The sequence below is a fragment of the Camellia sinensis genome, chromosome 12 (genome assembly GCF_055761805.1).
Source record: "Camellia sinensis isolate YWXY chromosome 12, ASM5576180v1, whole genome shotgun sequence".
Taxonomy (NCBI): domain Eukaryota; kingdom Viridiplantae; phylum Streptophyta; class Magnoliopsida; order Ericales; family Theaceae; genus Camellia; species Camellia sinensis.
In genome coordinates this window covers 64,889,128-64,961,216 of record NC_138972.1, presented here as the reverse complement: position 1 = coordinate 64,961,216, position 72,089 = coordinate 64,889,128, and the positions used below count along the sequence as shown (strand labels likewise).

General features: G+C 37.8%; 2 long non-coding RNA genes across 3 annotated transcripts; one reads left to right on the top strand and one right to left on the bottom strand.

Annotated features, from left to right (window-relative positions):
* The first annotated feature begins 18,864 nt into the window (after positions 1-18,864).
* On the top strand, positions 18,865-44,994 carry LOC145804168 (uncharacterized). Of its 2 annotated transcripts, none has more exons than XR_014345792.1 (3): positions 18,865-19,030; positions 32,274-32,507; positions 44,716-44,994. It is a non-coding gene; the product is annotated as an uncharacterized LOC145804168 (long non-coding RNA). The 2 variants fall into 2 exon arrangements; XR_014345793.1 differs by lacking the exon at positions 44,716-44,994 and adding an exon at positions 41,440-41,839.
* Positions 44,995-60,548: 15,554 nt separating this feature from the next.
* Positions 60,549-62,608, bottom strand: LOC145804167 (uncharacterized). The gene is made up of 2 exons (XR_014345791.1): positions 62,433-62,608; positions 60,549-60,906 (listed from the first exon to the last, which is right to left on the bottom strand). It is a non-coding gene; the product is annotated as an uncharacterized LOC145804167 (long non-coding RNA).
* Between the last annotated feature and the right edge of the window lie 9,481 nt (positions 62,609-72,089).

Genomic DNA, 72,089 nt, shown 5'->3' with positions numbered 1-72,089 from the left:
CTTGTAGAGAAGAGAACCAGCAGCTTCTGGACCAATGTAGCAAACCTTCAACCTCTGAGAAATAGCTCCAAGGTGCTTAGAGTGATGGTGGAGGTGTTAGGATAGGAGGTGGTGTGTGATGGTGCAAGAACAATGGAGTTTTGAAGGCCAAATGGGAGAGATACAAAGGGAGAGTGTATGGTTTTTGCTCCAGCAATTTCAGAACCCTTGTAAAAGAAGGGACCTTCCTTTATAGAGAAGAGAGACCAAAGCTTCTCTTGGAAGCTTAAAACCAAGATTAAACATCCTCCTTACACGTGTATGGAGGATGCAGCAAATGCCTCCCAATTGGAACACACTCAGTGAGACAAGCTGCAGGTAGCTGGCCGACCAGTTCAGGTGGTCAGCCGACCCCTTGCCCTAGTCGGCTGACCAGGTTCAAGAGGGTCAAGCTTGAAAAGGTGGTCCGCAGTCCGTATTAGTGGTCTCCCAGGTGAATGCAACTCAGTGGTAGTATGGAAGACCAGAAAATGTGGCCCAAAAACCAAGAAAACCAGCTTCCCAACAAGAAAACCAGAAAACTGACAAGTGGGGAGAAAAGTGGTCTCCAAGGAGAAAAGGTGGTCTCCAAGGAGAAAAGGTGGTCTCCCACCCTTGTACCACCTCCGAAACAATGAAAATAGGGTCCATGCCAAAAATGAACCCACGCCGACGCAAAACGAAGGTTCGGAGGTGTGCGCCAGAAGTGGCGTGCGACCACAAAGGTGATCTCCTGGGCCACAATGTCTCTTTAAAGAGAGTAAATAAGGTGTGCGCCAAAAATCGGAGCAAACGGAGGTAATTAAGCGGTCCCGAACCAAGGCGCACGGCCAACGGCTCCGAAAACCGAAAACTGGTCTCCAAACGGGAAAAGTGACCTACGACCACGAAGCGTAACCTACGGCCACTGAGAGATGGTCTGCGAGACCTCTCCCTCCCTTCGGAAAGAGAAAACAGAGAAAACAAGACCTGGTTCGCAAACCGAGGCGAAGCACAAAAAGTCCCGAAGTCCGGCGGCAAGGCTCTCAGCCGAGACTTTGTGACCTCAGGATGAGCACAACATGCGCGATCACCGAGCGCTCAATCGATGACATCTGAGTCTTAAGGTCGGTCAAAAATGGGGTGTCTACAGCCCGACCGTGCCTCGCTAGCGATATACACTGTTCTGGGAGAGAACCCGCCAGCTGTCTATTTTTTTTAAGATATTTTTTAAGATACCTCTCTTTTAAGGGTTGGAAATAATTTTAAAGAACATATACACACATTGAGAGCTCCTTCTTCCTCTACAAGTAACCTTTGAACAAACTTATCTCTCTTGATCACTACCCATACACCATACACCACCTTAGATCATAACCTTAGAGCCTTGGTTGAGTCTTGTGCATCACAATTCAAGCTTGAGAGTGTGCTTGAACCAAGTTTGTGTTACAAACAAGGGCTTGCTTCTTTGAGAGGTATAAGCTTACCACCTTCTCTTTTACTTCTTTTTCTATCTTTTGCTAGTTACTTCTTGTGTTTTGTGTTGTATTGAGTCCATTTCAAGTGTTTAAACTTGGGTTTGGATAGCTACCAAATGGTAAGAAGGTTAACACCCTTTCTCACACCTTACTTCATTGCACTAACCCTTGTTTTTAGACTCTTTTCTTTGACTTTTTTAAACTGATTTTTAGAGTTTAACAAAGGCTAAAAAATATGCTTTGAGGTTTAAAAAAATGGAGAGGTTGGCCACCTCTCCTTGCTCTTGTTTACTAGCTTTGCCTTGCCTTATTCATTGCTATATTTTTTTATGTTCTTAGTATAATTTTGGCCCCTGTTTTAGCATCTTAGAGGCTGTTTTAGGGCTGTCCTAGTTTATTTAATTTGTTCATGCTTTGGTTAGTTTGCTTGTTGTATCATAAATTCTCATAACTAGCTGTTGTATGTTGTTCTTGGCCTTTCGTTGTTTAATTTCCATGTCAAGAGTCCCATTTTAATAATCAAGCTCACATTCATTTCTGCAACCTCCCTTTTTTCTTCTTTTCTTCTTTTGTTTGAGAGTTATTTCAACCAATTGAGGTTATTCAAAACTTGGAAAAGAGATCTATGCTTAATGGCTTAATCTCTATGGAGATTCATCGTCAACGGCGTAGTCTCTCTTTCATGTTTAGGAGCACCTCTCGTTTGACATTTATTTTCATTTAGAGGACTTAACCATCATCTTGGGCAAATAGACTAAAGAATGGAAAGGACTAAGAAAATTGGTTTAAAATAAACCAATCCGCATAAAGAAAATGAGTCATATTGCTTGGATTCGGCCGAACGTTATGCCGAGTATATTATGTCAAGGGTCGCCATACATTAATTCATGATGTTTTGATGAACCTTGAAGCATCTCTACCTCCCTCTTTGAGCTTACTCAATGATAAGAGGAAGGGGTGGTCATTGTTCATTGCATTCATTAATCTTTGTCCAAATTGTGTCTAAAATCATCAATCAATCAACTTGCTCATTGATGGTTTCGGAACTAACTTCATGCTTTTGTTGAGCCTCTCCATGATAAAAAAGGGCAGAAGGGACAAATAGAGCTTGACACAACTCTGTCCACACTTTTTTCACTTCAGAGCACAAAAATAGGATTTTGCATGAAATTATGGCGCGGCCAGCCCTCTTTGGACCCGGCCGGGCCTCATTTGGGGCTAGTCGGGCTCCAATGTTTGGTCAACAGTATGTTTTATAGAAAACAGAGGGCAGTGGCAAAAGGTGAAAGAGAACAGGTCTGGGCAGACAGAGCAGTCCTTAGACAGTGTGCATGTAACCCTTGTTGTAAATAATTATTGTTGTAATTATTTTGTTGTCCATTCCATTGGTTGTAATTGTTATAGTTAATTTACTTCTATTACAATACCCTTGTTGTAATAAGATTAGATAGCTAGTTAATTTAGAATTCATTTGAATATGTGATAAGTAGTTAGTTAAGTTAATTTAGCTAATTAGCATTCACTCGAGTTTGTAATAATTAGTTTATTTCGGACACTCGGACATTCATTCGGACCATCTTGCATGAGGGCAAAAATTGTAATAATGTGTATCTTCCATCCCCCATTTCTTTCTCCCTTTTATTTCTCCGCTTGTGATGGTAGTATAGAGCATCATGTTTACTTAGCATTCTCATGTTTTCATACACTTGTATCACATGCATTTAGGTTCGGCTCATCATACTAACCGGTATCAAAATTTAGTTTCATTGCTTGAATACGTGATTTATTGCATGTTTCAAACCAAATCATATACCATGCTCATAGCCAAGCTCGTAAAAATTGTATAAATGTGTGCGTTGCATTAGTCACACTTCATTACTTAGGAACAAGCATATTTTCTAATTATTTTGCTTTGTTTGGCTTGCCTTGGAGTACTAGATGAGCGTTTATTACTTTAGTATCTTGCATTGCATGTGATTGTTGCCATGTCGAGCATACTTTCCATGAGGCTAATTGCTTAAGTGATATATCTATTTGAATGCCAGTGGATGAAGGCTAATTACTTGAATTGGAATAAATTGATTAATGTACATACAAACTCGCTTTTTCAAGTGACTCATATCAAAAACAATTTTCAAACAAACATGAAATCAAAGCGTTCTAATTTTGGCAAATTAGTCTATACTTGCGTGAATCACATAGTAAAAATAGCCTAATAATTGGAACAAGAGCATATAATGTAAATAAAAATCATATCATGATTAGTAGAGGCCGGTCTTTGCTTGGGCGAGTGGAGTGCTCAATTCATGACCTTCCCCTCTCCTACCTAAGTTCCCGAGCCGAGACACTTTGGTGATGACGGATAAGTGGCTTTTGGCACGAGTCTCTGGTTTCCTAAATTTCCTAAAAATATTTAGGCGGCGACTCTAAAATTTGGCAAAGCAGTCCCTTTTTGGCATTTGATTCAAACATCGATTTTTCAAAAAGAAATTTCCAGATTTGGACTCTTTTTTTGTTTTTACTTTTCACATTGCACTTGTGAAATCATATTCAGAACCACGGGAGTCCAAACTGTAGGGCTAATCGTATCCGAAAAAAGCACGAAAAGACAAGCTACAACGCCCTTCATTATCCAAAAACTAGTGTTTATAATTGTAATCCTCCTCACCCCTCTTTGAAAAGCACTCTCAAATTTTTCCGCTGCCTTCAACATAAGATATGTGGAATTCCACCGTGTTAGCATATCTAGGCACAAGAGACTCTTACTATCAATTTTCAAACTTTCCACATACTTTTTAAAAGTTTCAAGGCGGTTTGGAGAAGACCTCACATACCTCGCTGCATGCCTCACATTTGCGATACAAGACTCAAGATCCTTCAATCCATCACTAACAATGAGATTTAGAATATGTGCACAACAACGCATATGTAAAAATTCATGGCCCAAGACAGTTTCCTTCCACAGTTTTGTGGTTTGTTTCAAGAATCTAATGGTTAGATTATTGGAACTCGCATTATCAACAGTTAAGGTAAAAAGGCCATCAATGTCCCACTCTGTTAAGAGTGCCTCAATTTTTTTACCAAGAGTTTCTCCTTTGTGGTCTTCGACTTGACAAAATTTATGATCCTCTTTTGTAACTTCCAATCATTATCGATGAAATGTGCTGTTAGACACATATGAACACAAATTTTGCATGGAAGTCCATGTGTCTGTGGTAAAGCAAATTCTATACCCCTTTACAATTTTCTTTAACCTCTCTATTTCATTAGTATATATGTCTACAATGTCCCTAGCAACAGTATGTCGAGATGGGATCTTGAACTTGGGTTGCATTACATTACAAAACCTCTTAAAACCAACCTCGTCCACAAATTTAAAGAGCAATTCATCAATTACTATCATCCCGGCAAGATACCTCCTAGCAACTTCTATAGAAAATGCCGTAGCCATAACGTCAACACCCTCCCCACCAACTTCTCTAGGTTGAAATCCTAATGTTTGTTGCCCATGAGTATCCCTATATGGATACTTTGTACAATTTTTCAAATAACTTAACAAATTACTTGTTCCATGACTTTTAAAACCTGCTACATGTTCTTTCTTACAATAGTTGCACATGCCCTATCTTTCCTATCAACACCCTTAATCTTTTCAAATTGATCCCAAGTCTTTGATGTTGTTCACCCACTACTACAATTTTTGGCCAAGGGTGGTCTACAAGGGGGAGCATTAGGTTGGGTAAAGAGGTCGATAGAAGATGATTCAGGCTCAACATTAGGAGATACAAAAAGTGTTTCTTCGCTTGAAGGATCCATGACCAAAAGATTATCAAATAAACTGCTTTTCTTTATAATTTCAAATAAGATGATGAATTTAACAGAATTTAGGGCTAACATAAACAGATTTCAAATCAAATGTCAACATCATAAAATTTAGGGTTAACAGAATTAAGGGTTCAAAAACACAGAATTTAGGGGTAACAAATTTAACATAATTTAGGGCTAACAGAATGTAAACATCCCATTTTCAATGGTTCCAACTCAAGATCACAGACACAGATATAAAATCACAGACTAAAAGAGAGCTAAATTTCTCGGACTGGTTCAAACTCAAAATCACAAAATTTAGGGCTAACAGAATTTAGGGTTCAAAATCACAAAATTTAGAGGTAACAGATTTAACATAATTTAGGGCTAACAAAATGTAAAAATCTCATTTTCAATTGTTCAAACTCAAAATCACAGTCACATATATAAAAAAAACTATAAATCACAGACTAAAAGAGAGTTAAAATTCTCAGACAGGTTCAAACTCAAAATCACAGAATTTAGGGATAACAGATTTAACATAATTTAGGGCTAACAGAATGAAAACATCCCATTTTCAATGGTTCAAACTCAAAATCACAGTCACAAATATAAAAAACTATAAATCACAGACATGGATATAAAGTCACAAACTAAAAGAGAGCTAAATTTCTCAAACTGGTTCAAACTCAAATTCACAAAATTTAGTGCTAACATAATTAAGGGTTCAAAATCACAGAATTTAGGGCAAAAGAAACCAATCCTCTCTGGTTTTCGAACTGTCTGTAAGCTTCTTCTCTCTGTAAACTTCATCTCTCTGTGTGTGTAGAACCCTTATACTCTGAATCTCACCACCTCTTTACTTTTAGAACTGTAATAATAAATAAAAAAATAAAAAATAAAAAAACAAATTAGAGATTGAGGAGAAGAAAAGGAAAGAAGAAGACAAAATAGAGGTTTTCGAATTGGAAAAAAAATTATAGAACAGATCTCACTACCACCATGATCGGCAATCCTCTTTCAGTCGAAGAAAGGGTTAGGGTTTTAATCTGAGATTCTCAAAAAATGGTGTAAAAAATAAAATAAAACAAAAAGATCGTCGATCGCCTTTCAATTAGATTGTCGCTCGCTGTTGGTCAAATAATGGGGAAGATCGTCGTCACCATCGGTAGATGGGTAGGGTTTTAAAGAGAGATGAGAGAGAGAGAGAGAGAGAGAGAGAGAGAGAGAGAGAGAATAAAGTGTGTCTATCGAAGAAGAGAATGAGCTAGGTTTACTAAGTGAGATCAGAAAAGGGGGCCGTACAAAAAATATTTAAAAAAAAAAATTGGAGACAAAATGGACAGGTCGGGTTTCATGGGTATCATGACGGATTAACCACCACCCGACCCGAACCCGCAAAAATACAAAATCTAGGCCCGCATCTGCCCGCCAGGTGTCACGCATCCATCCAAATGGGGTCAGATTGGGCAGATTTGGAAGGTTAGTGGATCCGCTAACCAGCCCTATGTAGACACCCCATTTTTGACCGTCCTTAAGACTTAGGCGCCACTGATTGGATCATTCAATGGTGCAGGCTATGTTATGCAAAGGTTCAATTTCTTCGGCAAGGAGAGCGTCAAATCCCAACCTTACACCCCATTTTTGGACTAAAACATTTTGACCAAAATGATTTTAGACCTTAAAACCCTTCCTTTCAAAATATTTTTGAAAAATGATTCTACAATATTCCGAGACTCGCATTTCGTTAAATGTTGCGCTTTTCGGTAAACCGAGCAAGGACAAAGTGGAAATTAATGAAAGAGAGGTGAACTCTTTGAAAAATCTTTCAAAACACCTTATTTAGGGGTTTGGGGTTGAAGAAAAGAGGAGAGGAGAGAAAAAAACTAGTTTGGGAGAAGTTCGGCATGAATCCGGTTGAGACAAAACTGAGTAGTCTTCACTAAAAGGGGCATATCTCGTAGTACACTCGGAAGTTTTATGTGAGGCTACCACCATTGGAAAGAAGACTTCCGAGGCTTCAATTTATGCACAAGAATCCCTGAAAAAGAGTCCAGATGAAGGAGATATGCCCATTTGAAGTTGGACCTGGAGAGTAGATTTTTGCTGTCAGCCACCAAGGGTGGCCGGTCGGCCACTTGTGTCCAAAACTCAAATGTTTTGCAGATATTTTCCCTCCAGCTATTTTCACAATGTGCCAGCTATCCTAATTCAGATATTTTGACCTGAAGCTCATATATTGCTATATATGGAGGCCATTCTCTATAGTTTTGAAGGTTGGAAGAAAGTTTGGGAGCCTCTCTCTCTAAAACCTCTCTCTACAATTCTCTCTCTCTAGAATCCTCTCTCTCTTGATATTTTATGCCTTAAAGCCTAAATTCTCTACACTCTTGCATGTGAGCCCTTGATCAAACTTGATCACTATTGTGTTGAGATTGCTTGAGGTCCTATTTGAGCTCTAGAAGAGGATATTGGCTTGGTTTGACTTGCCTTTGTTGCCTAAATAGCATCTTGTCTTCAAGAGGTAAAACACTTGTATTTTAAGCCTAATTTAAACAATTGTTTTTCCATCTTTGCATTCTATTTTGAGGCTAGTTTTAACCTCTGAAATCTCTATTTTTATGGTCTAAAATGGTGGTTTGAGGTTTGATTGGAGTTAGGGGTGGTTCACCCTTCTTGTAGCTTGCTTGTTAAGTTGTTGTGCCATTTTTCAAAGCTTTCTAAAACAACTTTTTGGGCCCTTTTAACCACTGAATTCCAGGGAAATTTCAGTGGTAAAAACTTGGTTTTGAGGTCCAAAATAGGAGGGGGTGGCCTCCCCTTCTTCTGTCTTGTTTGCAAGTGTAGATAGCCTAAAATTTGAGCATGTTTTTCTACCTTTTTGTGACTTAATCTCAGCAAGTTTAGCTCTTGTTTTGGCATATTTTAACTTTGTTCTGAGCTGGTTCTATCGGTTGAGCTTTGTATTGCATGCCTCTAGTGTAATGCTCTTCACTAGTTTAGTGGTTTTGGCTTTTGAACATGTTGTGCATGAGTTGCTTGCATGTTGTAGTAACATTTTTCATGCCATTTCAGCACTGAAATATCTGCAACCTCCCTCATTTCTTCACTTTTGATTTGCTTTGAGGGTTGGTTAGCTTTTGGGTTGTGTTTAAGCTTGAGATAGAGCTTGTGCTTAATGGTTTTAATCCTCTTTTGAGGGTTTCTACTAACCAACGGCATGATCTCTCTCATGTCTTAAATCATCCTTTGGTTGACCCCTCTCTCATTAGAGGACTTTCACTTTGGACTTCACCAGTTAAAGGACTAATCGGTAATGTAAAATGTGTAAACAAAATGAACCAACTAAAACATAAACAAGATAAGCATATTGTGTTGCATTGCATGTGTTTGGATCGGACGTTTATCCAAACACAAGAAAAATGGAACGTTTCATACTCAAAGTGATGAAACGTGTCATTTTTCTTGGTCACCGACACCCTTGGTCATGCATGATAAGGTGTTGGTTGTTTTGGTCTTGTTTGTGCATTCATTGAGCTTGTACAAGCTTGGTTCTTTGGCCATCATGCATGAAAATGCTTGTTGATGGTTTGAGAACCAAAAGCTACACTCCTTTGAGCTTGAAAAATGATAAGGAGTATAACAGTACACACATTTCTTGAAAAATGCATTGCTTTGCCTCTGTTGCTCTCTGTTGCAGCAAAAACAGAAATCTAGAAAAAGCAGTGGCCGATCGGCCACTTGAAGTAGCCGACCGGCCCCTTAAACTAACGACTGGCTAGTTAAGGTGGCCGACAGCCATCTTCTGTGGCCGACCAGCCACTAATCAATTTTTGTGCAAAAGTCTTTCTGTTTTGGAGCAGAGACAGTCTGGAAGTTGGCTCGATGTTCAGAGATCATAATGAGTGCAAACAGAGGATGGATTTCCGGGAGGACACAATCGAGCATGCATGTCTCCCTCGCCCGCGAGGCCACTTCATTGCTTTATTAGCTAGTTGTAGCTAATTAATATATGTGTTGCAATTAATTAGTTTAATTTGATTTGTAATATTTTAATTAGCTTAGCATAGTGAGTTATTCAATTGTGTTGTAATAATTAGTTAACTAAAATAGTTAATTAGTTTCATTTTGTAATAATTAGCTTAGCTTAGTGTAACTTAGCTTATTCATTCGGACCCTCCTTCGCAAGGGCATAATGTTGTAATAAGTGTGCATGCGTGTGTGCATGTCTTCCAACCCCACATCTTTCTCCCTTTTATTTACCCGCTTTTGATGGTTAGATTAGGGACATTTTCAATTAGCATACCTTATGCTCAAATGTTTGCATCCATTCATTTGTCTTGCATGCACCGAGGCTCTGCACATCATTCAAGCTGCATTGTCAATTTGAATACTTTCTCGAATACGTGTTTCAAAGCATGTTATCAAATTGTCTCATATGCCATATTAGTAGCCGAGCCTATTAATTGCATTATTACATGTGTTGCATTAGGCATCTTGTATAGTTAGGATCATGCATTTTTCTAACTAGTTTTTGTTTCGGCTTGGAGTACTCAATGAGTTTTATGCTTTAGCATACTTACATGAGTGTGATTTCCATATTGTCATGATTCGCATGCTTGCCATGAGGCTATATGCTTATTTGCTAAACTGTATGAATGCCTGTGGATGAAGGCTTGGTTGCTTGAATTGGAACAATTCGATAAATGTGAGTTTTAAGCCCATTTTGCGAAGTGGCAAATCATGTTTTAAAGCCCGTCATGTTTGATGGTAAATCTGCGTTTTAGCCTACTTGAGGGTGGCAACTTCAAACCATTTTCAAAAACAAACATGAGTTATTTTGTTCCAATTCTTGCAATTTAGTCTATACTTGCTTGCACGCATGTCACATAGTAAAGTTAGCTAAATAACCGGAATAAGAACACATGTGTTTATAAAACAACATATCATGCTTAGTAGAGACCGATCCTTTGATCGGGCGAGCGAGGGTGCTCATTTCAGGACCTTCCCCTCTCGTACCCAAGTTCCCGAGCCGAGGTAACTTTGGTGATGACAGACACGTGGCCTTTGGCACGAGTCAGGGTTTCCTAACTTTTCCAAAAATAAAACATTTAGGTGACGACTCTGTAATCTGAAAAAGTAGTCCAATTCTAGCATTATTTGATTCAAAATTGATTTTCCAAAATGATTTGCTGGATTGGACTCTTTGGTGTTTATCAGGGGTGGTTTGGGATGATCTAAATAAGTGCACTTTTTGACTTTTTGTGAAATATGGGTTGGGTATGGGTTGGGTTTGAAGTGATGTGATAGAGAGGTGATGTGACTTAAATAAGATGATGTGACTTAAATAGGATAGTGACTTTTTGACTTTTTAACTTTTTTAGAGTACCCCAAACAAGGCCTCAGTCTCACATTGCACTTTGTGAGATTAGATTCAGAACCGTGACAGGAGTCCAAACTGTAGGACCAATTCGAGCTCTCCGAAAACGGGGCGCGAAGAAAGTTGAGCCATACCCTAGCTAGTAGACCCTGCAAAACTATAGATCTAGTTCAAGGTCGGCCAGTGTTAGTGTCATTTTCGTTAATTCTCAACTGAAGAAGAATTAGATGACCCCAGCTAGATCAGAGTCCGCATAAGTCACCTCTCAAATCCCTTCTACATAATATCCTAGTTGTCCGTTCACCAATTTTTGCAATGGCTCAAAAATCCACCTAATTTAGTAGAGATGATTGCCAATCTTCGGCGAACCATGGACAATCTTAATCACACTATGACTGTTCAAGGCGATGCCATTAGTGGCATGCAACAAACCAATAGGGACAGCTACCACACATCCACTACCAATCAATTATTCGGTTTTAGACCCACTTCTGCCGGTCAAGAATTTTCCAGGACTTGCTAGTAAGAGAAGCTAGCTCAAGCCCCAGCCTTCAAAGCTCCAGTACAGCCTGTTGAAGTGTCACGACCCAAACCCGCCCCTATAGGTTTAGCGTCGTAACCGGCCAGTAATCCTTGGATTACCCCGAGGCCTTTGTACAAAATACCACATAATCAAAGGGCTAGTAAAAGCAAACACAAAAAGATAATGACCATAGAGTTGTGTAGACATATGTGGGACAGAAAAGTTTAAAACTTTATATACACACATGTGACGTCATATCTACATTAGTCTTACGTCACTCACTTACACAGATAAAGCCAAAATGGGTCTTAGCCCAATACAGATAAACAAAAACTTGTCCAGATTCAATAAAAGAAAACAACGCCTTAAACTTAGTTCACAAAACTCGACCACTTGACTCTTTTCGGAACCTCCTCGAGAGGCATAAAGGTTGGCTGACAAAAAGCAGCTCCAGGCAATCAACTCTAAGCCTGGTCACGTGCCTGGTCACCTGCATACATAAATAATACAATGAGCTGGAGCCTAGTAAATAATAACAGAGTAAAGGATTTAATGAATGTTGCCCATAACAGATATAGAATCAAAGTTCATATCAAAAACAGATTCATATTCATATTCTTGCTCAGAAATCAGTATTTATAACAGAAATGGAATCAGAATCATATTCATAATCAGAAGTTACAGTTAATCGTACGTAGTATATCCATTAGCACTAATAGAAATAGTTGACCCATAAAGGGACGGCCATGAAGGCATACAGTTGACTCACATGTACAGAGATGATACAATTGGCTCATGAGACGTACAGTTGGCCCATAAATGGGACGTATACAGAAAGATCCATAACAGTTGGTTCATGAGACATACAGTTGGCCCGTAATTGGGACATAACAAAACAGATAACAGGTGTCATCTGAAACTAAGGATGCCACAAATACATTTTAGAAATATTAGACAACTATTCATTCATACAGAAAATGATAATTCAAAAAACAGATCATTTTATATAATTGAGAAAATACTTATAATTGAACATAGTTTTACACAATTATTACTCACAGATGGCTCCGCTAGCAGATCAGATAAAGCAGACAGATCAGATAGCTTACAGCGCGTGACCTGCATATAAACACATAACAAATATACACGTTGAAACCCATGTTAGGAAGGTACGTAACTCATTTCATTTCTATCTTGGTGTGTTTATAATCTTTATCTTCATTACTATGTCATAATTAGGGCTTAGGAATGCCTGAGATGCAATGAGGATGCCAAAATGTGCTATGGAACGCTTAGTCAAATTTTCAAAAACAAGGCAGTTCGCTCCAGCGCAACATCAGTCGCTCGACCAGTCTGCAAAGTCTGCAAAAGTACTGATTGCTTGATTTTCCACTTGACGAACGCTCGACGGTCGCTCAAGTGCAAGACTGGGTAAACAGGGTCTCTGCTCTGGCGTAACTTCCTAAGCTCAAGCGGTCTACAAAAGTCTGTAAAACTTTTTAGAGCTTGCATTCTTCGCTCGATCGCTGATTTCATCGCTCGAGCAGAAGGTGCAAATTCTGGAATTTCCAGATTGCGATTCTAAGTCCAAAACTCAAATTCAAAGCCACAAAACATGTTCTTTTGGGCCAAAAATTTAAGGAAACATGTGCAAACTCGTAATTCATCTTGAATTATAACTCATTTCGCAAAATCATGGCCTAAAAGCAAATGAATTATGTTAAATTCAAAATCAAAACTCATGATACAAACATGCATGTAATTCTTTGAACTTAAACCCTTCAAATCATGCTCAAACAAGGTAAATTGATGGAAAACATGATGAAGTCTCAAAATTAAGTTGAAAACATGACATGCATGGAAGAATTACTTGAAATTAACTTCAAAATACTATGAAATGCACATGCATGCATGAATTGATTCTCAATTCCATTCTTTAGCTCAATTCTCATGTTAATTCACCTATCTCACTTGATTCCATCCATTAACCAACTAAATTACCAAACTAGAGGCTAGAATTCTTACTTAAGGTTCTCAATTCTTTAAGGTTCAGAGATAATCTTGAGCAATTCTCCAAGTCTCCTAGCAATTTCCTTCCAAACCTCAAGCTTGATCTCAATTCTCTTAGTCCCTCGGCCTCTCTCACGTTTTTGTTGCCTCAAAGATGAAGAAATGAGAATGTAAAGTGTATTCTAGAGATCACTTGTGCCTTACATAGGCTTGATTAATGAGACTTAATTAAGCTTGGCTTAAGCTAATCAAATTGGCATTAATTATCCTAATTAATTTGTTCCGAATTGAATTTCATTAAATTCTAAAATTTTCAAATAACAAATAAATCAAGTCAATTTCGTGATCGGATGCCGATAAGGCCTTCAATTCATGTATCGAATCAGAAACACAGACAGGTATTCCTACGTCAAACAAATATGAGCACATATAACACAATACACATGCAATTAATTTAGAATTTCTCTTAATTACTTATTAGGCATTCCTAATCAAAGATTATGATAAATCACAGGTTGGGGTTGTTACATGAAGGGCTTTTTCCCCTTGACCTCGCTGAATTTGATTCGGCTATGTTAAAGATAGCCAAATTGGAGAATATGTTCAAAAAATCCTAAGGGATCAATTCCATTCCAAACATCGAAGATGGGTATACAAAGGCGGCTATGAGATTACCAGAAAGATTCAAAATGTCACATGTGGATTGGTTTGATGGGTCTGGGGACCCTATGGTGCATATTCGCTTATTTTCAAATGTTTTGAAACCTATGGGTCTGACCCATCCTCAGAAATTGTCTCTATTTGGGAGGACTTTGTCGGGAATGGCTGCCACCTGGTATGCCAAGTTGGCGGATAAAGTAAAGTAAAATTTGGAGGAGTTAGCTGAGGCTTTCATTACTCAATATTCCTATAACACTCAGATCGAGGTAACCACTCGAGAGTTGGAAGCTACCCGTCAATAACCCAAGAAAAGCTTTGTGGAGTTTGTAATTAGATGGAGAGCTAAGGCGGCCATTTGAATTGTGGTTAGAAATATGCATGGCAAAATGTTATAGAAGATGATAGTCCTTCCACTCCTTACTTTCAAGGAATTACATGAGATGGGGGTCCAGATTGAGGACACCATATAGCAGGGAATTATAGTAGACGAGAAAGAGCTCATGAGAAAAACATTTCTTTGTGGTTCCAATGTTACTAGCAGTAGTGGTATAGTCGTGAAGCCTTCAGAAGTCGGTACTATTACCACATTGGCCAAAATAATTAACCTATTTGCCGATATCCACCCATAACCCTACAATTCAAACCAACCACTGAATCGCAACTTTCATCCCCTTTACATGACCCTATTTTGAGCTATGAAAGTGTTGGTGGAGAAAGGCCACCTAAAATCTCTTGAACCTCACCCTCTTCCTAACACTCTTCCTCCTAGGCACGATGCATCCAAATACTATTCCTTTCACTGACAACATGTCCATGAAACCGACCGGCGTGTCCGCCTCCTTCATGAGACTCAGGATCTCATTGACCATAAAATCATAGCTCATCACAGAGGCCAAATGTCACCACCAACCCACTATCTTCTCGCTTTAACCTTACCCATACACTACCACCCACCTTTAAACCTAGCATATATATCACCCCTTCCCACTTGCCTAGACCTGAGGTCCATATTCGTGGGAGTACTGATCTATGCATGATGGATACACTTCAACCCCAGCCAAGTCCTAAAGATCTTGTGGTGGTAGTGGTATCACAATTTGAAGAGAAAGAGACAATGATAGAGAAAAAGGAGTCCATCCCAAACTCGACCCGTGACCATCCCTACTTGAGTGGCATACAATATATAGTAAATATTAAGTGTCGACTTTTATATTTAAAATAAAAAATTAAACAGAAAAAAAGGAGTAAGACTCAAACCTTTGGTCTTAGGTCAAGTAAATAATACTCTTACCACTTAACTAGTACATAATATATGTAGCAAATATTTTATTTTATTTTTATTTATTTGAATTGCACACGTATCACGCGTGCTAATCGCTAGACTGTATATAAAAGTGAACACTTATATTGGTGTACTGAAGCCTTTACATCTCTATGTGCCAAGTGGATTTTTCAATTTAAAATATATATATATATATATATTAAAAAATAGGATAAAACTTGAACCTAACACCTTAGGTTTGATAAAGAATACACTTACTATTTGAGTGACATACAAAGTGTAATATTTTTTTGTTTTGTTTGTTCTTGTTTTAATTGTGCACGTATTACGTGTACCACCCACTAGTAAATATACATCCACAACTAAAAACTTATACTTTTAAAAAAATAAAGATACATTACACTTTATTCCTTAATGTTTGGCTATTTTTTCACTTTACTTCATAATAACATATTTTTTTTCTTCTTTGGCCCTTTTGTTTCAAATTTTTCTCAATTAATCTAAAAACTGACTTATGTCCAAATTAGGAGGAAAAAAAAAAAAGCACATTGATAGACATGTGTCATAAAAATGTTTTATTATATATAAAGCACACATCTAACACAGTCAAACCATAATATAATAATATATGTTTATGTCATGTGATAGTTAACGTGATATTTTTTGTATACTTTTGAAAAAAATTAGGATAAATTAGAAGAAAAAAAAAATTGAAACACGAAGGAGCAAAGTAAAAAATATATATATTAAAAAAAAAGAACTAAAGTGAGAAAATGACCAAATATATAAGAAAAAAGTATAATTTACCAAGAAAAATAAAAAAAAAAATTACAAAAACAATATCACAGTGACTCTTGTAACAAAATAAATCTTAAAATTTTCATTTTATTAATTTAAACCCCAGATGTTTTTTTTTCAATATAAACCATTTACCTATTTTCATTAATTAAGTAAAATCAATAAAAAAAAATGTTATTTTAGAGCAACCTCATCAAACTCAGTAGAGTCCTTCTCCAACTAAACTAGCGAGATAAACTCTAAAAAACCAAGCCCATCAATCTCACTACAAGCATGCCAAAATTTAAGGGTGCTACGGTATCTCGCTACAACAAACGAGGTACTGTTCATCGTTATTTATTTATTTTATTCTTTTTCTATCGCACCAAACTCTACCCTCTTCCTCTCCTGCGCCAAAACTACAGAGCGGCAACCACTCCACAGCATCTGCTTTCACCATATCTGAAGTTCAGGTTCTCTCTCCCCCTCCCTCTCTCTCTCTCTCTCTCTCTCTCTCTATGTTGTACTCTAGATTTGGATTAGATTGGATAAATTGGGGTCTATAATTTTATTTGAGAACCGTCAGGTGGCTCTTTGATTGAATTAGGTTGTTTCATGTTGAACATTTTTGAAATTTGTACGCACAAAATTCTTGTATCACAACTGTTCGATAAATTGTCTCAATGAAAGTGAAATGTATTGTTGATTGTTCATTGTCTACCACTGTTTAGTTGAAAGTGATCAAGTGTGAAATGCATTCTTGACTGTTCATGTCATTGAATATAACTCTCAGAGAGAGGATGTAATGCAAAGCAGAATGTTCGAAGAATATGGTCCAGTTTTGGACTTGGGGTCTTTATGTTTTACTCGAAACGCACCAGTTGGCCACCGTGTTGGTGACTCTCTAACTATCCGATCCACTGATATTTTAGAGTTGATTAAGTAAATCAACCACAAAAAATTTCAACTCAATCGGAGATCATCATGATGGCTGCCCGAGCTAAACCACAAGCACCCGTTTCCTCCAGTTTTACCTTTACAAAGGAACATAAGAATTGTTTGGCTGACATTCTAGTGCTACTTGATCAAGCCATGTAACGCCCCAATTTTCATGTCTAAATGGTAATACAATAGTCATGGCTCTTTAAAGTAAAATGATAATAAATCCTCATACTTGCATTACATGATGTAAATAGCATTCATGCGATAATACAATTAATCCAACAACAACTAATTAAACAACAAATACCCCCAAGGGTTTACAAGTTTCCAAGGCTTGAGCCTGGTTACACAAAACAGTTATTCAAATCCACACATACAAAGCCCTTGGCTTACAATCAGAGTCACAGCTAATGAGCACATTATGCTCTCTGCACACACTTCTACGCCTTCAGTTAGGTGGAATCACCACATCTTTTCTTGCACAAAAATCCCGTAGGGTGAGCATAAAGCCGAGTAAAGAATTCTTAACAAAGTATATACATTTTACACAAGTCTCAAGAGATGGAATGTTTATGCCATGTCATGCCTTTCTGAAAGTAAACACACCTTCATCTTTTGAAAACCAACATGCTCAATGATGTCATGCCATTTCAACTGCTCAACATTTATCAAACTTTATTCGAGGGGCGGTAGATACAACTCTGGTAATCCCTAGGTCAGTGTCTGCAAGTAGACTATATAAATATTACCAATTTGTCATTTTTATCAGTATCAACTGGAGGGCTCGACACCCATAATATGTCATTTTTACCAGTATTAACTGGAAGGCTCGACACCTATTCTCTACACTACCTTTCAAGACTTACCATTGTATTTACCCCAAAACCATTTCATGAAAAATTGTTTCTCAACATTCCTTTCTCAATGCAAGCTTTCAAATCAACTTTCAAAATTTAATGTAATCATATAAATTGATATGCCAATGCAACAATAATCAATACAATGCAACAATTCTTCCATTTTCAATTCTTCTACGCAATGCTACCATTGTGATCAAAATTTTCATTTCTCCTTTCCATGCAATTTCACAAGATAAATAAATATACATTTATTTCAATTCATCCGAGGAATAACACATCCTCCCTATTTCGAGCATTTTCAACAAATTAGCTATTTCAAGACTATATCAACATTTTGAATAACAATTTTCAAAATGAACAACAACTCTCATATTTCTCAAATTTATCATTTATACAATATAAACAAGAAATTTTCCAAACATCATTTATTTTGGGCATTCAAAATAATATAACAATATCAACCATGGATTTTCAACTTCTTTTTAAAATCCCTAAATTTCTAGGTTTTCTCATCAAAACCATCCATCTTCAAACATTTGAGAAAAATCTTACTAAAGACATTTTTCTTTAACATACATAGTTCAAAACCCCCAATTTCTATCTCAAATGATCAAATAGTAAACTCACTTTCAAAATTACTCTTTTTCTTGAAGCAACAATAATTTTTCAAAACTTAACAAGGGATGATTTCAAAAATCATCAATATCTTGCAAATATATATATATATATAACTCAAAGAAAATCTCTACCTCAAGTTTGAAGAAGAAAAGATTTGAATCCCCCAAAATCAACGACGATGAAACTCGATATCCACCGTACACAACGAAACTCTCAAGAAGTTACACAACTTGCACGAAGGAACTATGGCCAAAACAGCAAATCTTTCACTTTGCAATACTGTCTTTAGGACATTAATCTTGGGTCTCTTTTACTTCCCTCTGTGGTGGACCGTTGGTTCTCTTTTTTATTGTACTTTTTTGTTGTATATTAATAATATTTTGTTTGTTGCTATGGATATTACTTCGCTTGTATTCTTATTTTTTCTATCCAGTTCTATAATCCATCCATAATCTCCCTCCCCACTAACGCCCCCCCTCTTAAACCAGCTTTGGCATATAAATAATGTACAATTTCTGACCGTAGGTTCTGGCATGCCTTTATTCGCTTATCAGAAAATGTGTAAATGAGAACTTCACCGGTGATGATATTCTGAAGCTGTTTCCACCTGATCTGCCTCTTGATTTGCAAAGCACTCTTATTCTGTTATTCCAGAAATATCAGGACCAGTGGAAAGAAGAAATGTCTAGAGAGCAGGTGATGCTTCTCTAACTTGTTTATTATAATAGGTACAATATTTATAGTAGAATTTGTTGGATGTGTGTGTGTCTTTGTGTCTTGCATATGTAGCATATTTGACAATGGGAACATTTATTGGTTGATTTTTAAATTTGAACTCGTAGCTTTGTTAGATTGTTCACGTTACAGACCCACTAACTAGAAGTAGCAGGCTGCACTTTAAAAACAGAACTAGGTGACTCACACGTTCTAAAATTTTATGTGCATATATTTGAAGATTGTAGCCTGTTATGGTATATACTTCCATTGAAGGCTCCTTGATGTGTTATTGTCATCATGATAGCATTCAATGATTCCTGCCAGCGTAAAATGAAACTAGGGAAGAAGGGATTTTCTGAGAAGAAAAATCTTGTTAATTATTTGATTTTCTCAACATAAATGTTTTACATTGGGAAATGTTTGGTGCAAAATTTTCTTCTATTGTAGTTCTTAATTGAATCTTTGAAAATAATTACTTTGGTTTACACACTTAAAAGTACTTATTCTTGCACTACATTTTTTTTTTGATCGGCAAAAGAAAACTTTATTGGTGAACCACATATAGATTACATATGATAGACAACATCAATAAAGAGGATGATAGAGTTAGATTAAGCTCCAACCTCCTAGTTGGTCAGAGACCAACAAAAAAAAGCAAAAAAAAAGCAAAAAAAGCAAAAAAAAAGCAAAAAAAAGCAAAGAAACGGCAGCACAGCAACCACCTAATAGACATGCAGCAGCAGTTTATTTGTGAGCTCCACAACACTAAATCACACCCTTCCATCACAAAGCATCCATGAGGAATTGGAGACAGCATCGCAACAACACTGGTGCAAAACAGAGATGCTCTGTCTGAAGACCAAAGAACATAGCGAAACAAAGAAGCAATAACACCCAAGCATCACAGCAGCACAAAACTAAATTAGACATGCAGCACCGGTTTACCAGTAGATCAGATCAGATCACACCCTTCCATCACAGAGCATCCATTTGACAGCACCCAAGCATCCATTCAACACCAGAGAAACCCAGCACAATCCATTAGCCTTGAACCTGCAATGCCTTCAACCAGAGAAGAAACCAGCACAGATCAGTCTTGAACCTGCATTGCCCTTGAACTACACTCCTTGAATTCCCATGAACAATACTGCAACCCTTTAATCATTCTAAAAACTCAGTAAAATCAGTGACCAAAACCAATACCCAATAATGATGCATTTTTGAACCTTGACAGACCAACCTAGCACTCCACTAATTAACATCCATAAACTCTGATTGCACTAGGTGCTCAGATCAACTTTCTCAGCAGCCCTGTTATACCTAGCAGAACAAATCAGATTAGCAGCTGCAGGCTAGCAGCCCAGACCCAGAGTTCTAAGAAATTGGACTTGACTGCCACTCATCCAGAAACTAAACTGCTCCAGAAGACTACAGACTGACTACATGTTAACAAACTCCACAGGACATCCATACAAGACCCAGATTTCAACACAAAGCAGCTCAGAACAGTTAAGAACATCCTCTGATTTGACGCCAATTGAAAATTAAATCATCAACGGAATAAGGAAGATCTTTAATAGATGCTTTCAGCCAAAGTATTGCTCTAATTTTGATATTTTCACTCAAGCCAGAGAGACTAGGTTGAGCCTCTGCAAAGACACATTCATTCCTAAGTTTCCAAAGCGACCAAAGAACAATAAGGGGGATGGCTCTCCAAATTAACCTATCAAAATTTTTGAGCTTGACAGTCATCCACCATTGGAGGAGATCATCCACTGATCCTTGAATGCACCAAGAGAACCCCCACTCATTAATTATAGATGACCAAATCAACCAAGAAAATGGGCAATGAAGCAAGATATGGACAGCAGATTCAGGTTCAGAACGACAAAATGGGCAGATGAGAGAAGCAGAAGCCTCTAAGATGCCAATTCTGTGCATAAACACTGCTGTCTTGATTTTGTTTTTCCAGGCCAGCCAAGTAAAGAATGAAACCTTAGGGGGGACAGCCCCATTCCAAATATGCTTGCAAATGTTAAAATGAGGCCCTAGGATAGAGTTAGAGGCAGAGTAGAGAAAGGACACGAAAAATACACCAGGACTTGCAGATGCAGAAGCCCAGATAAGATGATCAGCCCTGCCGATTGACAGAGATGGAGCTGAAGATAGTAGACCAAGTAAGTTAGCTTCTTCTTCCAATTCCCAACTGAAAAGCACTCTCCTAGTAGGAAAATTCCAATTGTTTGGGCTAGATTTTCTTGCCATGAATTGTTGTAGAGAACCTTCTTTATCTGTTGAAAGATTAAAGAGAAGGGGAAAAGTAGACTTGAGACTAGAGCTGCCACACCATCTGTCATGCCAAAATTTAATCCTACTCTCATCCCCCACTTGGATTTGGCAGTTATCTATATAGAAATTGTAAATATTTGTGCTATGAATCCCAATAGATAATATGTCCTTCCAAACTCTAGAATGTTTGTAGGAGGACTTTAAAGGTGGATGCCAACTAGCCTCATCAATATTGTATTTGCTACATATAGCTCTCCTCCAAAGAAAGTTTACTTGAGTTCCAAATTTCCACCACCATTTGAGCAATAGACAAGCATTCATATCTCTTATTCTTCTGATACCCAGGCCCCCTTGGTCCAAGCTTTTGGTTACCTCCCCCCATTTCACTAAATGCACTTTCCTTTTAAGATCATTACTGCCCCATAAAAAAGCTGCCTCAATCTTTTCGAATTCTCTTGCCACACCTTCTGGCATCTTAAACAAAGAAAGAAAGTAAACTGGTAAACTAGATAGAGTAGACTTGATTAGGGTTAATCTACCTACAAAAGATAGCAGTTTCCTCTTCCACCCTGAGAGTTTAGATCTGATCTTGTCAATCACGGGCTTCCAGGTAGATTTTTTACCAGGATTGGCACCTAGAGGCAGTCCCAGAAATTTCAAAGGAAGGCTATGGACTTTACAGTTAAGAAGATGTGCAAAGGAGAGCAATAAAGTATCAGACACACCGACACCACACACCACGCTTTTGTGATAATTAATTCTAAGCCCAGATAGAATTTCAAGGATGTTTCTTCCACCTATGAAAGCAGTTTGAGTTTCACCAATAATTGAGGATAGAGCTGGCTTCAGTCTATGTGTTAACACTTTTGCCAAAATTTTGTACATGGAGCATACAAGACTAATGGGTCTGTAATCAGATAGGCCGGAGGGATTTTCCAACTTAGGAATTAAACTAATGAAAATACTATTAATCCCATAAGTCAGTTTGCTATTTGTGTGGAACTCTGCAAAGAATTGCATGATCTCAGGCTTCATAGTCTTCAAAAATTTCTGATAACACAACAGATTGAAACCATCGGGGCCTGGGGCTTTGTTATTATTACAATCCTTAATTGCAGCCAACACCTCAGCTTCACTGAATTCTGCAACCAGATGATGAGAAACATAGTCTGCCTCAATGGTGTTGAATGGCCCTCCCAAGACAGGTCTTTTGACCCAATCCTCAGCAAACAATAACTTCTTGAAGTGTTGGTAGACCTCTAATTGAACCCTGCTAGGATCCTCATAAGACACGTCGTTAACTACTATAGAGCTGATCATGTTTCTACTGTGTCTGGTATTAGCAAAAACATGGAAGAATCTAGTATTCTTATCCCCATTTAGGGTCTAGTTCAATCTGGATTTTTGGTGCCAAATCCACTCCACCATTCTGAGCAAATGCCACATTTCACCTCTGACCACTCTTCTTCTTGACCTCCCAGAATCATCCAAGAGTCCATCCTCTGCTAAGATGTCTAATGTATGCAATTCCGCCTCTAAAGCCTTGAGTTTGGATGTGACATGTCCAAACACTTCAACATTCCATTTTTTTAACTCTGTCTTTAGCTGCTTTAATTTTTGAACAATTCTGAATCCGGCCCACCCTGTAACAGTAGTGCTGCTCCAAATGTTAACAAAGAACTTAGAGAAACTTGGATGGAGAGTCCAGGCATTGAGAAACTTGAAAGGCTTGGGACCCCAGTCTCTTTCATCTTCCATCAACAGCAGAGGACAGTGATCAGAAACTAGTCGAGGCAGGCCCCATAACTTCATTCTGAAGCTTATCAACCATTCTGGGTTGAGGAGTACTCTGTCTATGCGGCTCCATTTCTCAGCTTCCTGGGCATTGCACCAAGTGTATTTCCTACCATGAAGAGGTAAGTCATGGAGCTCACATTGCTCAATAAACTCATTAAAATGTTTCATCCCCATGTCTCTCCTGGAGCAGCCAACCCTCTCACCTATATGTCTAATTTCATTGAAGTCTCCGCCCATGCACCAAGGTGCAGGAAAGTGATCCTTAAGCTTGACTATACCCGCCCAAAAAGATGATCTAGCAGAGGGGTTATTTGGTGCATATATGTTTATCAAAACACAATCAAAGGAATTATACAAAGAGCCAGAAAGTAATATATATCTCCTAGTGCAGCAGCAACCAGATACTTGGAACACTGAAGGGTCCCATATGCATAGAAGTCCACCAGCAGAGCCTACAGGATCCACAGACATGAATTCCATATTTCTGCACCCCCAAAGCTTTCTAGCAACATTTTCAGAGTCCACGGCTTGCTTGGTTTCTTGGAAAAAAACAATATCAACATGTTTGTCCTTTAGCAGTCTTTTAATTCTTCCCTTCTTCTCAGATTTACCCAAACCCCTAATGTTCCAAGATAATAGCTTCATAGATAAACAAAATGGCTAGCTCAAGGCTCCCCTGAGCAGAAGCTTATTTCTGATCCTGCCCCTTATCAGAGATTCTGTCCTTGTCTTTAAGCTCTAAATCAATTATCTTGCTCAACACAGTGTCTTCTTTCCTATTGTAGTTGATGCCTAAGCATTTCCCCAAGTGTATAGTGGCTTTGGCCTCCTCAAATAGATCATTGTTCGAAGATGAGCTACCATCAGATAGATCAGATTGAGCAAAAGCAGAAGCTGCTGGACTGAAAATAACTGACTTAGAGGAGTGCTTGTGAGCTGCTGCAGTTCTATAGCCATGGAATCTAGCAAAGCTGGTAAAGCCCTCTATATGAGCCTTCTTTTTCCCTTTTTTCTTTTCAGACTGCAGAGACTTTGTATTAAGGATAGGGGTTTTAGCTTTGGCCGAATGAATGAGGTTCATGGGTAATAACCCAGTAGGTCTTGACTTGGAAAGGGGACTAACAGAATGCACATGGGCTAATATGCCGTTGCTTAGAGGGTTGACATTATCAGAGTCAATGGGCTGGGGTAGAATTTCAGGGCCACTAGGAGAGTGGGCCAAGAAAACTTCCAAATTAATGCCAGGCCCAATGCTAGGCCCAAGACTAGTAAGAGGTTCATTAGCCAAATTTTCGTCCAAATTGATATTAGGTCCAATACCATTATTAAAATCATACCTGCTAATATGATCAGAAGAGAAAGCTTGCTGAGCACACCTGAACTTGCCATCATTAATTTTTGAATTTAGCTCTGACCCATCCATCGAAAACCCCTCAACGCATGCTACTTTTTCTCTGCTGGAACCATCTTTACAGGGGGTCTCCTCGACAACAGTACCCACTTCTTCAGCTATGTGACTGTCAGGAAGCACCTTCCTCTGCACAACCTCATTTGTGCAAGCCAGGTCAGCACCAATCAAGGCTCTCCTTTCTGCCACCTCATCACCATCAATCTTCACCCAAGCCGCTGCTGCTGGAAGGATCCTACCTTCATCACTGAAGCAGGTTTCAGTGGGGCTGGAGTCGTTCATGCCGAAGGGCTTCAATCTACTAGAATCGGCTAGATGGTCTTCACAAACAAGGATGGGATGAGGATAGCCCTTACACTCTAGAGTAATAGTTTTATTGATTAGCTCCATGCATACGGTAGCCACTCTAATCGTAGCATAAGAGAAGGATTTTGGGTGACAAACGTCACCGTCTATGCTGAGAATAGTGCCCCAGATATTGCCAATGCTGTTAAGAGTAGCCCTAGTCCAAAGATGAAGGGGAATACCATAGCATCTCAACCACACACACCGCTCTTGTTGCAGATGATAATCTGGCCTCCATTCTATCACAGATTGGCTCACGTCCTTGAACCACTCTTTGATCTTGCCAATGTTTGATTGCAGATCACTAGTAGAGTTAAAGGAGATAATTACATCTCTACCTCCTCCTTTTCTGACTTCTATCTGCTCCATCCCTTTCTCCTCCAGGACGTTTAGGATGTTGTGAGTGGAATGTTCGTTGTTGAATCTAACAATAGCACTTTCGTACAGCCAACCATTGCCCTCTTCTTTGGCTTTTATGGTTATGTTTGTGTTTGTGTTATCTTCCGCTGCAGAGGTGTCACCCTTTAGGACTTCAGCAAAAGATCTGTGCCCTACAAGTGCATCCTTACCCTTGAAATTGATCGTATTCGAGAATCTTCTGGGAGGCTGAAGCTTTTTCTTACTCTGTTCACTTCTGCTATTTCTGTCATAAGCAGCTAGTTTGACCTCTAGCATAGAGTCATCCACCAAGAGCCCATTTCCTTTTTGGATTGCGACAGATGCTGCTATGCTACAGTTATACCGCACAAACCCGAATCTTGAATTGGTCACTTTCCTTCTTTTGAAAGGAATGTAAGTATCCTTCACAATCCCGAATTTGATGAAGAGTTTGTACAGAGCTTTGGCGTCCATAGTTGACGGGATGTTGTCCACAAAGACAGTGATAAGACCATGTTGTGCTTCCTTATTTTGTGCTCCACCTCCTTTCCATTGCCTCACTACCGGAATCCAGCCACCGTCTCTTCCTCTGTTCACCATTCTCAGATTTTTTGGATGGTTAAAATGTTCCTTAGCTGGTGCATTCTTCCATTCGAAGAACATGGCTAAAGGAGCTAAGAAAACGGTTTTTTAGATTTTACTTTAGTATTAATCTTTGAGATACGTGTGTGATCGTTGAGATACGTATTCCTATAATATATTAATACTTGAGGGTAGTTTAATTATTGTCATTTGCTTCACTTTTCTTAGGGTATCATTGTTTATTAGGTTCTTTTGTATTATGTAATTTTCTTAGGCAATAACTGGGCAGCCATTAAGTCCTTTTTCTCTTTTCCAATCACTGCTAACATGGTTACTAGAGCTTGGACTTTTCTGAAACCATAGTTACCAGAATCATTGTCATCATCATTGGAATTGTTGTCAACCAGATCCATTGGCAAATCATTTCTCTCTGTTGGCGTTTGACTTCATCGCCAATCAAATTTGAAACACTAGTTGGATGACCTTCCTTCGAACCCTAGCTAACAGCCTCCTTGCTTCACCTCACAATTCGAACCTAGACCATTGGAGCCTCAACGAACAAGGTGAACTAGTTGGAACCTCTTTTTCTCTCTTTCGATCATCACAAACTCTTGCTGCCATCAGTCATGGAATCTCCTTCTTCGTAATAGAAATTCCAGCCCCAGTCTTCGTCTCGAAAGGAATTGATAACAGATTGTAATGACTTAGTGGGTTGAAGAACACCTATCCTACTAATAGGACCTGAAGATCCATTGACCGAGACAATATGTGGTGTAACAGCAGTCGAAGTAGAAAAAAGATATGAATTACCAAACATAAGAGAGCAAGCTCTGGAATCTATGGGCCAAGGTTGGGGTGAATTGGCTACACATGCAATATTACCTGAATAAGTCAAGGTGGCAGTAAAAGACGAGGGAAGAAATGTTTGGACAAGCTCAACATGATTACTAATTTGAGTAGTGAGTGCATTATGAGAATCAAAAGCAGGAGTCACATGTCCACCAGTGGAAATTTGTTGTGGCAGTGTAGCACCATGGTTCAGTATGGTTAGTGGAACCACAATATGGTCACACTTTTTACCACGTCCATGTGAACCACCACCGTAGGAACCACCTTGCAAATCACGCTTACCAAGGCCATCACGAAATCACTACAAGAACTATCCCGTCTTCAATTGCTAGAAACTAAAGTTGAAGATGCTAATGAAGAGGTAGTGGGTAAAGTCTCACCAGCAAGAAAATGATCTTTAAAGCCCTGCAAATTTGAATCTAATCTAGACAGCCATGATGCAATCATAAACTTTTCCCAAGGTTGCTTTTGTTGTTTCAACTCAGTGGTAAAAAGCCTATGTTGTGATAATTGATCTCACAAATTTTTTTAGAGTGCTGTAATAGCCAGACAACTGTTGTCGATACTAATTATTGGTAAAAAAATCTTCTCATATATTTGAGAAACATTACTTTGATGTGAAAAAGAGTCTGCAAGAGTGTCACACCCCAAATCCGGGCATGACCGGCCGTGGCCCACAGGGACTTAGCCCAAGGCACACGTAAGCCTAAACATGAACCCAAAACCATAAAGAATAAATGTGATGATAGCCCAGAAATAAATAAATCAAAACTCAATCCAGTGATATGCCACAAGTGCAAAACAAGTCATAACCAACTTCCTAAAAATATATATATACTAAATGGGACACAAACTGCCCACAAAATAAAATAATTCTAAATAAAACCCAACCACAATGTATGCACAAAATCCGACAAAGAAACCTAAAACAAATTAAATAAATGCCCTAGAGGTCCATGCAATTGAGTCCCTGCTACGCCATGAGTCCACTCTAAGTCCTCCTAATACCTGGAAATGGTAAACAACTAAGTCAGCTGATAGCTCAGTGAGTAGCAACATGGATAGTAAATACAGTTTTAAAAACAGGGTTCAATTCCAAAATAAGATATATATCACAGAAACTAGATTGGCATACAGTTTGGTAAATACAATCTGTTTCAAAAAGAAGGTTCCACAATTCAACACTTAAAATACTCATGTCTCGCAAGAACATGATAAACGACATTTTTCACTTAAAACAGATTATAACATGAACACCAATAATTTTCTGGGTACCAAGAAAAACAAATAATCTGCCACACAGTTCTCAAGGCTATAAGCCCCGTTGGATCCAATACCGAACTAAGAGTCATCCTCAGGGTGGCACCTGGGCCTTTTCTCAAAGACGATCCGATTGAAGGTCACCTAGTTGTTTTTAAAGGTCTTTTCCTTACAATCGTTGAGCACTAGAGTCATCACGGCCCAACCCGGATCTGTTCCCTAGTGGCCAGAGTCACCACACACAGTGGAATAATTTCCCTGGACTAAATACACACATGGTCCCAATAATCAATACACATCAGTTTCGCAAAACATGGTGGTTCATCATTATAAACATGAGACCAAAACAAATAGTTTACAGTATGCCAAGTTCACACATGTTTCAGAAATAATTTGATTCAATTGATAATATAATAATTTATCAAAGCAGTTTAATCATGAAACAACAATTTAATTTTCCAATAGTTTAGGGTAGGGGAACATTTATAAAAATATGTAGCATGAAACTACGCACCTGAAAACGATATAATATAATCCTCGAATAAAGTATGAAAGTCCAACTAGTGCCCTGAACCAATATGAAAACTACACATCACTACTAATTTAAAAATACAAAAAAATAGGAACTAAGTAACCTCAACTAAAGCGCACTAACACGGCTCAACCCAACTCACCGTTACTGTTACATATTACCTAAGTTCATGTTCTTCAAGGTCTAAAATCACCCAAGACATAGATTCCGATCAAAACTTAACTAATTGTGACTTTAAAATAAAACAGAATTTCAAACAAGTCTTCCCAACCTATTCGCTAACTTTGAAAATTACAAAACTCACTCCACACTATTCAAAAAATTCCAAAAACCTCCAGATATCAACTAATATATCGTAAGTTTCAAACCCAATTGGTTTCAATTGATTTTCTTATCAAAATAATTATCTACAATTTATTATATCCAAACAGGTTGTTTTCTGCAGCACTTTAAAGAAATTGACGGTTCTCTTAATATACAAGAGAAATCAATGCAAGGCCAAAAACGTACGAAACTAGACTCGTAACTGGTTCTAATGACACTAATTTGATAATTTTTGGATTTATACCCAAAGAGAACAACACTCCCGAATTTACTGTTTCGGACTGGTTTCCTGGACAGATTTGAATACCTCAATTTATATGGATTTTGACTCTCAAAAATTATGAAAAAATTCAGATATGCAATTGAATATGTAGTTGATCTACTGTAAAAATTTCAGATTAAAATTCATCCGTTGGATATGATTTCTTGATTTTTAAAGTTCGTGATTATGCGCAAATTTTTTTTAACTAAGAATAATACCCATTCTTTATACATGAATTTAACTCTTCAAATTTCTTAACAGTATATATATAATACACCTCCATGAATGAATAAAATAATTATAGAATAAGGATAGAACAAAGAAAGAAGAGAAGAAAACCTAGGAGGGCTAACCTTTGATGATCACACACAACACAACACACCCATAAGTTCTTTGATTGCAACATCTTCTTCTTTATTTCCTTCTCTCAAACCCTCTCCTGTGGCTGCTATGTTGTTGCCCTATGTGGTGAACAAATAATAGAGTAGGGTTTATGTTTATTTTATTTTATACTAGTGATGGGCACACATAGGTCAAATAAATAGATAAATATACAAAACATATGTATAAGTTACATGTAACTCAAATGGTAGAAGTCTTATATATTAACCTTGTGGTCTAGAGTTCAAGTCACACCCTCCTCTCTCTCTATTTTTTTATAATAAATCTTACCTCTAAATTAAATACTTTCACCATAAATTTATTTTAGGTTTTAAAATTAATTGAAAGACCCTCCAAATATTTAATTTGCACCTTAGAATTCACCACCAAAATATTTGAGATTGTAATATTATTATTTAATTATTTACTTAATTTTTATATTCGGGTTCTCACAAAGAGAATCTCAAATTTGTTTAAGAGACTCACAAAGATCAACTTTGCTTTGGGCTTTTGTGTCTAAGCCTTTTAGAGGAGTTCTATTTTTCTTGATTTCTAGGGATTGGGCTGCTATTTGCCGTTCCTAGTTTTGGGTTTTTTTGTTTTTGTTTTTGTTTTTGTTGTTGTTCTAGAACTTCTTGTTTGAGGACTCCTTGTCGTCTTTCTCTTTTCTTGATTGTGCTTAATAATATTCTTCATCACTTTTTCAAAAAAAATAAAAAAAGTGGTTCCAAACTGTAGCAGAGCTTCTCACATAATAATTGAATTCCCACTCAACCAATCATCATGTGTGGAATCCCCTGGTGGGGGAGGTAGGGCTGTAATAAATTTCACTCTTTTTCCTATGCAGAAATACTTTACTGGCATGTGCCCATGCCAAATAAATCAATCCTTTCAATTTCTTCATGGTAATCGATTTTGGTAAATCATCATCTTGAAGTAAAGGGAGTTTTGCTCAGCCATAGTCAGCCAACAAGTTTACAAAAGCAAAAATCTTGTACCAAGCCCACTGTGAACCAACATATGCACTACCAAAGCAAAGGAGGTCCAGCCAAGGATAATCAACCAATCAGAGAACAAGGCCATAGGAAGAGCCAAACAATGTAAATAGGGCGAGAGCTTGACTGCCAAACACAACTTCTCTCATTGCCGACTCCAAAAAAAATCCCAAGACCACCACATCATCAAAAAAACACCAAAAGAGACTTGTACAATGTATTTTGGCTCCATAGAAGGAATCCCAATCATCAAACTGTATGGACTAGTCTACATCTTGTGGATCAAAAAATAGGGGTAAAAAACTGAAAATGCTTTGAAATAGAAAAGTTGCAACAAACAACCTCAAAAAAAGAAAAAAAAAAGAAAAAAAGGAAAAAGGAAAATCACAATAATTATCAGGAGGGAAGGGAGAGAGAATTCAGAAAGGGTACTTGCCGTACATTGGCTGTTGATATCATCATAAGTTGCTGACATCAACACTCTATTATTATGTGTCAACAGTCTTTGGAGATCTGTTATGGCTTCTAGGATTGGTATAGAGTGCTCTGATACCAAGTTGAAGTGTTAAATACAAAGAGAAGGGTAGAGAAATAAGGGAAGACAAGAAGAGAATTAGACAAATAGCTTTTCTGTATTCTATCAAATCCTCCACCTTAGCACATTTTTATTAAAACAGTAGAAGATTAAAATAGTGCCCTTACCACAATATAAGCACTCGAATACTCTAACAGTATGCAGGTAGCTCTAGCTTGGCTCATGATGTTGAAAACTTTATCTTACCCAAACTCTGACAGAAAGCTTTGGCATGTTCTTGTGGGGCTACAAGTACAAGTCTACAATTAAGAAATGTCAAAGAACCTGATAAGTTTGGCTCACTTATCAAAACTATACAAGCAAAAATCCAATGCATTCTATTTTGTTCATGTGTTGTGCCCTTTCAAGGAAACATTTGTCGTCATTCATGAGTCTACTTAGGTGAGCTCACTAAAGATCGAGCTCAGCTCGTCTATGAAACAAGTCTTGAAATTGAGCTGGAGCTGGGCTCATTTCTGTGTTGAATGAGTTTGAAGGCACACTGACAAGTGTTTTGTGAACAACTCACTTTATTTGCAGCCCCAGTTAGACCTAAATCTGAACTCGAATTAGAGAATGCTGGTTCAAGTCTAAGGGCAGACAATTAAAATTTTGCCAATGGTTAGGTTTATATCCAGTCTACCTCTACCCAACACCCTGGCTTGTAGGGGACCTGCATTGGGGAATAGTCTAAATGAGACAGCACAAAAATGCTTTGAAAAAGGTGGGACTTGAGAGAGAGCGACAGAGATGGGAATAGAATGGAAAACTCTAGGCCCTGGTTGTAAGAGGAGTTATAATATAAACATCAATTCCAATTGTTCCCTATGGTTATGGACATATAATATTTATATATGCTTTGCTCAAAGCTTGTTGAGCCCAGCTTAAGATTGCTTGGACTCAGCTCATTATAAAGTGATCCTTAAATGCTGCTCACCGTTGCTTTTATTTTTTATTTTTTCGGTTGAACAAATCATTTACAAGCTGAGAGCTGCTAGGCTCATTTTCTGGCTCTCTTATTAACATTTTGAAGCTTATGTAAATAATAAATATTCGTACATACAATAGATAAGTCTTTCAAGATTCTGGAGTCAGATTAGGGAATAATTTTGAAGTGGCTTTTGAATTCCGCTGGTCCACCCATTTTGAATGTCGAGTTTTTATGTGCATGGTTAACTATTTACTTACCCTTGTCTTTTTTTTGCTGTTATTTGATTATTGTATTGTTCATTTGCAACTTTGCCAGCATCTATTGCCAAGGACTAGTGTCTCCCACCAGGTCAATGTGGGTTTTCTACCTTCTTTCACATCTTTCCCCCTAGCAGAAAATTTTGCATCATTGTGACCTTGGCAAGATGAGCCCATTAATCGGTTTAGTCGAAATGATTTTGGGGCTTCTACACCAATCACTGTTGAAATTAATGTGTCACACATGGCTTCGATCCCTCTCCAGCCAAATGTTGGTCCTACTGACAATTTGGTATGTTGAAATAAAAAGTTAATTTTTACTCCTCATTGCTTTTATATTATTCAATTTAGTGTCTTCATGTTAGTTTGTAATAAGAATGCATTTCATTGAATGTCCTCCTCTTTTGTTTATTAATTTTTTTTTTAATTTGAATTTTAATGCTACCTCTGTAATATCCTAGCTTGTCCTTATAATGTTGTGTGTTTGACCTTCCTTCAAACCCTAGCTAATAGCCTCCTTCGTTCACCTCACAATTTGAACCTAGACAATTGGAGCTTCAACGAACAAGTCAAACTAGTTGGAACCTCTTTTTCTCTCTTTTGATCATCACAAACTCTTGCCGCCATCAGTCATGGAATCTCCTTCTTCATAATCGAAATTCCAGCCCCAATCTTCGGCTTGAAAGGAATTGATAACAGATTGTAATAACTTAGTGGGTTGAAGAGCACCTTTCCTGCTAATAGGACCTAAAGATCCATTAATCGAGACAATATGTGGTGTAACAGGAGTCGAAGAGGAAAAAAAAAAGAATTACTAGACATATGAGAACAAGCTCTGGAATCTATGAGCCAAGGTTGGTGTGAATTGGCAATACATGCAATATTACCTGAATAAGCCAAGGTGGCAGTAAAAGACGAGGGAAGAAATGTTTGGACAAGCTCAACAAGATTACTAATTTGAGTAGTGAGTGCATTATGAAAATCAAAAGCAGGAGTCACATGTCTATGAGTGGAAATTTGTTGTGTAGGTGTAGCACTATGGTTCAGTATGGTTGGTGGAACTACAATGGTCACACTTATTACCATGTCCATGTGAACCACCACCACAGGAACACCTTGAGAATTACGCTTACCAAGGCCATCACAAAAATCATTGCAAGAACTATCCTGTATTCAATTGCTAGAAACTAAAGTAGAAGATGCTAATGAAGTGGTAGTGGGTAAAGTCTCACTAGCAAGAAAATGATCTTTAAAGCCCTGCAAATTTGAATCTAATCTAGACAGTCATGATGCAATCATAAACTTTTCCCAAGGTTGTTTTTGTTGTTCAAATCAGTGGTAAAAAGCCTATGTTGTGATATATGATCTCACAAATTTTTTTAGAGTGCTGTAACAGCCAGACAACTGTTGTCAATATTGCTTATTGGTAAAAAAATCTTCTCATATATTTGAGAAACATTACTTTGATGTGAAAAAGAGTCTGCAAGAGAATCCCAAATTTGTTTAAGAGACTCACAAAGATCAACTTCGCTTTGGGCTTTTGTGTCTAAGCCTTTTAGAGGAGTTCTATTTTTCTGAATTTCTAGGGTTTGGGTTGCTATTTTCTATTCCTAGTTTTGGGCTTTTTTGTTTTTGTTTTTGTCGTTGTTGTTCTAGAGCTTCTTGTTTGAGGACTCTTTTGTGAGAATATTAGGTTAGGTTTATATATATGGCAGTGTTTCCTTTTTTGAGAGATTGTACATGAGAGGGAGATTTATGATCTGGATTGGGCCGTGGTAATGGCTGGACAGATTTGGGCCGGACAAGATTGGGCCGAGGTAGCGCGGTCCTGTGCTGAAAGGATTTGCTCGGTTAAGGCAACGCGTGGTTGGACCGAGTTACATAGCTGCATGGTGAAGAGGCCAGTCAAGTGAGATGTCCGGCGCCAGGAAAGGTGTGGTTGGACCGGGGTTCATGAGTTAGCCTGGCAGGAAGGCCGACGGCAAACCAGCATGAGCTGTCCCAAGCTAGGCTCTGCCGGGATGCAGCCAAGCTCGGTCCTCATTAAGCGCGGCGAGCGGAGTGCTCTGGCCAGTTGCATAGCACGGCCGTTGATAGCCGAGAAGATGCAGCCCGGCTGCCGAGCTCCCAGTAGAGTGGGCCGACAGCTTGGTTAGGTGGTGTTCAGCAAGATTTGTGCTGACAGATGGGATAGCAGTACCACGTGTCGAGAGACGGATGAGAGTAGATTTGGGGCGCAGAAGGTATATAAGCGAGTCTGCGCCCCCCATGCTGAGCAGATGAACATTTGGTGAGATTTACACTAAACACAACTCAGTCCTCTCTTTCTCTCTCTATCCCTGTGTGTGTGTCTAACTTGATCGTCGGAGGGGTTTTCCGGCCACACAGCGCCGGGTAGCTCACCGCTGTTGTGCTCGCAGGTCGATCAGACAGACTGGAGCTTGGAAGAAAGGAGTGCGGGCTTGCCTGAATATTTGCTCCCCACACAATTGGCGCCGTCTGTGGGAACTTTGAAAGACAAAACCTTGTCTTCCAGGCTCGTCTGATCGCCATCCATGGCGAACAACGACGAGATTCCGTTGTCTGCCATCGACGAAGTTACCTCGGAGTTAGGCAGACGGAGAGAAGGACATCCCGCCATTCCTCTTATGGCGGACCTGGAAACTTCTCCAGGAGGACATTCAAGAGACGCGCGGGATAAGCGCGGAAGAAGTTTTGGACATTCACGGAGTCCAGACGGTCACCGGCGGCGGAGAGAATCGCACGCCAGGCGACTGGAACACAAGCTAAGGGACCAAGACGCCGTCATCCGGAGAATGGCGGCGAAGATGGAGGATCTTAAGCGACATGTCAAAAGGAAGGGTGTAGCTGGAGTAGGAGACCATAGTGAGTGCACCCAACCCCGCCGTTCATGCAGTCAGAGCCAGCGGCGTACTCCTCCTCCATTTCCTCCTCCATTTCCTATTACTGTTAATGTTGCTAATGGGTTTAGTATGTTTGTTATATCTGTGGGGTTTGTCCTACCGTCTGCTATGTCTGCTATCTTTATTCCATTTGTCTTATATGTTTCTTAGTTATTTGTCAGTTTATTATCTATCAGTCAGCTTGATGCTTCTAGTTTTGATGTTATCTTTTATTCTTTTATCTGTTCTGTGCAAGATCGGATGTCCAAGTGACAGATTGGGGTTGGTCGTAGAATTAGAGACCTCTATGTGGTGGAGAGTTTGCATCTGTTTTCCATGAGCGAACAAAGCACATTGAGATTGATTGTCACTTTGTCCGTCAACATTTGCAGTTTGGCTCTATCTCGCTTCTTTTTGTCTCTTTAGCTCTGCAACTTGCTGACTTTTTTTACTAAGACTCTCATCACTGCTCGGTTTCAATTATTTCTCGGCAAACTCTTAGTGTTTTTTGCTACAACACCTTGAGTTTCAGCGAATGTGTGAGAATATTAGGTTAGGTTTTTATATATATGGTAGTGTTTCCTTTTCTGAGAGATTGTAAAGGTGTATATATATGGTAGTGTTTTGGGTGTATATATATGGCAGCGTTTCCTTTTTTAGTCTTAGGGTTAGGTTTACTATATAATCAGATGTATTCTTTGTATTAGTACACAATTTGAACATACAGATTATTATTCAGAAAACTCACATCCTTGTCGTCTTTCTCTTTTCTTGATCGTTCTTAATAATATTCTTCGTCTTTTTCTCAAAAAAAGAAAAAAAAAGTGTTCTAAACTGTAGCAGAGCTCACTTAATAATCGAATTCCCACTTAACTAATCATCATGTGTGGAATCCCCTTGCAGGGGGAGGTAGGACTGTAATAAATTTCACTCTTTCTCTTATGCAGAAATACTTTACTGGCATGTGCCCATTCCAAATAAGTCATTCCTTTCAATTTCTTCATGGTAATCAATTCCTCTGCAGATGATGAAGGCCCTTACACCCCGAGACTCACTATCTCCACTCTGGCTCTGATTCCGGGCACCTTTGTCCCTGCCTCTACCTCCGCCCTCCCTCCTGCCGCGTGCGGGTGCTCGTCTGTCTCTCCTCCTCGCAGCAGAAGGGGGTGCCACAGGTGCCGTTGGTGCAGGCGGAGGCTAAAAAGAACCATTGTGAGAAACAGAGTATCAGAACAGTGTGGTACAGATGCAGTATGAATATGGTGAAGAGAAATCAGTGCATGTTAGATGAGACAAAAGAGATACCTGATGACCGTGGTAAGTGAGCAGTGCTTTCCTTTTCCGCACCATGTGGACCAAGGAGTTGACCAACTCGAGGAGGCTGTCCACATAAACCACCGGTATCTACAAGTGAGTTTGAATATCAATATACAGAGAAAAGAGAATGTGAAATACAAATGGCAGAACAAAGTGCATACATGCTGGATGTTAGGGTCCCTAGCATACTCATGCTTCTCCAGGGCGCTCAAGTGGAATTTGGTACCTTGCTCCGGTTCTGAGAGATGAGGTGGAGGTAGTTGTGCCTCACTCAAGGCAGTATGACAACAAGTGTTGCCCCCGACGATGCAATGTCAACACCTTCATCTACTGTCGCCTCTTATTGCGATATAGTGACGGCACGCAAGGTGATCTGAAACTCATACCCATTCTATTCCATCTCTATTGCTTCCATTCCATACTCTGACAACTGACTTCGATCATGAATCTTTTGTTTGCAGGTTACCTGGCCACCAGGGGTGGTCATGCCCACTGGGACGAGGGACGAGTATGCAGGTTCCTGGGATACCTCCTGGTTGTGAATTCTGTTGGAGGGTCCCTTTTACAGGACCTAGTACTTGGGGGAGCGCTTTAGGCTCCAGACTCTGGGCCTATCTGACCCCATTGGTCTTGTTCCCCCTTCTCTCTTTATGAGGATCCCCGATTGTCTTCCTGTCGAGGCTATCGTGACATTTATGGCGGGGCAGGATGCCGATCTATTCCCCGGAGTCGGGGACTACACTACCTTCATCCGGACCAATCTCATGCCACCTTTGATCAGGGTTCGCGCTGGTGGTGTTGCACATGTACTCGCCGTTAGAGGTGCAGCTACTGCGGTTGACCCTAATGCTGGAGGGGCTGCACTTGTCATTTGTGTAGCCGGTCTCCCCTTGATTCCGACCACGATCACATACTGGCGGTCGTCAATAGGTTGCAAACAGAAATAAAGGAAGAAAATGCATAGCAGAAAGCATAATTTACAACAGAAATTGAAATGGAAGTGCAAGGCATACCTTTCAAGCTCTCCAATAGCCCCCAACCATGTTTCCCTTACCAGAGCTCATATAGCCATATAGGGTGGCAAGGCCAGCACCACCCCAATCATAATAGCGGACACGCAACAGCACCACCAAAGCGATGAGAAGATACAGACCTACGGTGTTCTATCTGTTCACGAACAAGGTGGTGCCGAGAAGATAGATCAAGAATCCACGGGTGTACTGCTCTATCCACTCCTCAGTCTCCGGCTGACTCTCGTGGAAATGGTCATAAAATCAACTGTACCTCACCATGGACAACCTATCCAAAGGATGGCATGCTCCCAGGAGATGGACCTAAGCAGCTCGCCACTGACCCATGTCTAGATCAAAGGAGATCAGATCACCCCCTACTCGTAGTGATCATGGAGAAATCATAGGGCTTCATCGTCATCTCCATGGTAGTGGAGAAGTGGAAGGAGTTGATGGTGTCCCACCACCTCTCCAGTAGGGCGTCGAGCAAAGGCCGGCTCGCCTGTAGTTGAGAGAGCCCAGAGCACAATAAGCCGGAGCCTACCTCATCGACCATCTCCCGGACTCGAGCAGGGAGCTCCTGACACGAGTCCCTCACTGTCACGGCGCCATATCCTCTCCATGCATACGCGTCACCCTGTGGCAAAAAAAGAATTTGTTTAGTGCATGTCCAGATGAAAGACTGTAATGAGTGTTAATGTGAGAACCTGAATATAAAAATAAAGTAAATAATTAAGTAATAATTATTTTACAATCTCAAATATTTTGCTTGTGAATCTTTAAGTGCAAATTAAATATTATTGGATTGTCTTTTAATTAATTTTAAAACATAAAATAAATTTATGGTGAAAGTTTTTAATTTGGAGGCAAGATTTAGGACTGGTTTGGCAAGTGTAAAAAAAGTCAAAAAGTTACCAAAAAAGTAAAAAAGTTAAAAAGTTATCACTATTCACCAAAAAAAATATAAAAAAATTAATATACAAATATTAAAATATAAATCAACTTCTTACCCATCAATGTACTGATGTTAAGCCACCTGCGGGGAAAGGAAGATTTATTTATTTATTTTTTTTTTTTCATGTATACATTCACTAAGTTGGAGAGTAAAGTTGGGCCCGTAGGGGCCCACCATGGGTCTCGTTTTGATAATCCGAACCGTCAAGATGTAGAACTCGTCTAGTACTATATGTCTGTAAAAGATCAACGTGTATTGGATATCGCTAACTACATGATCAAATCAGTTTTGCATAAAAATTAGATGGTGTTATAGTTAACAGTTGACCAAAAAACTAATACGATCAGATAGCTATTGATATCCAATCAACGTGATTTTTTACAAGCATATAGTACTTGACGAGTTTTACATATTAAATGGTTCCGATTAGAAAAAAGGGACCCGTGGTGGGCACCCACGGGCCGAACAACACCATCCAATCAAAGCCCGAAAATGAGGCAATCTTTTTCCATGTATTCACCCAGTCAGCTGCACTGCCAATGTGAGACCCCTAACTTTTGTAAACCTTATTAGGTCCCTAAATTTTGAGTTATTATAACAAAGCCCTTAATTCGTTGATTGTTCGCAAATTAAACCCTAAAGCCGAAAATGCATCACGGACGAACCCATACAAACCCTAATTGACCCTGGAAGCTTAGAAATTATTTCTAACACTCTAATATTAATTATTTAACTCTCAAATTTTAGATTAATCGCCCTAAACCTTAACTTCTAGTTTTCACCGTCTTCGTTCGGTTATTTACCTTTAAATTCAAAGCAAGATCATACAAACCGAATTATTTTTCCTAAACACTAATTTATTAACTCTTCACTTGAAATAGATATTTTAATTGAGCCCAAGCCCTCACATTTTTATTAAATCACAAATTGACCCCAAACAAGTACCATTATATATTTATATATACACTTGTACCCTAAAATCGTTTTTTAACATTATATTTTACAATTTCCAAGATTTGTACACAAAAAAAAAAAAAAATGCAAAACAAGTCCATCAATTCACCATGACATGGCTAGCCATCATACCTCCTAGGCTATAATCATTGTACTTTAGTACAAACAAATCCCTTGAAATCTTGGAGCAATAATAACTTTGGTACCTATAAAGATTTGCTATATATGTGTGTGTACTTCTAACTAGAAGGTATTTAAATTAGCCCTAAACCTAACTTGATCATAATTAAATACATAATTAAGGTTCTAATCCTCCCTCATTCCATTACATTTAAACTAAATTAAGGCACTATTCAATTGAATTGGAACCAATGTGCATTTGGGACTTTTCATACCAAATTCTCTATAAATACACCACCATCCTCCATCTATTTGACCATCAAACACCGCACCCACACACTCACATGCCATAGAGAGAGGGAGAGGAGTGGAGAGTAAGCTTATAGGAGGGAGAAAGAAGAGAAAGAGAGCAAGTCTTGCAAAACTAGTTCCATAAGCATTTGAGTAAGCTACAACACAACTCTCTCTTTTATTTTTCTTTTTCAAATACATGCTCGTAGAAGTTTTAAACATTCATTTCAGATGTGTTTTGATGGTATTCTCATGTTAAAAATGAAAGGAATTGAGCCTTGATTCTACCTTTCTTGTATTTCTCTTAATCGGTATAAGACTACTTTTTTCTATATCAAACTCTCAAAATTTCCAAAGGCACACATTCACCTTAAATTTATGAGTTTAATACATATTATTTAGCAATTTTTCATCACAAGATAAGTGAAAAATTTCCCCTAGTTGACCTCTTTTCTCACCAAATTTCTTTTTCAAGAACTGTGCCAGAAAAATCTGTTTTTCATCAAACTTTTGAAATTTCTAGAAAAATGTAGAAAAATCTTCTGGACGTCTATTTTATGTAAAAATCTTCCTTAAGGAGTTATCTTTCAACTAAGATTTTTTTAATTGAAAACGAGTGAACGATTTGTGAGAAACTCCAATTTTTGTAACGGTCGACGAATTTGGGCAGCGCTTGAACCTTTCTTAAATAACTAAAAATTTAGAAAAGCTATCACATTTCAGAAACATGTTCTGAAAGTTAGATTAAATTCTCTACAAACCATAGGAAGGCCGAGTTCGGTAAAATTCTAAAATAACCCTTTTGATTTTAATCTTTAAATGGTACTGAATTTGTAAATTTAGTTTTGCATGAGTGTTTTATGTTTTTGTATTCATGAATATGCTTATGAGTTGATGATCATGTCTTGGTATGGTATTTCATGTGTTATGGTTATATTCCGTATCTTCTTCATTTTAATGATGCTCATGCTTATGTGGATATTACTATCTTGTTGAGTTTGTTCTAACTCGACTTAAAGCATTAATCCAAATGGAAAACTTAATTGGGATGATATTGGGTTTTTGATCACTTGAATAATGAAGAAATGATAATGTGTTATGAATGGGTTGGTGGGACGTGCTCTCTAATTGAAGGTTAAGTCTTGCGCAAGCAGTTTTCGCGTAAACCCTAGAATGGAACAGACATATTTGGACTCTTTGCGATGGTTTGATTGGTGAGATAAGGTTGGGTTCGGATGGGACATTCTGGAGGATAAAACTTTTTGGAAGGATAAGGTTGGATTCGGGAGATAAAACTTTTTTCTTTTCACTGTCCCTTTTGAGGCCCTGCGGTTGGCACTACGTGGTATATAACCGTTGGTAGGCATCCGAGGTTAATTCTGCAACAAAGCAGCAAAAGTGGGAGTTCCAAATAGTCCGGTGTCCAATTCTTATGGTTGGGAGGATGAAATCTCTTTGGGAGATTTCTAGAATACTAACCACTAACATTATAACCTTTGTTATCTATTTGAATGACACGTTCCTTTCCTCAGTTACTAAAATTGCTATTATTGACTTGAACATCATATTTCATTACTTGCTCGCTATAAAAATGATGGTGTATTGGAACGGGAAAAAGGGACGGGGTGTGTGTGCGTTTACTAGGCATTCAAAGCTCATGGCGTTTCATGCTAGGTATTGAAGACTATTAGACTGGTCGAAGGCAAAACTGAAGCATTTGAGGACGTACGGCTACCCTAAGAGGATTAGAAACTAGTTTGTAAATGTGTTTTGAGATTGTAAGTGATAGATCCCATGTTGTATTTAGGACATGATTTTGTAATTTGTATATATATGACATTTGTAACCTATCTTTATACCTCGTCAATTCATGTAGGCCTTGTGTTAATACCTTGTCAAGATCTGTCAAAAATGTAGCTTTGCTATCTAAGGTGGTTGGATTTTGAAGGGAGGCTATTTTGACTCCTTTGACCTTCCTAGGATCTTGCTTGGTTATTATCCAAATGACTCATTAGTGACGTTTCCTACTCTTGTAACCTTAGATAAACCCTGTATTTAATGGTTAATATATTATTTGATGTTCCCGATTGTTAGGGCGTGACAGCCAATCTGTACGGTGTACTACCCTATCTTCTCCTACACACTTATTTATACAATTTTTTAATACATATTTTTTCATGAAAAGTCAAAGTTAACCCAAACATCCATATTTTTTTTCTCAACTTTTTAGTCAAAAAAGACAATAAGTACACTTATTTAGGTCACCCCAAACAATCCCTTATTATTTAGAAAAAAATAGGGGGCAAATTAGTAAGCATATTTTGATCTAATAATATTTGTATTTTATTTAAATTAATGGAGAGAGAAAATAAAATAATATAAAGAGATAATAATTTAAAACCTTTTGTTTAGATATATAAAAAACAACCCTAGTTTTCCTAACAAAAGCCCTAACCCTTATTATAATTGTTTTCCACAACATTTTCAACATATAGCAGCCACAGGAGAGAGAGAGAGAGAAGAAAAAAAAGAAATTGCAATCAAAGAAGAACTTTTGGGTGTGTGGTAGGTTTCCAACTTTCTTCTTTCTTTTATTTTTGTTCTTTATCCTTATTCTATTTTATGATTCAATTCATTAATGGAGAGGTTGTAGGTGTATGTATTTTGTGTATATAGATATATACTATTAAGAAATTTGGCGAGTTAAATTCATGCATAAAGAATGGGTGTAATTCTTAGTTCCAAAATTCTGCACAAAATCACAAACTTTAAAAATCGAGGAATCATATCAAACGGATGAATTTTGAACTAAATTTTTTTTAATAGATTAATTACATATTGAATTGCATATCAGAATTTTCTCATAATTTTTGGGAGTCAAAATTTATATTAAATGGTGCGTTCAAATCTGTCCAGAAAATTGGTGTAAAATAGTAACTTCGAAAGTATCGTTCTCTTTGGGTATAAATCTGAAAATTATCAAATCAGTGTCATTAGAACTGGTTACGAGTCTAGTATTTTAAATTTTTGGCCTTGCGTTGATTGCTCGTGTATACTAAGAGAACCATTAATTTCTTTAAAGTGCTGCAGAAAACAATCTGTTTGGACATAATTAATTGTATTAATTATTTTGATAAGAAAATCAAGTAAAATCAATTGGGTTTGAAACTTAGGTTATATTAGTTGATATCTGGAGGGTTTTTGAATTTTTCTAACAGCGTGGAGTGAGTTTTTAATTTTCAAAGTTAGCGAATAGATTGGGCAAACTTGTCTAAAATTCTGTTTTATCTTAAAGTTACTTTTAATTTAGAGTTTCATTCTGAACCTGTCATAAGTGATTTTAGACCTTGAAGAACATGAGCTTAGGTAATATTTAAGAGTAATGGTGAGTTGGGTTGAGCCGTGTTAGTGCGCTTTAGTTTTGGGTTACTTAGTTTCTTATTCTTTAGTATTTTTAAATTAGTAGTGAGGTGTAATTTTCATACTTGGTTTAAGGCACTAGTCGGACTTTTATACTGTATTCGAGGATTACATTATTCCGTTTTTAGATGAGTAGTTACATGTTGCATATTTTTATAAATGTTCTCCTATCCTGAACTGTTGAAAAATTAAATTGTTATTTCAGGACTAAACTGTTTTGATAAATTATTATATTATCAATGGAATTAAATTATTTCTGAAACATGTGTAAACTTGGCATACTGTAAACTGTTTGTTATGATTTTATGTTTATAATGGTGAACTACCATGTTTTGCGAAACTGATGTATATTGATTATTAGGACAATCTGTATATTTTAGTCCAGGGAAATTATTCCACTCTGTATGGTGACTCTGGCCACTAGGGAACGAATTCGAGTTGGGCCATGATGACTCTAGTACTCAACGATTGTAAGGAAAAGACCTAGGCTAGGCTAGGTGACCTTCAATCAGATCGTCTTAGAGAAAAGGCCCAGGTTGCCACCCCGAGGATGACTCTTGGTTCGATATTGGATCCAACGGGGCTTTTGCCTTGAGAACATTGTGGCACGTTACTTGTTATTCTTGGTACCCAGAAAATTATTGGTGTTGATGTTGTACTCTGTTTTAAGTGAAAAATGTCATTTATCATGTTCTTGAGAGACATGAGTATTTTAACTGTTTGTGGAGATGTGGTTTGGAAATACTCTTCAAATCCTGGAGAATGCTTGTGATCCTCTTTTGGTCACCTGAAAAGGAATAAACACTCCGGTCGGGGGTGCCGGAATTAGCACTCCGACGGACAAGTCAGAATTGTGAAGATGTGGTTGGGAAATACTCTTCAGATCCTGGAGAACGCTCGTGATCCTCTTCTGGTCACTTGAAAAGGAATAAACACTCCGGTCGGGAGTGCCGGAATTAGCACTCCGACGGACAAGTCGGAATTGTGGAGATGTGGTTTGGAAATACTCTTCAGATCCTGGAGAACGCTCGTGATCCTCTTCTGGTCACCTGAAAAGGAATAAACACTCCGGTCGGGGGTGTCAGAATTAGCACTCCGACGGACAAGTCAGAATCCACACTCAAGAATGCTTGTATTCTAAGTTAAGCACAACAATTCTCCCATACCTCTTTCTGGCTGATGTTCTACTATTTATATCTTTTCTTCCATGGGCCTCGGGATTAGGTCCATTTCTAACTCATATTCGGCACATTTTATAATAGACCGACCTTCACTCGGCCCCTTGGCTAATCGGTTATTTGGCTGAATAGGGTTGAATTTGAGCTTGCGAGCCAATTGTCGAGTGCTTCGAATCTTGACTCTCCGAGATTCGACTATCTGGAATCTCTACAACTCCCTCTTCTCGGCCCCCACACTGTTGAACTGTGATATATCTTTTTTTGGAATTGAACTCTGTTTTCAAAACTGTATTTACTATCTATGTTGCTACTTACTGAGCTATCAGCTGACTTAGTTGTTTATCACTTCCAGGTGTTAGAAGGACTTAGAGTGGACTCATGGCGTCGCAGGGACTCAATTGCATGGACCTCTAGGACATTTATTTATTTTGTTTTAGATTGTTATGTCAAGTTTGTGCGTATTTCTTTTTATTTTTATTGAGGTTCATTTAGAATTATTTTATTTTATGGGCTGTTTGTGTTTCATTTAGTATATATTTTTAGAAGTTGGTTATGGATGGTTTTACTATTTATACTTGTGAGTTGTCACTAGTTTGGGTTTTGATTCATTTATTTATGGGCTGTCATCACATTTATTCTTTGTGATTTTGGGTTCATGTTTAGGCTTAAGTGTGCTTTGGGCTACGTTCCTGTGGGCTACGACCGGTTATGCCTGGATTTGGAGTGTGACAGTTAAAGCAAAGTACATGAAGGAATAAAGGTTCTTACCTCAAAAGCATCATATGAGAGATGTGATGAGCGCTCACGTAGGAGAAAGTACTCAGGCATGCCCCGGGAAAATTCCTCAAACCTCAACATACCACTGGGAGCCATCGCATGTGTGCGTGGGTGGTAGGTAGCTGGGTCGAATGGCCTTACCCTCAGTGGTGGTGACTCATCAGGGTCTGGAGGGTATATCTCCTCTGCGGCGATGTCAGCAACAATATCCTCTGCCGCCCCGTTTGTCTACTCTATCATCGGATCCTTTATACCCACGACAGGCAAAGGAATAGGTACCTCGGAAGGGGCACCGTCATGTGGAACATCATCAGCTATGAGAATGTGGTGGGTGGTGAGAGAAAAATGAGGAAACTGAGAGAAATATGTGAAAACCCAAAAAACCAAACCTTAAGAGAGAGAAAATGAGAGGAAAAAGTGAAAACTCGAAAGAGAGTATGCAAAGACCAAAGAAACCCGTGAGAAACAAGCAAAAAAACAATAAGAAACCTAAAAACTCGACCGAATCAAAATCAAATCAGTTCAAAGTATAGAGGGCCATAAAGGTTTCGTAAAAAAGTTTGCGTGGGTCGTTGGGTAAAGAGAATATGATGAAAATCTAGAGAGAGAGAGAGCCTAGAGAGAGAGGGAGGAGGTTTTCAGACGGTTTATGGGTGATACAATGAGCCAAACATGTGTTTTAACGGGCCACAGGTGTGAAAACTCGATTCTGTCCCAACATCAGCACGATTGGCCGACCGGCCAATATATTGTATGGTCGACTCATCTTTTGGCCGGCTCAAGGGTGTTTTGATGAGTTTTGTTGGAATTTTGCCTGATTTGGAGCATGGTTTGTTCTGGTATTCATATGAAAAATGGAAAATTGAAGTATTTGGGTTTGTTTCAACTTCAAACAATTCTAAAATTTCATTATGGATGCATCGTTCTAGGTCTCGTCATTTTTTCGAAGTGTGAATGTGCCTTGACCTCAAACTTAAGCAGGTTTTACCCTTTTTTCAGCATGTAAGAACCTTTGACTGTGAGTTGAAGGTGGAAGTTTGAAAAACAAAAAAAGAACAGGAAAATCTCCAACAGAACAAGGTTGTTCATTGCCACTTTCTCCCATGAGGTGTTTTCAAAGCCACCGTTTTTTATCTTTTCTATTATGTTGCATGAAACATGTATTGCATTGTATTTTGCATCAGCTACAACAATTATCTTGCATCCATATGCATCGTGCCTATTACCTTATTGTGTCTACCCTTATCAGCTGACGCTGTGATTTGGCTTGTTGCATGCTGTAGGCATCCCATTTTTGATCGACCTTAAGACTCAGACGTCATCGATTGAGCACTCGGTGATAGTGCATGTTGTGCTCGTTTCGAGGTTTCGGAGTTTTGATTGAGAGTCTTGCCTCCGGGCCTCTGAACTCTTTGTGTTTCGGCTCGGTTTGCGGACCAAGCCTTGTTTTCCTTGCCTGAGGGAGGGAGAGGTCTTGTAGACCATCTCTTTGTAGTCGTAGACCACTTTTCCCGTTTGGAGACTAGTTTCCGATTTTCAGAGCCTTCGGTCGCGTGCCTTGTCTCGGGACCGCTTAACGTTCTCCGTTTGGCGTGATTTTTGAACCACATCTTGTTTCCTTGACCTAGAGGTCCATTGTGGTTTGGGAGACCACTTTTGTGGTCATAAACCACTTTTGGTGTTTGTCAGCTAGTTTTTGAGGCTCCCAGCTGCGCGCTTTGCCTCACGTACTTTCGTCTTGCATCCGTTTTGTTTTTTTTTTTGTACAAACCTTGTTTTCCTTGTTTGGAAGGTGGTACAACAGTGGGAGACCAGTATTTCTCCTTGGAGACCATTTTTCTTCCTGCCAGCCAGTTTTCTGATTTGACAACTGATTTTCTTGGTCTTTGGGCCACCTTTTCTAGTCAGCCACCCTACCCCTGGCTTGTTTTCAGTGTGCTGATCATCTCCCACCATGGCCGACCAGCTGTCTTCTTGGAAGACCACTTGTGGTGGTCGGCTACTTTTTGCCACCTTTTTGGAGATATTTTTCTCTAGCTGGCACAGCTGGAGGGCACTGAAGCTATCCTCCATACACGTGTATGGAGGGATTGTCTTAAGCCTTAGCTTCCTCAAGAAGCTTTGCTTTTGGTTTTGTATAAGAGAGAACCATCTCCTCGCTCCTCTAGGTTCAGAAATTTGGAGCTTAAGTGACAGATATATACTTGTATCTATACTTCCTTCTTTGCTTCATTTTTGTGCCTTAAAGTGTGGTTTTGTCTTACTTTAACACATAAACACACACTCAAACACTATATTCTTGGAGCTGAGGTCCCTTGAGGTTGTTTTTGAAGTTTTTGGTTTGGTTTAAGCTTGAAAAAGTTGCTGGAGTTGCAGCTTTGAAGAAGGTCTTCAAGGGTGAGTTTCTAACCCTTAAATCCCCCATTCTTGCTTAAGCTTTTGGACCTTTTTGCATACTGTTTTAAGACTAACTTCCTACTGCAAAAAGTTCTGATTTTTGACCCTTAAAATGTTTGTTTAAGGTCACTTTTTTGTTGGGGGTGATCTACCCCTTCTCAGGCCTTGTTTTGAGCCATCCCTTTAGGCTCTTGTTGTAGCCTTTGTATGACCTTTCTACCACTGAAATCCAGAGGATTTTCAGTGGTGGAAAGGTGGTTTTTGGGTCCTAAATAGGAGAGGGTCGTCATTTCTCCTTGTATTTTGAATACTTGCCATATGTGCCTCATGTTTGAGCATGTTTTTTAAGCTTGTGTTGGCTTGTTCTTAGCATGTATTTGGGGTGATTTCAGCATGCCTTAGATCTGTTTTTGGTTGTCTTGATCATCCCTTGCATGCATAATACACTTGTAGTGTAAATCTCTTAAACTAGTTTTGTATGCTTCATGAAGTAGCATGTCATTCTAGCTTGTTTTCTTTCCATTTCAGCATGTTTTTGGTGTATTGCCATGTCATACCTCTGTTAGGATTTGGTTTGGTCACCTCTTGCATGCCCCATGCACTTGTAGTTCAATTCCATGAAATAGCCTAGTGTGTCTCATGCTTTAACATGTAATTCTAGCATGCTTTTGGCATAACTTCAAAAAGCTTTTGTCCATGTTTTAACATGCTTTAGCTCTGATTTTGGTTGTTTTGGTCATGCATGACTTGCTTTGTATAGCTATAATGCATTCTAGCTTGTTAGTTTTGTGTATCAAGTCCACTAGCATGCATTACTTGGACTATTTGAATGATTTGGCATCATTTATTATGTGATTTCAGTCCATGTTTCATGGCCATGCACTTGCATTTATCACTTATTCAATGCGTTGGAGGGTTTGCCCTTTATGCCTTAACATGAGTCATTGTGTATGCCTTCATGCTTTAGCTTGCGAGCCATCATTTCAGTGTGTTTTTTGGGTTATTATGCCATGATATAACTCTGATTTTTGTTGGTTAAGTCATCCCATGCTTGGTCTTAATAGGTGTAGTGTAATCCACCTTATTTATCTTGTATGCATCCTGCCTTATGCCCCTCATGCTAGCATGTTTTGGCTTCCTTCCATGCATGTTTTAGACTCATTTTAACACGTTCTAGGACTGTTTTGGATTGCCTTTGCCATGTGCTTCATGTTTTGCATAGTTGTAGTACAAGTGCTCTTGCTTGCTTCAAGCTTCGAGCATCATAGCATGCCTCATTTGTGTTGTGTACATGATTTGGCATCACTTAACATGACATTTCAGAGCATGTAGCATTGCCATGTTCCCACTTCATTCACTCTTTAAGTGCCTTTGAGTGTTGTGCATTGTTGCCTAATTTGCGGCTTAGCATATATGCCATCGTGCCTAGGTACTTGAGCTCCCGTCTCAGCATGTTTAGGTCTTTGTTTTGACTTACTTGAGCTCTATCCATAGTTGGTTCATGTATTTGTGCCATGTATTGCATGCCCTCTTTGTAGTCCTATTTGTTAGCTTTAACGCTTTAAGGACCTTTGCATGCCATACTTGCATTGTTTAAGTAATTTGGCATCATTTCTTGTCTAATTTCAGTGCACTTAGTGTTGCTACACTTCCACTTTTGTCACTCTTTGAGCACTCTTGAGAGTTGTGCTCTTAGGCCTCTTTGATAGTCTATTGCATTGTGCATGTTTGTATGTGCTTTATGTGCCTTAATTTCATCACCAATGGCCACTGATTTGGGCATGACTGAGGTCTACCCCCCATTTGGTTTAAGTCCATTTAGCATGCTTACTTGCATGTTGCTTGCATGCTTACCTTACTTCGCATTGTGCATGCTATGTAGTCCTTTGCATTGTGCATGCCAAGTTGTTTCTTGCATTCAGTATGCATGTTCATAACATTGATAAGTTGCCATTGTTGCATTGCATTGCGCATGCATGCATTACATTATGTTTGGAATCTTATGTAGTTCATAGCATTGACTATGCCATGTTATTTGCATGTTGATTCATTGCATTGTGTATGCTAGTTGTTCTTAGCATTGTGCATTGTGCATGCCATTAACCTTGTTGGGTTGTTCACATTGCATTGCATGTTTGCATGCTTAAGTCATATTGCATATTTACATGCTTGTGTTGCATTGTATTTTTGCATACCCCATGTTACATAGCATTGTGCATGCCATGTTATGTGTTGCATTGTGTTTGGAATATGTGTTAGTCCAAACACGGGAAAATAGGGACGTTTCATACTTGAAGTGATGAAACGTGTCTTAATTCCCGGTCGCCGACGCTCTTGATCATACATGATAGAGTTCTAGATTTTATGTGTTTACTTGTGCATTTATTTTCATATTGAATTGTGCAACTTCGCCCCACAGCCATCATGCATTGAAATGTGCGATTGGTGGCCTGAGGGTCGAGAACTACACTCCCTTGAGCTTATGACATGATAGGGGGGGGGGGGGTTGTGCACACATACCTTGCAAATACATTGCCATGCCCTTTCTTGCTCTCTGTGGCAGCAAACTGGGATTTAGCAGCAACAACTGGTTGGCCAGCCAGAAAAACTAGCTGGCCGACCACTTTTTCTAGCTTTCAACAAAGATAGGTGGTCGGCCATGGCTGCAGACACCAACAACTGGTTGACCACCCTCCCACAAGTCCCCAAGATGTGTTAGAAGCTTTCTGGAGCTCGGTGCAAGGTTCTGAGGACAATTGAAAACAGAGACAAATTGAGGCATCGCATTGGATTTCCGAACGAGGCAACCGGGCATGCATCCAGTCTTCTCCCTCGGAGAACCTCCTACTTTTATTGCTTTCCTTAGCTACCATGTTTAGTTAGCTAGTTTACGCTTTGGTTTGTACCTAATTAGTTAATGCGTTAACTATTCAATTTGTTTTGTAATAATTAGTTAACTAGGATTAGTTAATTAATTTGTTGTGTAATAATTAGTTTAATTAGCTTAGATTAGCTAGTTAGCTTCTTATTCGGACTCTCCCTCGAGAGGGCCAACTGTTGTAATAAGCGTGCGTGTGTGTGATGCATGTCTTTCAATCCTCATTTCTTTCTCCCTTTTACTTAACCGCTTACGATGGTTAGTTTTAGGGCATGTTTCATTTAGCTTCCCTTATGCTTGCATGCGTGCATCCATTCATGTGTATCGCATGCACCAGGCTCGGCGCATCATACTAATTGCATTGTATCTTAATTCCAATTTGAATACATGTAACAAGTTGCATTTAACATGACATCTTAGGATAACCGAGTCTATCTTAGCTGTATTTTTGCATGTGCTGCATTAGTCATCTTAACATGAACTAGGATCATGCATGATTTCTAACTAGTTCTTTGTTTTGGCTCGGAGTACACTGTGAGTGTTTACGCTTTAGCATACTGCATGTGTGTTATTGATTACCATATATAGCATGCTTGCCATGAGGCTAACTACTTATGTGATTAACTGCCTGAATGCCTGTGGGTAAAGGTTGGATTACTTGAAATTGGAACAATCAAGTCTCTGTTTTAGCCTACTTGTGAGTAGCAAACTTCAAACAATTTTCAAACAAATGGATATCTAATGTTTTGTTCCAACTTAGACGATCTAGTCTATACTTGTATACTGTGCGCATCACATAGTAATTCTAGGTCTAATAATCGGAATAAGAACACATGTGTTTTTAAAAACAAAATATCATGCTTAGTACAGGCTGATCTTTGATCAGGCGAGCGGGGGTGCTCATTACATGACCTTCCCCTCTCATACCCAAGTTCCCGAGCCGAGACAACTTTAGTGATGACGGACACGTGGCCTTAGGCATGAGTCAGGGTTTCCTAAATTTCTCAAAAATAAAATATTTAGGTGAGGACCATGTATCTGGCAAAGTAGTCCATGTTTGACACTTCTTTATTAAAAACAATTTTCCAAAATGATTTGTCGGATTTGGACTCTTTGGTGATTTGTCGATCTTACATCGCACATTGTAAGATTAGATTCAGAACCGTGACATTGAGTCCGAACTGTAGTAAGCTAATGAACAAAACGGATTTCGCGACACATTTCGCGCGCGGAGCTCGGGACGTTCGGGGGCGCGTCTACACATGCATTTGGTTTGCACCTTTCACCCTCTCTACACGAAATGTAATTTGGTTCGCATCTCTCACCTCTTTGCGTGAAACGTAGTTAGGCTTGCATTTCTCACACCCATTCTACGTGAAGCGTAGTTTGACTTGTATCTTTCACCCTTTCTATGTGAAACGTAGTTTGGCTTGTACCTTTTGTTTCACCGTCTTTGCGTGAAATTGTAGCTCGACTTTTTCGCGCCCCTTATCGGAAGACAAATAAGCCCTATAATACCGGACTCCCGTGTTTCTGAATCTGATCTTACAAGTGCAATGTGAAATAGATAAACACCAAAGAGTCCTAATCCGGTAAATCTTTTGGAAAATTGATTTTAAATCAAATTGCTAAAAATAGAATGCTTTGCCAGATATAGAGTCGCCACCTAAATATTTTTTGAAAAATTTAAGAAACCCATAACTCGTGCCAAAGGCCACGTGTCCATCATCACCAAGATTGTCTCGGCTCGGGAACTTAGGTATGAGAGGGGAAGGTTATGAATTGAGCACCCCCGCTCGTCCGATCAAAGATCGGCCTATATTAATCATGATATGAATCTTATTTACATTATATGCTATTGTTTCGATTATTAGGCTATGTGATGCGCACACACACAAGTATAGACTAACTTTGCAAGAATTGGAATACTTGATTCATGTTTGTTTTTGAAAATTGTTTCGAATATGTACCACTTGAAAAAGTGATCACATATGAACATTACTCAAATTATTCCAATTTAAGCAATTAGCCTTCATCCACAAGCATTTAAGCAGTTATAGCACTTAAGCAAGCTAAACATGGCAAAAATCACACACATGCAATATGCTAAAGCAAGTAAAGACTTACCTAGTACTCCAAGTCAAAGGAGAAATGAGTTAGAAAAATACATGATTCCTAATTATGCAGTATTACTAATGCAATGCATGCGATATGTAATCTAAATAGGCTCGGCTACATATGAAACAATTTGATAGCATGCAGTATAAATACGTATTCAAAGAAGTATTAAACTAACAGTGCAGTTAGAATGATGAATCGAGTCCCGGTGCATGCAATACAAATGGATGCAAACATGAAGTATGGTAAACAAAACATGATGTCCCTAAACTAATCATCATAAGCTAGTAAAATAAAAGGGAGAAAGATGTAAGGTTGGAAGACATACACATTATTACAACATTTTGCTATCACAAAGGAGAGTCCGAATAAACTAACTAGCTAACTAGCTAAGCTAAGCTAATTATTACACAACAAATTAAATTAGCTAAACTACTTAACTAATTATTACAACAAATGAATGAACTATTCTAGTTAACTAAAATAATTACAAGACGAGATCAAACAATTAGTTAACTAACTAATTATTACAACACTTTACAAAATTAACTAACTACTACTAATTAATTACAACAAATATCTAAACTAAATATTTAAACTTAAACGTGCTCAGTATGCGAGGAATGCTCATGCACGTGCTCGGTTTCCACCCGAGAAGGCCACTGTTTTGCTTCCAAAAGGTCTCTGTTGTGTAGTAGAACACTTAGACCTTTGTCCACCTCCATAATAGCTCTGCTCAGCTCAAAAAACACATTGATGAATTTTGCATTGGTGGCCAGCCGGCAAGGAGTGAGGGCCTGCCGGCAACTACTGCACAGTTCATTTTGCTGCAACAGAGAACGAACAGAACATGGACACGGTATTCTCAAGGGTTTGTATGCACAATTTACCCCTCCTTATCATGAACAAATCAAAGGAGTAGTAAACTTGGTTCACATGCCATCAACTCAAGCAATTTCATTACATGATGGCTTATGAACCAAAATGTCCAAGTTCAATAAATGTAACAAAATAAGACTCTAACCTCCTCCCTTTCATGAAGTGATCAAGGGAAGTTGTGACCTTGGAAACTTGAATCATTTCATCACTAATGAGTACGAAATGCCTCACGCTTCCATGTGTTCAATTAACGTCCGATTGAACACAAAACCAAATTCTTATCTTGCATAATTTTAGTCCCATTTTGATTATTTCATTTTAAATTACCAACCATCATTTAATTCATTGAGTCCGAAGGGTGAAGTTAAGTCCTCTAACGGAAAGAGGGCTCAAACCAAGAGTTGTCTTAGGCATGAAAGAGACATCATACCGTTGGTAATGAACCCCCTAAGGGATTAAACCATTAAGCATGACATCTCAATCTCATGCTTTGAACAAGTAAGTTGTTTGAAACCACTTTCAAAGCAAAACAAAAGCCAAGAAAGGAGGGAGGTTGCAGAGGTGATTAAGAGTGATCACAAGTATAGAAAGTCATAAGTAAATGCAATCAACTCAAACAAGATGGTGTCTAAGGCCTAAATCACCAAACTCATGAGGACAATTATGCTATAAGCATGCAAAACAAAGCTTAAATGCAACTATTAACCAAAAACAGTGCTAAAACAATCTGAAAACATGCTGGAATTAAGATAAAAAAGGCTAGATTAATAAGCTAAAACATAGCACAAGATAGGCTAGTAAGCAAGACACAAGGAGGGGAGGCTAACCCCTCCAATTTTGGACTTCAAAACATAATTTTAGCCACTGAAATTACTTTGAAAAATAGTGTTTAAAAGCTCAAAAAAAATAGTAAAAGGATGGAAAACACAAGGGAAAAGGCCTTCAAAACAAGGTGTAAAGAAGGGTGAACCACCCCCAACCTTTAATGGCCTTAAAACCCAAGTTTCAGCCCAAAAAATACAGAGTTTTTACAGCCCAAAAACACTTGGAAAATTAGAAGAAAAAGAGTATTTAAAGTAAGTAAAGAGGCAAAGCCTTATACCTCTTGAAGAGGAAATCAATTCCAAGCAATAAAACCAAGTAAACACACCCTCAAGAGCTCCAACAAGCCTCAAAGACACCTCAGCTCAAATATGGAGAGGTTTGGTTAAGGGTGTATAGGCAAAGGCGAAGGATATGTAAGCAAAAGTGTAGAGACATGATCTCATTCATTAAGGGCTTAGAACATCGCTCTTCCTCTCAGTTGATCAAATTTTTGCAAATCTCGAGAATTCCTTCCTCTTTGTTTTCACCACAGTGTTAAAAAAGTTTTGAAAAACTTAGGTCAATGCAATGATTTAAAGGCACAGAGAAGCAAGTGGAAATTACTATCGTTTCATTCACATCTTCTGGCTTAACTGGCTCAATGATAGAAACAGACGCAAAAGAAAGAGTGAAAAAGACAAACACAAAACAAGAAAGTGATGCCCAAGTTAATATCCCCGAAATCATCAAAACAAGACTGACTAAATACAACAAGATTGACTCGATACCCAGTTTAGAAAGTAAAATAAACAGCATTTTCAAAGTGCTAAAATAGTGAGTGCCATCCACCACATCTGGAATAAAATGAGCGCCATCAGTATGTGGTTCATCCCTGATCACATAGTCATATTATCCCTCCAGTTCATCGATCTAGGACCGATAGACTTTGTAGGACCCGGTGGAGTGATGACCTTATTGTCAATCAGATTTTGAACTTTATGGCGAAGACAAAAACAACTGTTAGTGTCATGGCCGGTTTGTTGATGGAATGCACAGTACTTGGCAGCTTTATACCTGGCTAGAAAGGGATCAGGAAGAGGCCGAGGGTCAAGGGGTTTGAGATGGTCTTGTCTTACGAGAATTTGCAGAGCTTTGGATAAGGTCATAAAAAGGGGATTGTAGGTGCGGTTACCTGTCCTGGAGGGATTGACAGAGGGGTTGGCAGGTGTTGACTGGGTTTGATGATCTCTTACGAGTGTAGGATTGGAGCTGAAATGGGTGTTTCTGGTACAACATTCCTTTTCCTGGCTTGCCCTTTGATGCAAAATGCTTCCAACTTGAGCAACAAAAGTATCAGCCACAGTTTTTACAACAACTGCAAGCACTTGCTGTTTGTTCAGTCATTTACCGTTCAACGCCTTAATAGCCCACTGAAGTTGTTCATAAGGATCAACACTTGCCATGACCTTATTCTTTCCCCTTGCCTCTACTTTGCCAAGGGATTGGGTTGCTACATCGGAGTAGAGCCCATTTATTGCTAATCTGTCATCACCCGGACTTAAGATAACTTCGGGATGACCCTTTTCAACTGCAGCTCGCCCTAAGATTGGGGAGTTTTTTGACAGGATCGAAACCCCAAATGTTAAATCTGCCATCGTTCTCTGTAGATCTTCAATCATGCTCATCAGCTCAGAAGTAGTAGGTTCATGGGTTTGAGATGATTGGGGTTCAAATGCATCCATCATGCACAAGTGCGTGCTTTCTGGAATGAACAGCTCAGGCATAGGTAAATTGGCTGGGATGATGTATATGCTGGGGTTGTAGGTGGACGACAATGTATGGATTAGGTTGAGGTGTGAGGGTAATGGGTTAGTGGTGGCCTGAGGTCCTTTTGGTGGAGTTATGATCTCGTTGTCAATAAGATCCTGAATCTTATGACGGAGGCGGATGCAACGGTTTGTATCATGACCCAGTTGTTGATGATAAGCACAGTATTTAGCGGGGTCATGTCTTGGTGGAAGAGGATTTGGAAGGGGTCAGGGTTTTAGAAGCTCTAGGCACCCTTTTTCTCACAGCATTTTCAAAGCTTGAGAGAGCTTCATGAAAAGAGGATGGAAAGTTCGAGCTTGGGGTTGAGTTGAAGTGGTTGGTCTTTGGCTATTATTAGGAAGAGGGTTTGTGATAGGCATGGTGGTAGTGTTTACTTTTGAACATTTCGCAGCTGTGCTACCACTGGTAGTAGCGTTTGAATTGCAAACAACATTCTTCCCCATAAGCTCATTACCTTCCATAATGAGCCCTTGTCTGATGGCATCCTTGATTTGAACCCCAATTTCATGGAGGTCCGTAAAGTTGAATATCATTTTCTGTAATATCTCAGCTTGCCTAGCCATGTCTTGCTGCAGTGAACCTACTGATTACTAAAGACAGATTAATAATCCTCTAGATTTGTCGAAGGCTGAACCATGATAGGGGTAGATGGTCGTGCTCTGAACAGAGGTAATGTAACTGGTAAATGCCGGAACAGTGGAACCGGTGAGCCTTGTCTAGCCCTTCTTTGCCTTTCCACTGGCAAAGGAAACATTGGTTGCCCTTGAATCAGAGCCTTTTGAAGCTATGTTTCCAGGACTACCTTGCAAAAGAGAAAACAGACAGCACCTCAGCCTGATTTCAATAGAACAGATATGATTACAGCTGAGTGACTGTACTCCACATTGACTTCTGCCCTGAAATAGATACCAACTGTACCATTGATATGAAGCACCCCTGTATAGTTTTACTCTAGAGCACATACCAATTAAGTGAGAGCCAAAACACCCCTATGAGGGGGGTAGGGTTACCTTGTCCTAGTTTTGTCAGGAACTAGGGTTCATTATTCAAACAAAGCGGTTTCACGAAATCCAGTATTCGGGTAAGCATCCTGTCCTAGTTTGGAACAGTCTCTATGGCTTTTCGATATGCAACTAGGCCAAATGGTCAGAAAGGGTGCCTTGGCAAGATTGTCTAATATACCTCTCACACCTAACACCAAGAAGTGAAAGGAGGATCAAACGATACCATGGTAGTCTAGATCCAAGGGTTGTGTTCCCAACATGGCAGAGCCCATAATCGGTTAGCCTTTCGACAAGCTTTTATGCAAGCCTCCGGCAAACCGTCCAGGAATAACATTTGGCAAACACAGTGATTTAAGCGCACCATTACAAATGCAATGCAAAGAAACATATAAGCGTAAATAAAATTTCATATCATGAAGTTCTAGTCAAGTTCTCTAAATCTCCAGCAAAGTTGCCAGAAACTGTAGCTCGACTTTTTCACGTCCCCTTTCGGAAGACTAATAAGCCCTACAGTACCGAACTCCTACGTTTCTGAATCTGATCTTACAAGTGCAATGTGAAATAGATAAACCCCAAAGAGTTCCAATCCGACAAATCTTTTGAAAATCGATTTTGAATCAAATTGCCAAAAATAAACTGCTTTGCCAGATATAGAGTCGCCACCTAAATATTTTTTGAGAAATTTAGGAAACCCTTCACTCGTGCCAAATGCCACGTGTCCGTCATCACCAAGATTGTCTCGGCTCGGGAACTTAGGTACCAGAGGAGAAGGTTATGAATTGAGCACCCCTGCTCGCCCGACCAAAGATCAACCTCTACTAATCATGATATGAATCTTATTTACATTATATGCTCTTGTTTCGATTATTAGGCTAGCATTACTATGTGATGCGCACACACACAAGTATAGACTAACTTTGCAAGAATTGAAACACTTGATTCTTGTTTGTTTTTTAAAATGGTTTCGAATATTACCACTTGAAAAAGTGATTGCATATGAACATTACTCAAATTATTCTAATTCAAGCAATTAGCCTTCATCTACAGGCATCTAAGAAGTTATAGCACTTAAGCAATTAGCCTCATGGCAAGCATGCTAAACATAGCAAAAATCACACATGCGATATGCTAAAGCAAGTAAAGGCTTATCTAGTACTCCAAGCCAAAAGAGAAATGAGTTAAAAAAATGCATGATTCCTAACAATGCAATATGACTAATGCAACGCATGCGATATGCAATCTAAATAGGCTTGGCTACTTAATATGGCATATGAAACAATTTGATAGCATGCAGCCTATATACATATTCAAAGAAGTATTAAACTAACAATGCAGTTAGAATGATGAACCCAGCTCCGGTGCATACAATACAAATGGATGCAAACATGACGTATGTTAAACAAAACATGATGTCCGTAAGCTAACCATCATAAGCTAGTAAAATAAAAGTGAGAAAGTCGTGAGGTTGGAAGACATACATATTATTACAACATTTTGCTATCACAAAGGAGAGTCCGAATAAACTAACTAGCTAACTAGTTAAGCTAAGCTAATTATTACAAAAAAATTAAATTAGCTAAACTACTTAACTAATTATTACAACAAATGAATTAACTATTCTAGTTAACTAAAATAATTACAAGATGAGATCAAACAACTAGTTAACTAACTAATTATTACAAAACTCTAGAAAATTAACTAGCTATTACTAATTAATTACAACAAATATCTAAACTAAATATTTAAACTTAAACATGCTCGGTATGCGAGGAATGCTCATGCACATGCTCAGTTTCCACCCAAAAAGGTCACTGTTTTGGTTCCAAAAGGTCTCTGTTGCACAGTAGAACACTTATACCTTTGTCCACCTCCATAATAACTATGCTCTGCTCAAAAAACACACTGTTGAATTTTGCATTGGTGGCCGGCCGGCCAGGAGTGAGGGCCTACCGGCCATGGAAAGTGGCCTGTCGGCCACTCTTGCACAATTCATCTTACTGCAACAGAGAACAAACAGATCTTGCACATGGTATTCTCAAGTGTTTGTATGCACAATTCATCCCTCCTTATCATGAGCAAATTAAAGGAGTAGTAAACTTGGTCCACAAACCATCAACTCAAGCAATTTCATTGCATGATGGCTTATGAATCAAGGTGTGCAAGTTCAATAAATGCAACAAAATAAGACTATAACCTCCTCCCTTTCATGAATTGATCAAGGGAAGTGGTGACTTTGAAAACTTGAATCATTTCATCACTAATGAGTATGAAATGTCTCAAGCTTCCATGTGCTCAATTAATGTCCGATTGAACACAAAACCAAATTCTTATCTTGCATCCTTTTAGTCTTATTTTGATTACTTCATTTTAAATTACCAACCATTCTTTAATTCATTGAGTCCAATGGGTGAAGTTAAGTCCTCTAATGGAAAGAGGGCTCAAACCAAGTGTTGTCTTAGGCATGAAAGAGACATCATATTGTTGGTAATGAACTCCCTAAGGGATTAAACCATTAAACATGACATCTCAATCTCATGCTTTGAACAAACAAGTTGTTTGAAACCACTTTCAAAGCAAAACAAAAGCCAAGAAAGGAGGGAGGTTGCAGAGGTGATTAAGAGTGATCACAAGTATGGAAAGCCATAAATAAATGCAATCAACTCAAACAAGATGGTGTCTAAGGCCTAGAACACCAAACTTATGAGGACAATTACACTATAAGCATGCGAAACAAAGCTCAAATGCAACTATCAACCAAAAACAGTCCTAAAGCATGCTGGAATTAAGACAAAAAATGCTAGATTAATAAGCTAAAACGTAGCACAAGATAGGCTAGTAAGCAAGACACAAAGAGAGGAGACTACTCCTCCAATTTTGGACTTCAAAACATGATTTTCACTACAACAAGTTAGGTTTGAATGACGAAATTTTTGTCTCGAAAGAGCTAATTTCGTCACTATAGATATTTGTGAGGAAATATTTTCGTCACCAGTTTTGTCATTGAATGTTTGTCACTAAAAATTACCGTGACGAAAAACAATTTCGTCACCAATGAAATTACTTCAGTGACAAAATTTTTTGTCACCAATAAAATAAGATTTTGTCGCCAAAAATTCTCATTTTCGTCACCAAATAATTATTCAGTACCATATTTATAATTTTAGTTGATGAATAAATTTGTCACAAATGTTGATCATTGATGAGGAAATAATTTCGTCACAGTAAGACGTAAAGGTGACGAAATTTTTCGTCTCAAAAAGTCATACATGGGTGACGAAATATATTTCGTGACAAAAAGATGTATACGTGACAAAATTTTTAGTCACCAAACAACAAAATCAACAAAACTTTTCATATATAACTGCAATAAATTTCGTCACAAAACTTATTGTTCCATATTTTATAATTCAATTTAAATTATTATTTCACAAATATCCTACTCATATCTCAATAGTCTTCAAATATACTAATAAATCCACTAGCTATTATACACCACGCTACAAAACAATTCAGTAACCAATTTATATTATAAATCAAAATAAATCCATCATACAAATTTAATAATAATTCATATACAAATTTTTAGCCTCCAAAGTCCATTTCTTCATGTAGATAAGCCAAACCACGAATTGCATCTTGAGCAATTTTTAATCTTGTCATCCATGGCAGAGGAGACGCTACCCGAGCCAACAGATGGCCCTCTAAGCTTTTGTTACGCATGAGCTCATACACCAAAAGCTGCTGAATCCCTCTTTCATAATCTTTTGCACAGTATCCCACTAACTTTACAAGATTTGGGTGCTTGACTACACCCAACAAGTTCATTTCATTGATCCATTCCTTGTGCCCCTGAAAACTAGAACAAAAAATAACACCCATCAGATAACCTTTAAATTTATGGAGGAGATGCTCTCAAAGATCAAACATACAATATAGCACTTTATCAATCCACAGCCAGGAAATGAGATCAGTCCCATAAGCAGAGGAACCCATTCTCTGAATCCACTTTCTGCCGGTGACATAAATGGGTCATTGTAATTATCGATTTGATAACTCTGTAACTAAGAAATAACAAAAGCCTTGAAAGCTATGAAAGATTCAATCACTGCCAGCAAAACAAAATGGCAGCAATTGCCATGGGCAAGTGCACATTTTTATTTTATTTTTTTAAATGAGAAGAATCAGAGTATATTTAGATTAGGCATAAAAAGCATCAATGTCGTAAAACCAAGATAACAAAAAACCCTCATCTGGATGATAGTGCAGACACTAATTCGAAGAAGCTAAAAACCTGAGGGCACATTTGGAACTGAACAACTATTTGGTCACAAGCATACAGTGATCATTTAATGGGCATTGATGATTAACAGAGATACAGCCAAGATGGATCGTGCCTTATCAATTAACATATCATGAAACACCAGAATTATGTATCCACAAAACAATTTCATTTCCATGAAACATCCAAATATGCAAATGTCCCATGCAGAAAAATCTGATCTGGAGAAAGAAATGCAGCAACACCCAAAAAGGAAAAAGAAAGCGTGGTCTCATTCAGACTTTCAAACAAATGGCGCAATTTTATGGGACTGGTCTCATTTCCTGGCTCAAATCCATTCAAGTTCATAACTAAATTGACATACTTAATAGCTTAATTTCCTTAGGCTAAGTTTGAATCATGATCTTCAATTTTCTAGAACATGACAAACATAGAATTACTAAGTCTTTCACGCTAATCCATCACGCTGCATCATGCATGGCGATGGATCCATGAGGTTGGCTTGGAACTGCAAAAGAAAGCAGCAGCTGAGTAATCAAAGACAAGCATATCTAGATTCTAACCAATTATTTAACAAGTTCAATTTACTATGATGAGACAACATTTTTGAAATTTTGGGAAGCAAAGCTCTGATTTGATTAGATTTTTTTGTATTCCTTTTTTCTGCACTGATGCAAGTTAGGATGCAACAGAGCATAGAGTATATTGAAATCTACACAGATGGGATCTACATTAGTAAGCAGACCAATATGGAAATTTATAATTACCAAAAAATAAAAAAGTTTGAAAGCTTTAAGTCACAAAAGCTCCAGAAATGTTCAAATGAGTACAAAGGTTTGCTGCATTTTCTCTACTACTTGTACTCATGCAAGTTGAAGCACAGTGGACTGAGGTCTGCCCAGATGGGATTATGCAACACGTAGAACCAAAGTACTTAATAAATAAAATCAACATTAATAATTTGGAAATTCACCAAAGTACTTAAATATTGATTGAACTGAGCATATGTTCACTGTATATGAAGATCAAAAGATTAGAATCATCATGTGACACGCACTGATGGGAAATTGTTAAATAATTGGTATGAAAGCTAGAAGATAGACCTGATGCAAACATAGCAAGCTTCAAACAAGGTCTCCTAGTTAACTTGCTCCAAGCAAATTGAGTATGTCAATTCATATTCCGAAGCCTTATTAGCTGTATCTTATTTTCTCGAGTCTTGAATTGCCTACGAGCCAATTTTGAAGTCAGAAATTATAAACCATCTTGAAAGAGTAAAAAAGACACTGATAAAAAGTAAAAGCTGAAAAAACTATAACTAAATTTTGATATCATTGACTTCATCAAGCTATCTCGGAGAATAATTTTGAGGGATCTAAAATGATGAATTTGATGATGACGTATTGATGAAGATGAGAGTGGTTGGGAATTCTGCTCCAAAGAATGATGCTTTGGAAAGTATATCTTTGCAGACCACTCTGTTTTATGGGTTTCTATCGGACAAAGATTGCATAACATTACTCATTAAATTTAAAAAGAATCAAACGTAGATAAAAGAGTCAACAAGAAAGTTGCTCTGATTTGCATTTGAACAAGCAAGAAGAACCCTATCAATTGAGCATTATAGTCCCACCATGATTCATGAGATTTGATCATATTTGGTAATTTAAAGAGTAAATACGAATGTGAAACATCTCAGCAGGCTTGTTAGTCTCACTGTTTCTAAGAAACAACAAAGTCACCAGCAGCAGGTTGCGGAGTTTTCACACATTCTATTTTCCTATTATAATTCATTATGGTGATTTATATGATAACTCTCTTAAACAGGAAGAAATTGCAATTAAAGAAACTTGTTTCCTTATTAGCTGCGCCAAAAACCATTGGCTGAGCCTCCTCATTCACTTAGGACAAACAAATACAATTAACATTATTTAATTAAGCAAAGCATTGTGAAAATTTAGATAATAGCATGCCAATAATCAAATATCCACTTAAACAAGAAAACAATCAAAATAAGAAAGCTGAAAGAAAGATCAGCAGATGAATCTACACAATCACAATTCACATAATACCAGCTAATGGATTTTGAATGCACTAGTTAACAACAAAGCCACTGTTTTAGCAAATGTAATTCAAATGTTGAGCTTATGATCATAAAATTGCTACTGTCTTGCTAGCAAGACCAACAAGAAGATAAGCAATACACTCGTAAATAATTGTAATTGACTCAGATGAAAACAAGGTTGAGTAATAGTACTTGTCTACTAATCTAAAAAAGATATTTGTCAATGTCCTTATCATTGCTAAATTAAATCACTATTTATGTTAGAACTTACAAGTTCCATGAAGAACCCTCCAACAAACTACATTGGTTTAGTTCCAATAAAATGTGAAAGGCTTGCATGTATGAGATAAAAATCACAAGCATTGGGTGTGCTTGCCTGCAAACGAGATGGCCAATCTGCATGTTTAACAAACCAATCGAAAACTTAGTGTATACTCCATTTATGAATCTATCAAACATCCTACTATCCCCTAAATTCTGCTTAAATACATATATGCATTAATCACCTATGGAATTAATTGATTTGGTTTCATCCTCACAACATAGATTTAAGCAAAAGTCTCAATTAAACAACAGTAAAGGAATTGAAGAATTCAGATAGCCATGCCTTTTGATCTTTGTTTTTTAGTAAATCTGCTACAGTTTCCTGTTAATTGCATATAAAGCAAATAGCATGAACGAGTCATTAACTTAACAAGTCTATATTCAAGCACTTTCTATGGAGGTCCTCGGCCAAGAAGTTATTATAAGAAATTTATTAATATAATCACTTTTAACAATAAGGGGTAAATCCATATAGTTTATTCAATCAACTAACCAATATTAATGTCAATTGAAGTAGACTTATGCGAAGGTGAAAAACTAAACCATTTTTAGCCAAGTGATATCCATTGAGTGAAAAATACCCAGCAGGAAGGTTTTTGTAGATTGTAACAGGAAAAAGATAATAATCAATACCTTTCTTCAATGACGATTCATGTAACTTAAACATTCCAATTGCATCCCCAAGAGACAATTTGTTACACAAACACATAAAAATAAACTTGTAACCAAGTCCAAAATTTCATAAAAACTGATTCAGAAAAGTTAGTATGGAGATATGCTTCAAGAGAACTTGAAAAATGGAGTTAAAAATTGTTAAATGTAAGTAAGTTTGCAATCATGGGCATAACGAAATTTTTTTGTGAAAACTTTCATATAACAAAGAACAAATCTTACATTTATGACAAAATTCTGGATGCGAATGTATGAAAATAGCTATGATTTTTTCCCCCTAGTAAACTTAGGTATTGTTGTGATTTTTTAGAGGTTTGGGTAGAAATTGCTTTAAGGGAAGCTCTGTTTACTAGTACTAAAGGCATGTGTTACACACACAAACACGTACAAAAAAGAGTATAACCTCTACCTTTTCAAACATCCCTCCATCAATATAATCACCAAAGCTTTGGGTACAAGTCAATCATCATAAGTAGAAGAAACAACCAAGCTAGTGTGGATCAAGTATGTACCTCCAAAAGTCCAATTTTTTTGGTTGGTTAGCATGGAAAAACAGAGTTAAGACTGGTGATTATCTTCAAAGGATAGGTGTTCTTCAAGGCAATGTCCTAATCCTTTGTGTTTTTTGTAAAAATGAAGATGAGTCTGTGAACCATGTACTGTTGCGCATTGTCTCTTTGCTTAGAGAGTATGGGCTACAATGTTAAATTGGTGGGATGTACATGAGGCTTTGCCAGGTACAATTGAAAGTCTATTCCATTGGTGGGAGGGAGGTAGGTTTCTTGAAAAAGGAGAGGAAAATTTGGAAGGCTGTACCATTGGCTCTTTCGTGGTCTTTATGGAAGATGAGAAATGAGTGTGTGTTTAATGCTTCTATCCCCAATTTGGTTGAATTGTGTGAGTTGATGAAGATTAAAATTGCTCTTTGGCTGAAGTCAGATTACAAGGAGGTTGTGTAAAAGAAAAGGAAGTAGAATAGAATGTATGTTGTGTGTGTACTCGTAGAAAAAAAAAAAAAAAAAAAAAAAAGAGGTTCTTTATATATTCATTAATAATTTAAATCCTTGAATGACCTTGGAAAACAATCCCAAATCCTTACTCAAATCCATAATCCTTGAAAAAATAACCAAAAAATTAAGCGCATGAATTAGATTTGTTTTAAAAGTGGCCTACATGACAGTAAGTTTGAGTTTGATTTGAACTAAACATTTTATATTCTTTATCAGCCTAAAAAAAATAGGATCAAAATGTCCAAATATGTAGCCATCTAAAGCTTGGGGATGATCCAAGATATATTTGGGTTTTTCAAAAGGAGTGTGCTGGACCTATTTCTTTGTTGAAAGGAGAGAGTAGTAGGCAAGCAGAGGAAAAGGGCTTGGCTATTGGCACCTTGTTATGTTTGATGTGGCTTATGTGGGGCAAGTGTAATTGACAACCTTTGTTGGGTGGAACAACCTCTCTTTAAATGAGAGAGTAAGTTTTTGCCTCTCCTATAGTTGGTTTCAAGGAATTATGGAACCAATCAATTATGAATTTTGTAGACACTTTGGAGGGACGTGATATTAAATAGGAGATCTTTGTCAAAAAGAAAAAACAAAGACCCACTTCTTGTGCTGTATATAGTGTATGAAATGAAAGTGAAATGGACAAACACTAGGAGCAGTTAAATAGAACTACAACTTTAGTAATGAGAAAAAATCATTGTTAAATTAGTATTGGAGTTAATATTAAGAATCGAAAGAAAATTTTGTGTAATTAAAACCACAATCCATTTCGTTTGTTCAATATATCTTCAACTTGAAATTCGAAAACCCTAAATCATTTCACAGAATAAATCATCTCATCTATCACACCAATAATTAGTTCAAAAAACCCTAAATCTAGAACAAAAATCAAAACTAATGTACTCATTTCACAAAAATAAAAATCTTACAACATCAACCAAAAAAAAAAAAAAAACCGTAGCTCTAGAGTGAAATAGGAAAATAAAGGGAGGGAGAGAGAGAGAGAGACCTGAATGTCGATGGGAGCCGAGGAGACGGTGAGCTACGGTGACTGACCGACGGCGAGCATCGCTGACTGACTGATGATGAGCGACTATGAGAGACAGGGGGAGAGCAAGACTCTGTTTGGTGTTTGGTCACTCTCAGTTTGGTGTATGTACCTGTGATACATATAAATAAAAAATTAATAATACTAAAATTAAACTAAACCCAAATTGGATGGTAATATTCAGAGTCAAAATTGAGTTAATTGAAATTATAGAGATTAAAATTCAAGAAATTTTATTATTACATAGGAGAGCAATTTGAAATTTTATTTTTTGTTTTAAGTCATATGAAGTCCTTGATCAATTTTATATATGTGACAAGTATAGTTAAAAAACATGTTATATTCAGTTTAATTTATTTGTTTTTATTTATTTTGTGCATTTTAAAAATTTTGAAAATATATTGGCACTTTTTGTTTTTTCAAAAAATGCCATTAGATAGCTTGAAATTTTTTTGGCTTAGTGACATTTCTCAAAATGCTATAAAATATTTGTTTATGACACTTTTCACCTAATACCATAAAAAGTAACTTGCACCCACTTAGTTTTATGACATCTGTTGATAAATGTCACTAAAATAATTTCTTGTGTCAAATAAAATTGATGTGACATTTTTTTATTGAAATGCCACTAGAGACTTATATGTTTATGATTCTGTAGCATTTTTCTAAAACATGTCACCAAATATTATTTTTGTGACATTTTTTAAAAACATGCCACTAGTTTAGTGCCACTAAAGTGTGTTTTTATTGTAGTGTATATTTTTCATCAAATAGTTTCAAAATATTTAAAATCAAATTTTTCAAAAAAAAATATTTTAAATTATTGGTGACGAAAATATATTCCTTACTAATAATTTTATAATTTGTGACAAATTTTTTTCTCACCAAAAATCACAAAATTTTGGCCCCATCCAAAAAATTTAGAGAGAAAACCTTTGGTGACCAAATTTAATTTTTCGTCACCTAAAATGAAGTATTTATTGACGAAAATAAATTTCGTCACCTATTGTTTTTACTTTTTTATTATGTGACAAAATTTTGTAATTCGTCATAGATTATTTTTATTTAGTGACGAAATTTATTTTCTTCACTACTTTTTGTCACTATAGGTTACTTAGAAAACTAATTAACTTGTGTTTTGTTTTGAGAGAGAGAGAAAGAGGGGAGAGGAAAATTGATAAACAAAAAGGGGGGGGGGAGGGGGAGGGGGAGTTAGTAGTATATTTTTTTTCATTAATATGTCAAAATTTTCCCTCCAAAATTATTGACAAAATAATTTCCTCACTAAAAGTCTCAAAATATTAAAAATTATTAGTGACAAAAATATATTTCTCACCAAATGGTCTTAAAATATTTAAAATCAAGTTTCTCAATATATATATATATATATAATTATTGGTGACGAAAATATTTTCCTCACTAATAATTTTATAATTGGTGACAGATTTTTTTCTCACCAAAAGTCTCAAAATTTTGGAGCCACAAAAAAAATTAGCGGGAAAACCTTCGGTGACGAAACTTAATTTTTCCTCACCTAAAAAGAAGTATTTATTGACGAAAATAAATTTCGTCACCTATTATTTTTATTTTTTTATTATATGTGACAAAAGTTTATAATTCGTCACGGATTATTCTTATTTAGTGACGAAATTTATTTTCTTCACTACTTTTCGTCATCATAAGTTACTTTTGTTGTAGTGTTTGGCCACTGAAATAACTCTGAAAAATAGTGTTTAAAAGCTCAAAAAAAGATAGTAAAAGGATGAGAAACACAAGGGAAAAGGCCTTCAAAACAAGGTGTAAAGAAGGGTGAACTACCACTCAATCTTTAATTGCATTAAAACCCAAGTTTTAGCCAAAAAAATACAAAGTTTTTACAACCTAAAAACACTTGGAAAATTGCAAGAAAACGAGTAGTTAAAGCAAGTAAAGATGCAAAGCCTTATACCTCTTGAAGAGGAAATCAATTCCAAGCAACAAAACCATGCAAACACACCCTCAAGAGCTCCAACAAACCTCAAAGAGACCTTAGCTCAAATATGGAGAGGTTTGGTTAAGGGTGCATAGGCAAAGGGGAAGGATATGTAAGCAAAAGTGTAGAGATTTGGAAGAGAGAGGAAAAATTTTGCTCTAAATTTTTTCTAACCTTAAAACATGAGAGGGAGGCCCTCTGTATATATAAAACATGAATTTTGCTCAAGAACATCCAGCCATACACGTTGGAGCAGATGCAGGCATTTGTGCAAACAATTGGCACAGTTGTCACAATATATCTGCAAAAGACATTGTGGCCGACGACCAAGAGTGATGGCCGGCAGCCCAAAAAGGTGACCGACAGGCCACTAGGGGTTACAGGCTTGAAAAACACTGGGTTTGGTCAAAAAATGAGGCAACAGGTGTGCAAGATTTGAAAGGCTCAAAGCTGTGGCATTCCGCTGAGGACTTAGAGCACTTGACAAGCGTATAGACTTATCATCATGTGTGCAAGCGATGGTGTCCAAGTTGTAAGGGCGGTCAAAAATAGGGTGTCTACAGAAATGTAGTTTGGTTTGCATCTTACACCCTCTCTGCATGAAACGTAGTTTGTTTTGCATCTCACATCCTCTTTGCTTGAAATGTAGTCTGGTTTACATCTTTCATCCATCTCTGCGTGAAACGTAGTTTCATTTACATCTTTCATCCCTCTTTGCGTGAAACGTAGTTTGGCTCGCATCTTTCATCTTCTTTATGTGAGACATAGTTTGGCTTCAACCTTCCCTCTCTTCGTATGAGATACGGTTAGATATGCTTGTTGGTTAAATCATTTTGCATCTATTTCGCATGAAACGTGTTAGGATGTTGATTTACCTGGTTAAAACCTTCACTCTCTTCGTATGAGATACTGTTAGATACACCTGTTGGGTACACCACCCTCCTCTCGTTTCGCGTGAAACACATTAAGATATTGATTTGAAGTTGGTTAAAACCTTCACTCTTTTCGTATGAGATACGGTTAGATACGCTTATTGGTTACACTATCCTTCTCTCCTTTTGCATGAAACGCGTTAGGATATTGATTTGAAGTCAGTTAAAACCTTCTCTCTCTCCATATGAGATACGGTTAGATAAGTCTGTTGGTTACACCGTCTTTCCTTCTTTTATGTGAAACATGTTTGAAATTGACTTTTGCTTACTCCTTTCCGTGTGAGGCACGGTTGGACTTATTTTGATTTAACTTGAGGCTTGTTTCATATGCTGTCATCTTGTTATTACTCAGTCCATTGTTTTGCATGATCATGGATTTTAAAAAATAACCAGCTTTATGAATCGTGTAAGTCCAGTTTTCAAGTGTACTTTGAGCATGTCATTTGCATCTTGCGCTTGAACTATGCAGGTTTGATTCCTTGCAAAGGGATACATAGGGAACTTTCGAGTTCAACCAATTGCTTTTACACTTTATTTGTTTGCCAAGTTTTATGGCCTTGTCAAAAGGATCGTCTTCTGGCTTTGACATTCACTCATGTCATGAAATGACTCCTAGTTTTGTCAAAGAGAGGAAACTGTAGACACACCATTTTGACCGCCCTTAAGACTTGGGTGCCTCACTCTGAACACTTGATAATGAAATGTTACACTATGCAATTGTTCGAATCCTTAGCAAAAGGATTCAGTTTTGAGCTTCAAAACCTAAACCTTGCACCCCATTTTGATCAAAACCTTATTTTTTTCTAGCCTAACCACTCAGAGAATAGCTGGCTAACAGATGGCCGGTAGGCCATTTTCATTGGGTCGGTCGTACATCCTCATGGCCGGCTGGCCATGTTCAGTGAGAACATATATTTTGCAGCAGCCAACTACTCTCATGCACGGGATTTGGACCAGCTATCTCTTTTGAAGATATTTCTGACGTAAGAAGCTGAAACTCTATAAATACAACACCCCTCCTCATGGTTTGGGGTTAGAAAAAATTGCCAAGAGCCCAAAGCTTGCCCAACACACTTATCTACCCTCTTAAAATATAGATACACTATAGATACACAACATAAGCTTAAACTTCAAGCCTTTTGTTGAGATTTTGAACACGAATTTAGATACTTGAGAGTGTTTAGCTTGTGGCTTGTGAACTAAGAAAATCATCCTCTCTTTCAAGAAGTGATTTTAGAAACTTTTTCACCACCTTTTCTCTATCTTTTTCTTGTCTGTATATACTGTTTTCAGAGTGTTTTGAGGCCTAAAATATGTGATTTAAGGTTATAAAAAGTGAAGGGGTTAGCCATCATTTCTTAGGCTTGTGTGCTAGATGAAACCTCTTAGTGTTCTTCCACTTTTGCCCACTTTTTTTACCTCCTAAAACTAATTTTCAGCACTGTTTTTGTGTTGTTTGTGTGCTATTTAATGTGTTAATTTATGCTTTGAATACTATAATTGCGTTGTCCTCCCAGATTTGGCGTGTTTAGGACATAGCGGCCAATCCATTTGAGTTGATTGTTTTATTTATAAATTTCTTGCTTTCATATTCTTGTTGTCCACCTTGAAACTAGGTAGTAACTTCCTTGTTCAAAGTGTTGAAAAACTCTCTTATCGATCATGTTTGAAACATGGAAATGGATGTCTCATCCTTGTTCCATGAAAAAGAGGAGTTGTCAACAATTTTGGCAAGTTGTGTGTTTAAGTTTTGATAGATAGCTTGTTTCTTGTTTTGTTCCATTTCTTTGTTGCTCCTAGAGTGCTATTTATCAAGAAGTGTTGAAAACTCTCTCCTAGTTCGACTTTGAAGTATGGAAATGGATGTTTCATCCTTATTTGATGAGTAGGGAGAGGAGTTGCTATTATTATTCATTTTAGTTGCTCTTGATCATTACATACTATCCTATGATGTTTGGTGATTTGTGAGGCATGTCCACATCTTCCTTAAATAAATTTTATGATAGGAAGGAGGTAAGGAGAATAACCCTTTTTGTATCGAGTTAAGTCTTTTCCTTTTGCTCTTAAGATCATCATGCAACAAACTTGCTATGGTTGATGATTTGGGAAGCAGACCTACACTCTGTCTTACTCTGTTCCAATTCTATTGCAGCAGGGTATTCCTCATAAATAGTGGCCGGTCGGCCATCATTCTGTATAGTCAACCATATGTTTAGTCTAGCCACCAAGCAAGTTGTACGGCAGTAGTGATTTTCCAACAAAACAAAGTAGATCTTGGGGTCCAAACATAACTATTATTTATTTATTTATTTATTTATTTTTACCGCGAACAGGGCAGTTTCTGGCATAAGCAGAGGAGGTTTCCGGAGGATGTTCCTGCTTGTGAGCACGCGTTTCCTCGCCTCTTGTTTAAGCCCTTCAGATTAGTTTCTTTGAAATTCATATTTGTAATAATTAGCTAAGTAGTTGGGTAATAATTAGTTAGTAATTAATTAATTAGTTCATTCATTTGTGTTTGTAATAATTAGTAAATTAGGACATTTAGACCCTTTCGTACGAGGGAAAATTTGTAACATTTGATGGATGTCTTCTAACCTCTATTTCTTTGTCCCTTTTATTTACATGCTTATCGTGGTTGTATATAGCATTATATTTTCTTTTATCATTTCCATGCTTTGTATCCATTTTTGCATGCATTAAGGTTCGACTCATCATACTTGGATGTCGTTGAACATTTCCTAAT